Raw genomic sequence first — 71,557 nt, 5'->3', positions numbered from 1 at the left:
CCCAAGTTCTCACCACAGTAGGGACACTTCTCATTCTCCTGGGGCCACTAGGTCATCTGAGGTATTTATGTCAAAGGCTGAATTTATGGCTGAAGCCTGAGCTCTCTTCTGAAGATGAGAGAGTAGGTGGGACTTGTACCCAGAGGAAGCACACCCTTCTGGGAAAACGGGACACCTGGAGATGAGCAGGGTGCAGTGAAACAAATGACTATATTTCTTATCTTTTTGGAAGATGGGGAGCACCAACTAATGTCAGAATATGCTTTGAGTGGGCACACAAATTTGTTCAATGAAGAATATGAGTAGTTTAATTTTTCTTCCTTAAAGACAAATACTTTCCTAAACAAAAATTATGAAATGATGACTGTTTCTGCCAATAATATTTAGAAGGGCAGAAATCCATGTAGTATTTCACCATGTCTCTGAAGGTGTCAACTAGATTTCACCCCAAAGTGAACTTCCTCTGCATTTGATGAGCACGTCTGCCCTGTGGGGCTGTGACAACCACCGGGGGACTCATGATGTGCCTGCTCCTGCTTCTTTCCTGTGCAGGGGGGTTTAAGAGCTTAACTGTGCGACCAGAGTGCCTGACCTTCCACCAAGACATGACCCCTTAGATTGTTTCACCCACCATTGAGAAGATTCAGAGTCGCTTGGCCACATATCTGAGGCCATGGATGATGGAACTAAGGTTAAGGCTCCAAAGCTGCCTGATTCCCACATGGGGGGCAGTCAAGAAGACAGAAGGCAGTTGCATCCAGAGGGTCAGGGGAAGGCACAGCAGGAAGGATGGGAAACTGTAAACCACTTCGGTGGGTATTGGAGAACAAAGCCCGATGCATTTGATCAAGAATTAGTTATTGAAATGTTTGAGAGTGGTGTTTGTTCTGTGGAGTCAAGATTCCCCAAGTGATCATTGTGAGGGTTTCCTGGGATTTGATGTAAATCATGGGAATGGAATATTATTTAAAGAACTCTGAACAAGTAGGTCTAATCAGAGTATAACAGCTCATGACTTTCGGTTTTTTTCTGTGTAAAATGGAAATATTACTCCCTTGTTTATGTGGGGAGTAGCCCATAGTGTTTTCGGAGAAGGCAATGGCACCCCACTCCAGTGCTCTTGCCTGGAGAATCCCATGGACGGGGGAGCCTGGTGGCCTGCAGTCCATGGGGTCGCACAGAGTCGGACGCGACTGAGCGACTTCACTTTCACTTTTCACTTTCCTGCATTGGAGAAGGCAATGGCAACCCACTCCAGTGTTCTTGCCTGGAGAACCCCAGGGACGGGAGAGCCTGGGGAGCTGCTGTCCATGGGGTTGCACAGAGTAGGACATGACTGAGCCACTCAGCAGCAGCAGCAGCCCATAGTGTTTTCCCCTTGACCCCAGAGAGAGCAGGGTTCCCCTTATCTCTGCATGCCCTTGGTTTGGTGGGAGGGGTCACCCCCAGGTATGTGTTGGGGACTCAACCTGTAGTATCCAGCAGGGCTTTAGAGGCTTGACTCTCATGACGGCTTTCCGTCTCCTCAGCTTTATCTGGTCAGTTTCAACCGTCCTGCATGAGGATGCAGAGGAGGACAGTGGGGGCTGAGTTCTTGACCTTGAAACAACGAGAGGGACTTGCTCTTGTTCCTGGTTTGATCTGTGTCTTGCCAAATTGTCCGGTTTCTCCTTTCTGCCTGGATCTTCTAACACCACCCAGGAAATATTAATGCCAGTGACATCCACCACTCTGTTAGGCATATGGCAGCTCAGGGACTGATATGGAAACAGCCTCTTTCTGTCATTCACACCCACTTGTTACAGCATCTGTAAAGGTTGTGATTTTAGAGGACAGATGGGAGAGGTTTCTATTAAAAGAAAAAAACACCCCTCAGGCTCACTGGAGAAAAACCCCCTGATTTACCATGGGAATGGCCCCCATGGCCGCAGGTGTGCAGCGGGCATAGATGACAGTGATGAGTGTGAAAAAGGTCCCCAACCAGGAGAACAGGCGTGTCGTCAGGCGAGCCCAGTGTGATGGAAGCTGGGGCAGAGGTGGTGATGGGCAAGGAGGGGTAATGAGGGCTTATTCACTTTTCCTAATTTTAAAAAATATCAAGCTTTTATAGACTATATTTGAACATTTTGGTAGCTACAAAACAGATAAATAAAATTTTCTCACTACCTTCTTCACAATTTCTCTCTGTGTCCTTAAACTTTGTTCAGATTTGAAAACTGAATGCAACGTGTATCGATTCTTATTTCTCAGTGCTGACTGTGCATTGAGCAGAAAGGGTAGAGTGGACGGAATAGAGCGCAGGGCGCTGGAGAGCAAACTACAGACCAGGGCGCTCCAAGCCCGCGCTCTCCACGGTGAAATCAGTAAAACCACCAGGGGCTGTCAGCGCAGAGGACCCGAGAAGTAGCAAGAATGATCTCTTTCCTGCTTCCACCATTGCCAGCCCTAGCAGGGGTCCAGAGGGGCTCCTGGGGTATGTGTGTGCCTCTATGTTCGTGTGTGTGTGCGTGCGCGCATGTGTGTGTGTGTGCGCGCGCATGTGTGTGTGTGCCTCTATGTTTGTGTGTGTGTACGTGTTTGTGTGTGTGTGTGTGTGCCTCGTATTTCTTCCTGCCACAGAAGTGAGTATGGATGCTTCAAGTGAGCAGTGGCCATGCCACGTAAACAGCGCGGTGAACAGGGTAGTGTCTTTGGGAGCTGAGTGTGCATAGAGTTTGTATAATGGGTCCAGGTGCAAACTTCCGGTTGGTCCCGTGGTTCACACCTGTTTTGTGAGGGGAATGGTCTTCCCCTGGGATATCAGCTCAAAGCTTATGGAGAGAAGGACTACACAGGTGTGTGTTAGAGCCAGCAGCTCTGGGCATGGATGATTGGGCAAGCCAAGTGAATGGCTCGAGGCTCCTGACCTGAAGGAAGAGACTGTGGACACAGGGATCCCAGGCCTGCAGAGTCCGAGCTCTGATTGCCTGCAGGGGCTCTGGTGTTAGTGGAGCAGAGAGGAGGAGGGGCTGAGATGCCAGCTGCCTGTCCCAAGACTAGAGCAGGAGGGAGCAGAAAAGCACGTCGTGTGGCCCATCTTTGTTTCTGCACGTCTTTCTGTCCAGACACCGGGCTATAGGGAAGACTTGATTCTTGCTTTTTAAAACCGCTTTAGCTATCCTAACTCCTTACTTTTCCACTGGACTTTTAAAAAAGGGAAATGCATATATATATGCACCGCTGGAAGTGCTAGAACTTTCTGTTTTCATCTAACAATCTGGCATAGACACCTTTCTAACACCTGTAGATCTAACTCACTTAAACAACAGCAATAAACCAAAAAGCAAATTGATACTGTTGTGGTATGTGAATGCACTGAAGACTTACTTAACTGGTCCCTTGCCATGTTTTCTAAATATTCTGTGTTTAAGTAATGCTGATGTCAACATTGTTAAACGTGTAGTTGCACACGTTTCCGTACACCCATTTCTTGTCGTCTGACTTTGCTTGGTAAAGACTAAAACACCAATCACGTAGTCAAATTTTCAGTCCCTTCCTTTATGGCTTCTGAGCCGTGGCTTTTACACTTGAGCAGCATCTCGACTCTGAAATTACAGAATGAAATGTCTTCCGCGCTCTCTTTGTGTTACTGTCTCTGTTTCCGCCTACAGTTCACACAGCCCAGCCCCCTGCAGAATCTCCTTTGCTCAGGTTCGCCTGGGCCCTGCAGTCTCGCGGGGAGGGCCTCTCCGCCGCGGCCTCCCGCTCTCCGCCCGCCCTGGGCCGCTCCGCGCCGTGCTGTCCCGAGCGGGGAGCCCCCTCCGAGGCAGAGGCCCCCGGCGAGCTCGGGCGTTCGGGCGGCAGGCGCCACTGCGGCCTGCCGGCGACGGCGCCTCGTCCCGGGGACGCTCCAACCGGTTGTCGTGCGCCCCCGGCGGCCGCTTGCAGAGCGTTCCTTTCCTTCGGCGACCTTCGTAAAGGCTGCGATTCAGCCAGCGAACGCGGAGGAGAGCTCCAGGGGCCGGCAGCACTGGCGGTGATAACCCCGGTGCTGCGGAGGCCTGGGCACGCCTGCTCCTGCTGAAGATTGGATCTGCAGTGCTTCAGGAGGCGGCCTGGCGCCGCGGCAGGGGGGGTGGTGTGGCTGCTCGCTCGGGTCGACCAGCATCTCCCCGCGCCCATCCACATGCGGTGCCTCAGAACGGACAGAGAATTTTTCTCGCCGGAGCGCTGTTGATTCGGCGGCCAGGCTCTTGTGTCCGTGTTTGGGGCGTTGGTTTTTTTTCCGCGAGAACCCCGCTCTAGGCTGCGGAGCTTGGCCAGCCCGCGCGAGTCTTGCTCAGAAGGCCCGTCGGCGGGCGCACCGGGGCCCCTTTTCCGGGCCGGTAAGGGTCCTGCTCTCGCTTGACTTGAGCGGGCAGGCTTGTGTAGCGAGGCCGGGCCGTGTCTCTAGGAGCCGGAGAGCGGTCGGGACGTTGCCTCTGGTCCTGTGTACCGCCTGGGCTATAACTCGCGGGTGAGACTGAGCGTGCGCCGCGCGATGTCCTGGGCCACATTACTCGGTTTTCCCGCTTTAGTTGAGAGTTGCCGTGTCTCCGGCGGCTACCGCGCTGGGTTCCCCCGGCAGTCCCTGGATCCCCTCCCACCTCCCCGGGAGTGGGGACGGGACGAAGGCACGGAACAAGGCGGCTGTCGCTGCCTGGGGCTCAGGTCCGCAGCAGAGTCGGGAGGCGGGGAAGCTGCTCCCCCACGCACACTGTCCTTTCTCCAGGCTCTGCGATCGTCCGAGGCCGGGCTGCGTCTTCACGGGGACCGTCTGTGGTTCCTTCTGTTTCCTTTGCGGCCTTGGATCGCACACTCGTGGCTTCCTTCACCGCGAGTGATAACAGGGAACGTGGCCCAACGCCCGGGTCCAGTCCTGCCTGGGCTTTGCGGTCAGAAGCGCTAAACAGATGTGTGAGAGAAAAAGTGTCCGGGACCGTGTGTTGGAGGATGCTGGGGGCGCGGTCTTTAGTCAGAAGAGCCTCTGAGGATGGGGGAGAGAGAAATGCAACCTCCGGCGGACTCGGAGGGAACGCGTGCGGAGTGGCGATGCTGTGCCTTCCCCTCCCTACGATCCGGGTTTGTCCCGGTGGCGTTTATGCGCTTTAGTTGCAGCTGGGTCATCGCTGTCGACCAGATGACCAGGCAACTTTGGTGCTTTAAAATTTGCTACAATGTAGGTTTCGGTCGTGAGGAGGTAGTGACAACCCACTCCAATATTCTTGCCTGGAAGTTCCCAGGGGCGCAGGAGCCTGGCAGGCTGCAGTGCACGGGGTCGGAGAGGACTGACTTCACTTTCACTTTTCACTTTCATGCGCTGAAGAAGAAAATGTCAACCCATCCCACTGTTCTTGCCGGGAGAATCCCAGGGATGGGGGAGCCTGGTGGGCTGCCATCTATTGGGTCGCACAGAGTCGGACACGACTGAAGCGACGGAGGAGCAGCAGCAGGTTTTAGTAGATGACAGTGAAGTCTATAATGAAAATTACTATTATCGTTGTTACTCGACGTTACTGTGATTATTAGTTGTAATTATAAAGTTTATCCACAGAACAGCTGCTCAGTTGACCCGAGAGGAGTTTCAGCATGTCTAAATATATAAAAGCAGAGAAAACTCTACAACCCACGAGACCTTGCCCCCTGCCCCATGGCAACCATCCTGGAAATCCACATCCCAAGACTGCTGCATTAGGCCTCAAGGCCCGGTCTGGGTCAGTGACTGTTTCCTCCCGTGTGCTTTCCAATTAGAAACGAATCGCTGGGAACATGTTCCTCTAAGCAATCCCAGGGGCGCCTCTCTTCCCCGCAGCCTACCCTTTCCTATATCACAAGCTCTGAGCAGGACGTGCCTTCCTGCTTTGCTACCACTCCTCTGCGTACCCCTAGCCTCAGCCTAATGCAAGTGGTGCTGGCTGACCCCTTGCCACGCAAATAGTAGGGGGGAAATGCACTTCCTGGTCTGTATTTTGAGATCTTTATAAACATGATAATGGAAGCATAATGTTGAGTGAGGAACATGTGTAACGTGGTCAACGATTTCTTTACTATTTATAGGGCTCCTTATAACGTTTCCATCCTGAAACTTCCACTAGTTAACGTTTTTGAAGAAACAATAGTAAAGCTATTCCAATGCCTTTTGTATGCAGAGAGATATCCACGTTACTCTGCATTTTTTCAGTATTCTAAAATTGGCATGACGAGGTTTCCTGACATCTTTAAAAATTTGCTTTCTAGAAACATATCCATTTATGCATGTGTGTACTGCTCACTAGCCTCCATGTAGTTGCCATACTTTAAAAAAGATTTAATGTGGAGGGAATTGTTTTATTTTTTGCTTTGAGACCCATATTTTATGTTTCTGTGTTTTTATTCATTATGGAGTCTCACCTGTGTGTTCGCCGACTGATACTGCTATTTGATAGACTCAAAGGGATCATTCAGCAGCTGTGGACCTTTTTATGTGAGTAGCTCCCTCCTTTCTGACGCCCTGCCACACAGATCATAGCCTTCGTGGTTGCCAGAATGTTCATGGGCTCCTCTGCCTGCAGTTGCAACTTGAAGACCGCCTGAAGGCAGAGAGGGGCGGAGTCATCAGGTTGGTGTATGTGCTCACCTTCACCCGAGGAACCTAGCCCTGGAACCCCCACACTGCCTGCTGTTCAGGGTCTGAGAACAGTTTCCTGTTTTGTTCAGCTTTCTAATTCCCAATGGTAGGGGAGCAAGTTAGACACTGTTGCTATTACCGTTGGAGGAAGGGGAACCCTCTCCAGGGCCCCAGAGTGGGCTCACACTTGCTGACAAAGCAAGAGACTTGACTGGAAGGGGCGCCCAGGAGGACAGCAGGAGGTTGAGGAAGCCCACGGACTTCTCCGCCACGTGACCTGCAGTCTCAGGTTTTATGGTGATGGGGTTGGTTTTTAGGAAGTCTCTGGCCAAGCATTCTGACTCAGGGTTCGTTTCATGTATTTTGTTCAGCTTTCTAATTACCAGTTACTACTGGTGAGGAAGTCCAGACACTCGTATTTATTTGGAAGCAGAAAATCACATTTTAAGAGAAAAGTATACTTTTGCATCAATAATTTAAAATCCCCTAACCACACATGGTTGAAGGTGTCTTTTGTATCATTTTCTTTATTTTGCTCATGAACATGTTAAAATAAAATGAAATAGCAGGAGACACACTTAGATGGCTTTCCTCACCCCCTAGAAGAACTTTATGCCAATAAATCCTGGGTAAGGTCTTAGGAGTCTCTGAATTTGAGTCCTTCAGGTACTATCAAGTCACTGAGGCAATTTTTGCTCCTGTTTTCATAAGATCTGTTGGTGTAACAAGTCACACTAAATTTTCCCACAGCTTATACTGTGGATAATTTTTTTTTTCCTGAATCCCAGATGTCCATCTTCTTGCATATCAGTGCTCATCCCAACGTGGATGGGCAAAGTGTATTATAATAGCACATCATCCATTCAGTGCACTGCTGTGCAGGAAACTATGTCGTGATGGAGCATGCTTAACATACCACTATTTGTGTTTTTAGTTAGGGCATGAAGGAGAAATATACTTTCATGTTTGCTTACAGGGAACTCTAGAAGGATCCGTAAGAAACAAAATACTACCTGTGGAGCGCAGATGGCCCTGGACACAGAGGCTTAAATGATAGGAGGCACAAATTAAGGCAAAGTATTTCAGGTACCTGTATTATATCCTCTTTGCAATTTTCAGGAAATTGAATTTATAAAACCTCCAAAGAATAAAATGCATTTTGCTGTTTTTATTTTATGATATTATTTTACTGTTTTTACCAACTGAATGGATTTCTGGTTTGTTTTACCAAGGCTGTTGGGCTTCTCTAAAATGTCTATTCATGAGTTTTTTTGTGGTGGTTTTGATGTTTTTATTTTAACTTTGATAACGAGAAAGATTTTTTCTCAACACCCTAGGTAGTTCATCGTTTTCTTTTTTCCTCCTTTCAGATACTTTGTATACTTTGTGGGTTTTGGCACTATTTTCATAACTTTTATTTGCAAGAAAGAGGATAAAGCTATGCTAGTTTGCTAGGGTTGCCAGAATAAAATACTGCAGACTGAGGCTTAAATAACAGAGTTGCATCTAGGTTATCCAACCTTATAGCATCCAGCTGTTCAGAGTTCTCCCTTAGTGTTCTACTTGGTCGCATCAGCAGTTATGTTTCCCCTTTGTTACTGATTTTACTTGTCTTTTTCTTAGTCAATATATGCTGGTGACGGAATGAAACACCAACACTGCAGAGTGGTTTAAATCTTTATATTTTAACACTTGCTTCTTACAGCTGCTTTATTTTATATCCCTAGCGCAACAACCTGCAGGGCAAGCTGCCAAGCACTATGATTCAGAGACTACACAGTGCGCAGGCGCAGGGCGAGATGACCTTTACCCTGACTTATTTACTGCAGCGAAGACTTTGTTTTGGGGAACTTCCTTATCAACTTAGAATCCATTTTGTCCCAGGGTCTGTTCCTTTTGAGGAATCAGAGAAACATCCTTGTGTGCAAGAAATGTTCTTTTCCCACGGGAACAAACAGGATTCTTAGCTGAACATCTCGTTTGCAGGAATGTTCAGCCCTGGTTGAGAGTCTCGTTTGCAAGCACTTCTCAACCTTCTTTAAACCTTGTTCCCTACAAATATAGCTAAAGATTTGTTACTTATGTTAAACCTGGTTGAAGTAACTTTTGTTTAAAATTGATTTCTTCGGTTTTCCTCTTCTGTATATTTACCTGAGAGCTAATCTTTACTATTTTCATTTCTCCTTCTAGCTTTGAGTTTGGTTTGATTTCCCTTTTCTTCCTACGTGTAAAGATAGGTTGCTTACTTGAGCTTTCTTTTTAATGTATGCATTAACAGCTTTACATTTCATTGTTGGTGATGTTTTTGCAGAATCCCATACATTTTGGTATGTTCTGTTTATATCGTGATTTGTCTCCAGGTATTTCCTAAGTTCCTTATTATTATTGCTTTTTAGCCTAGTTTTCCTTCTACTATTAACTTTTCGTTTCATTGCATTGTGACAGGAAAAAGTTCCTTTGTATGATTTGAGTCTATTTACAGTAGACTTATTTTCTGGCCTAACATATGGTCAATTTGGAGAATGTTCCCCGTGCACTTGTGAAAAATATGGAATCTGTCTGTCTCTGCCCGGGTCACACGGTGCCCTAGCTGCACGGTTCTCAGGGGTCATCTCTCACTGTCGGGCGCGGCTGTGGGGTCTGGTGGCCATTTTCATGCATTACTCACAGGGGAGATCACTGGGACAAAAGGGATGCCTTTCTGTCAGCCGCTGACTCTGAGTACCCCATTCTATGGCAGATAGGCCAAGAGTGCGCTCTGGTATGTCCCGGGAGCCACTCTCAGACTCACCCCTTGGCTACATTCTCAGAAACTGGAAAATTTAGCCCTGCAAAAGGTCTGGCCCCAAAACAAACTCAGTTCAGTTCAGTCGTTCAGTCGTGTCCGACTCTTTGTGACCCCATGAACTGCAGCATGCCAGGCCTCCCTGTCCATCAACAACTCCTGAAGTCCACCCAAACCCATGTCCATTGAGTTGGTGATGCCATCCAGCCATCTTATCCTCTGTCATCCCCTTCTCCTCCTGCCCCCAATCGCTCCCAGCATCAGGGTCTTTTCCAATGAGTCAGCTCTTTGCACGAGGTGATCAAAGTATTGGACTTTCAGTTTCAGCATCAGTCCTTCCAATGAACACCCAGGACTGATCTCCTTTAGGATGGACGGGTTGGATCTCCCTGCAGTCCAAGGGACTCTCACAAGTCTTCTCCAACACCCACAGTTCAAAAGCATCAATTCTTCGGCGCTCAGCTTTCTTTATGGTCCAACTCTGTGTTCACTCTTGCTGTTGTAGCCACACATTCTGTGAAACAAACTCGCTCAGAAGGACAGTGCAGATAGTGGAGGGCAGTTTATTGCACCGGCAGGCCCAAGGCAGAGTCTCCTCTTAGCCAAGGACCCTGACCAGTTCTTCTGAAAACCTTACATACCCTAAGTGTACGTGTCCAACCCCATCTCCCCAAATTCCCTGAAACTAGTCTGAACAAAGAAAAAGAAAAATACAAAGTTAATCCATAATTCATATGCCTTAAGCCCAGGTAGTTAACAGTGGATGATTATCAGTAGGCCTGTGGTCATACCCCAATAAGCATAATAGAATTTATGATTCTATTTGGTTACACAGATAATTAGGCTATTCTTTTAGGCAACCGAGAGTCTAGGTACGAGCCCTGGGGCTCTTCCATCCAGGGGGCCTGGTTTTCCAGTTGGTATGTCGTTTCCATAGATATTGGGAATATAGCTCAAAGTCCATGGTCTGGCCCAAATGGAGTCCTGCTTTCAAGCTGGAGCCTGTTCTGTCTGTTTCCTCCTTCATCGCCATCTCCTGTTTGACCGCTTCCAATTTGCCTTGATTCATGGACCTAACATTCCAGGTTCCTATGCAGTATTGCTCTTTACAGCATCAAACCTTGTTTCTGAGACCAGTCCCATCCACAACTGGGTGTTGTTTTTGCTTTGGATCCATCCCTTTATTCTTTCTGGAGTTATGTCTCCACTGATCTCCAGTAGCATACTGGGCACCTACCGACCTGGGGAGTTCCTCTTTCAGTGTCCTATCTTTTTGCCTTTTCATACTGTTCATGGGGTTCTCGAGGCAAGAATACTGAAGTGGTTTGCCATTCCCTTCTCCAGTGCACCACATTCCATCAGACCTCTCCACCATGACCCACCTGTCTTGGGTGGCCCCACACGGCATGGCTTAGTTTCACTGAGTTAGACAGAGCTGTGGTCCATGTGATCAGATTGGCTAGTTGTCTGTGATTGTGGTTCTGTCTGTCTGACCTCTGAGGCTCTCTCTCAGTGCCACCGTCTTACTTGGGTTTCTCTTACCTTGCAATTGGGTTGTCTCTTCACGGCTGCTCCAGCAAAGCACAGCCGCTGCTCCTTACCTCGGATGTGAGGTAGCTCCTCTCAGCTGCCGCCCCTGACCTTGGACGTGCGGTAGCTCCTCCCAGCTGCACTCCTGCACCGTCACAGCTGCCACACTCCTACGTCGTGGGGGACCCCCCAAAAAGATGGCCTCTGAAAGACACACTAGCTTTTGCCAAAAGCAGTGAGAGAACTCAGAATCTCCTTATGTTCAGTCCTTCGTGGCCCTCAGTCAGAATCCGGATTTCAGGGACTCATGCCGCGTGTCTTCCTGTTGCCTCCCTATCCCCGCCCCCCTGTCTCCCTATCCCCGCCCCCCCGTCTCCCTATCCCCGCCCCCCCGTCTCCCTATCCCCGCCCCCCCGTCTCCCTATCCCCGCCCCCCTCTGTCTCCCTATCCCCTGTCCCCCTCTATCTCCCTATCCCCTGTCCCCCTCTGTCTCCCTATCTCCTGTCCCCCTCTGTCTCCCTATCCCCGTCCCCCTCTGCCTCCCTATCCCCGCCCCCCTCTGCCTCCCTATCCCCGACCCCCTCTGTCTCTCTCCATCAGGTTTCCTAGACGACCCCTACTCGGCCTTTCATGCCCACATGATCTCTAGGAAAGGGTTCTGAGGTTCCCTTTGGTCCAGGTCTTTCTCTGTATTCAAAAGCCTGAAGGATCAAACGCTCCCCTAACATCCTGAAGATCCCTTTCTAACTATGCTTGTCTCTCAGGTGGGCAGGAACGAAGCTTCCCCCAGCCCTGAGCATCCGAAAGAATTCCCTTGTGACTACTCCTGTTTCTCACGATGGGGAAGGACCAAGCTTCCCCCACTCCTGCAAACTCCCTTAACCCTTCAGATCCTTCTGATGGGACAGAGACCCCCCTTCCCACCGGAGGGACAATCCAAGATTTTCATCAGCTGATCTGCCCCTGATATCAGAGTCAATTTGAGCACTATTTGGCCTATAATTTAGGTATAAAGGGATCAACCTGGTGGCTCAGAGGGTAAAGTGTAGAGAGAGACCTGGGTTGGATCCCTGGGTCGGGAAGATACCCTGGAGAAGGAAATGACAACCCACTTCAGTCTTCTTGTCTGGAAAATCCCGGGAACTGAGAAGTGATAGGCTACAGTCCATGGGGTTGCAAAGAGTCGGACACGACTGAGTGACTTCACTTTCACTTCAGGTATGAAACTGTGACTACAGAAAGGAAAGGCAACTTTCTGACACAGGATGGCCACGATGTTCTTTAGACTCCGGAGAAAACTGGTTAAACTGAAAATTTTTTTTCTTGGAAACTGCAAAATCAGTTCTTTTTGCATCTGCAATTAAAAACAAGTTTGTTAAAAAACCTGCCTAGGAAAAAGCTTGAAGTTAACCCTTTTCGTGTCCCTGAAATACACAGCCCACTTTGCCTGAGACCTCAGCCTTGGGCAAATTAGAACTTCAAAAAAAGGGGGGTGGGGTCAAAGAGACATTTTAAATATCAAGTGGAAAACGATGAGATGTCCGTCCGTCCGTCCATCTGTCTGGATTTGTGTATGTCTCAGCGTGTGTCTTTTGTTTGTTTTAATAACATTGCCAAAATGGGAAATGAGTTCCAATAATTGGCCTGAAGAAAAGTTGAAGAATAAAGATTCGTAAAGTAAGGGTTGGGGGTAGTTGGTTGGTTTCACTTAGTGGCTCGCTAGTTGTTCCACCACCACTTGTTGAGAAGACCGTCCTTTCAGGATGCTTGTTGCAAGTCAGCTGGCAATATATTTGAGGGTCACATTTCCCTGGTGGCTCAGATGGTAAAGCATCTGCCTACAATGCAGGAGACCCGGGCTCAATCCCTGGGTTGGGAAGATCTCCTGGAGAAGGAAATGGCAACCCACTCCAGTATTCTTGCCTGGAAAATCCATGGACAGAGGAGCCTGTTAGGCTACAGTCCATGGGGTCAAAAAGAGTCAGACACAACTGAGTGACTTCACTTCACTTCAAAGAAAAATAAGTACTTGCAAATCAGACAATTCTAAATACAAGTGAAATTAACCTAAATGAATATCAGATTCACATGAACTGGGAAATATTCAATATTAAATATCTAGTATTAATGTGTGTTTGCTAATCTAATGTAGACATGTCTAAGAGGCATTAACATTAAGCATAATGTTTTCATTGTGCCTAGGTTTATTATAAGTTAAATATTGTTATATTGTTATATCTGCTACAAGTTTGTCAACAAGGAAAACTCTAGGAAAAAAAAAAAACTCCTAAGAAATGTAAATGAGATATGAACTTTTAGATACGCTATTAAGAATAATTATATTTTAGGAACATCTATCTAAAATAGACTCTCCAGATTGGGGTAACTTGAGTTTCTAGGGGTGTGCTAAACTAAGTGACAGAAGCTTATTGAATAGCTAGGTCATTTCCAAATAAAATGAGATTCTCAAACATTCATTACTGAACACTAACTTCCTCTTAGAGAGAAACTAGAGATTTTGGACTATTAATGAATGATGTTTGATGCCATCCTGAGATGTTCTCTAGAATTTTCCTTAGAAATTATCACTGGTAATTATGTTCACCAATCTATAGAATGCTAATATAAAGGTAAGTTCTTGGTTGATTAAGGAAAGCAGGATGTATGTTTTCAGTAAAAAAAACATATGAGGAATGAAATTACAGTTTATGAAGGGAGAAAGAAGTAGGTCTGACTTACAGGTGGCTGTTTCAGGCTCTTCAGGAGAACAAAGTAATTGATACAGAACGTGATGAGAAGGGTTTATGGGAAGTGGACCCCAAGGGAAGAGTTTTGCGCATAAATACAAGTTTTCTTGAGATGTTGAACTGCCTTTGATAATGGATTTTAAGTTTCTCTATCTCTGAGGTAATCTATGTTTACCTTTGAAATCTTTTGTTAACTTTGGCTAAGTTAACAATTGTTTCATAGTGACTTATATGATCCAATCCGACTGAGTGTTATAAACCCGTTTGATATTTATTGAAAACATTTCCAAAATCATTTGACTTCTAGCTAACTTTGGGGTGCTTCAGAGGGCCCCTGAGACATCCCAAAGAGAGATATTAAACTACCTGAGTTCATTTGACATATTAAATTACATGGGAAGCATTGTTGGAGGAGTGATGAATCTTGTCAGGTTATATTGTATGGTTGATGTTACTAATATAGATATCCTAGAAAGTATGTGAAATTCATGAAAATCTGATATGTCCTGGTAAAATGGTGTCAGTTACAATTCTAGTTATCATATTAAAGTGTTACATATCACAGCAATGACCAGGCTACTTTGTCGATTACAATTTAATCAGATTTTAAGCATGCCTTCTATGGTCTCATTCTGATGCCTTTGCAACAATACTGCTACTTCAAGATTTATGGAAAAGACTTCTAAGATTCACCAATAAACACATTTTGTTTGTTATCTGGTAAGCTGGTACCAGACTGGAAGTTAGTCTTCTCTGTGTTAAGAGAACAAAATTTTGTTAGAATGAGGCTTTCAAAAACAGATTATGAATTTCTTTGCCTTTAAGTGATTTACATTTGTTTTTAAAATCTTTTGTTAATTTAGTAAAGTAAATAAGCATTATTTAAGATTGGAGCTTCCCTGGTGGCTCAGAGGTTTAAGCATCTGCCTGCAATGTGGGAGACCCGGGTTGGATCCCTGGGTGGGGAAGATCCCCTGGAGAAGGAAATGGCAACCCACTCCAGTGCTCTTGCCTGGGAAATCCCATAGACGGAGGAGCCTGGTGGCCTACAGTCCACGGGGTAGCAAAGAGTCGGACATGACTGAGCGACTTCACTTTTAAGATTATGGAACTTGTAAAAGCTCATTCTGCTTCCACAAAAAAAATAACCCCTCACTGTTAGACTTTTGCTATCCTGATGTCTTTAAAACATGGCAACAGTCTACTCCTAAAATGGGGAATTAAAAATGCATGAACAGTAGCTGTAAATCAAAGAGTCAGGGCTATGGGAAATCCAAGGCGGCCACGTGGCTTTTCCCGGCTCCCTGACAAACCTCTTTTTAGTTGATGGGTTAAAGCCTTCCCTGGCTACAGGGTTAATGCCCTCACAATGACAAAAAAATTATATTTCACTTACTATTAAGTGAAATTTTGTTAGTTAAGGTCTGTATTTACTACGACTCACTTCTGAGATAGTTCCTTGTTGTTATGTTATATTGCTAAAAGGCTTAATTAATTAAGTTACTGAAAAGGACACTCTAAGTTTGCTTCTAAAGCTTATCTCGTAACCAATCTTTGGATGAAGGTCAGGTCCTCCATGGTGTACAACCAGGAGATTAACACCCGGCTATGATCATTTAACTAAGTCAGATAGCCTGGGGTATACTGGGCTCTGCCTAATGAAAGTTCTCAGCATACATTCTTGCTTGTGACCTTACTAATACCTGCTAGCTCTGTTATTTGCTGTCGCCTGTTTCAGAAGATTGTTTCTTACGTTACTCAATGTGTGACTGACCTGTGATAAAATGCTGATATGCAGTCCCGTATGATGTCAATGACTGTAATAATGCAACTCTAGATATGGGAAGAAGCAACAAGAGGAAATATTCTCCTGGGCCAAGAGGCTAGTAAGACAGGTATGGCCCTGAGACTTTTGCTACTTGCAAGGTCTGGTCTAGTAACAGCACACAGTGGCCTGTCAATGGAATCTTCATTAGACCCGGGACACAAGGGCCGTGAAATGCCCCCAAAGCATGGTCAGATCTGTGGCTATGAAGGGACCCTGCTGACTGGAAGTTGGCACTTGCCAGCTGTCTCAACAAAGATTACATCATGACCACTGCAAGCTGCTGACCTTGAAAGGAGTTCAGGGTGGAGATCAGAAATGAGGCACTCTGTGCTCTGGGAAAAACCCAGAAGAACCGGCCTACAGAGAGTGGGTGTTTTCAGGTAAAGGTTTTTATGAGCCCAGCTTCTCGCCTCTTGCACCTAGAGAGACACTAACGTCGCGGCCCAATGTCTGATCCTGGTTCTCCCCCAGTTCCTCAGGAGCTTTTCTGCTTCTCTCAATCTTTGGGCCATGTATCTTTAGCTTTCTTGTTAAGTTTGCTTCTTCTAGAATACAACAAATCTCCAAGTGATAGTTTGACAAGAATATTCCCTGGCCAACACCCAGACAACGCTGAAACAAGCCGCCTTATCATTCCATGGACTCTCATCTCCTTCCGTAAAGGCACCCTGGCAGAGAGCAGGCAAAGGGAACCTAGAGCCCCACGACGCCCCTACAGCCTGAAGAAGCCAGAGTGGTCATCATCCCCTTTCCCCCTGAGGCCAGATTCCCAAATGCCTGAGAAGAGAAATAGGTAGATAGTTAGACGTGAGCAGGGAATCAAACGGGGCCAAAGGATGGGCCCTAAAAATAAAGAGAGGGAGGAAGGTGGAGACCCAAGGACAGAAGAGCAGAGAAGACCAAGAGGAAGGGAACGCAGGAACGGAGGACCTGCCCTGACCATCCTTCCCTCCCCCATGATGTACCTACTAATGGATTTCAGGTCCTCCTGAGCAGTATAACCTGTCTCCCCTCCTGGCCCTTAGGGAGAAGGTCCTTGCCGTACTCCCCACCGTGCCCTTCTCATCCAATCAGCAAATGACCCGCAAGACCCCTATCCTGCTCCCTGTAGCCTGGGTATAAAATTGGACTAAGGGCCCCTGTTCAAAGACGGTTCTCTCTTGAGCTGGCCCTCTAATAGCATCTCCCACTCGAATAAACTTTATTTCCCTCTCACTCTGTCTCATGTCAGGAAATTCTTTTCCAACCAGCGCCCAGACCACGACAACTTTCCTTACTGTTGTTACAAAATACTGATTAAATTTTCCTATCTAAAATAGGAATGTCTGATTTACTTACAGGGATGATTGTAACTGACACAGGAAACCCCACAAGGCTATCAGGGGATTTCTCAGAAGAAAACTACAGGCCAGGAGAGAGTAAAATGGAATATTCAGAGGGCAGAGCAATAAAATTGTCAACCAGGAAAACTCTATTCACCAAACTTATCCTTCAAATATGAAGGGAAAAGAAAGGCTTTCCTAAAAAAGCTGAGGGAGTTCATCACCACCAGACCTGCCTTGCAAAGAAGCTAAAGAAGTTCAAGAGAATAAAAAAGATGCAAAGCAACACACGAACACACACAAAAGTATATAACACACTAGGCAAGGTAAAAGTATACGGTCAGATTTAGTTAATTCCGATTACTTAGAAGAGGGCTATATGAACAGCTTCAAGTATAAAGGCTCAAGGAAAGGATGACTAAAAGTAACTACAGCTAATCCACCTTATTACCAAACACAGCATAACAGAGAGAACAAGACCATGAAAGCCCTACAGAGGAAGAGGTGAATGGGGGCCGCTTAACTGGCTAATAAAGACAGGCTGCAATCAGCACAAGAGAAACGGCTTTAGGTATACATTTTAATGTAAGCTTCATGGTAACCACAGTAAAAATCTAGAGTAGATGCAGGAAATATAGAAAGGGGAAACAATACCCTGATGAAAACCACCAGTTTACAAAAGTCAGAAATGAAGGGAAGAGGAATCAATGGAGACAAACAACAACCAGAAAGCATCACTCAGATGGCAGGAGTCGGTTCTCACACATCCACACCCAGTCTAAATGCAACCAGAGTGGGTGCACCAACAAAAGGACACAGATGCTTATGGAAAAAAAGACCCGACTGTATGCTGTCTACAAGAAACTCACTTCAGCTTTAGGGATACAGAAAGGCTCAAAGCGAGGGGATAAATGAAGGTATTTCACAGGAATGAAAACAGAAAGAAAGGGGGCGTCGTAATTCTTATATCAGACAAAATAGACTTTAAGAAAAAACGATACAAACATCAAGGAGGCCATTGTATGACAAAGGGTTAATACATCAAGAAGTATACATACACACACTCATACATATGCAAACATATAAAACAACATTGGATCACCTAAGTATTTTAAGCAAACAATAACAGATCTATAGGGAAAAAAATAGACAACATTACAAAAATGTAGGGGGTTTCAACATCTCACTCTTAGCAATGCATAGATCATCCAAACAGAAAATCAAGAATGACATGTTGGAATTAAACCAAACTTTAGACCAAATTAAATTGAGAGACATATAGAGAACATTCCACCCAATGGAACCAGAATACACATCTTCTCAGGTCTACAGAAAACCTTCTCCGTGGACAGATAACGTGACAGATAGGACATAAGCAAGTCTAAGCAGATGTCGTTGTTGTTGCAGATGTTGTTGTTGTAACGTCACTCAGCTGTGTCTGACCCTTTGAGACCTCTGTCCGTGAGATTTCCCAGGCAAGAATCCTGGAGTGGGTTGCCATTTCCTTCTCTAGGGGATCTTCCTGACCCGGGGATCAAACCCAGGTCTCTTGCATTGGCAGGTGGATTTTGTACCATCTGAGCCACCACAGAAGCCCCCAAGAAGTGTATATTACATGTGTTACAAATAATTTTATTCCCTTAAAGACAGTGAAGTGCTGGCTTAAAAATTATGCACAACCTAAATTTTAGAGTTATGTTTTATTCAGCAGGAATTTTTAGGATTTCAAAACAGGGAGAGAGCACCTCAAGAAAACCCAAGGGAGCTGCTCTGGGGTGAGGGGGAAGCCAGGTTATGTAGAAGTTTTGCACAAAGGGCAAGTAGTCAGAACATCAGCGATTATTGTTAATTAAAAGAAAGCCAGATATCTCAAGTGAATGAATTTAGCACTTTTCTATGTGTGGGAAGATGCAAGAGTCTGGGCTCACTGAAATCACTCCTTTGATATGCATCTCAGCTGTTTGGGGACAGGATCCTGTAGTTTTGTTCTGGAAGGAATAGCAGTCTTTATTTATTTATTTATTTGGCTGTGCCCAGACTTAGTAGTGGCACGTGGGACATTTTAGTTGTGGCATGTGGGACCTAATTCCCTGACCAGGGACGGAACCCCGGCCCCCTGCACTGGGGGGCACAGTCTTGGTCTTGAAGTAGGATCTTATTTCCCCATCTAGGAAATGAACCTAGCTGCCAGTCCACCAGTGGCTAGAGGCTACAGGCTAAGTTCCTTGATTCTTACTCCATTTGAAAGCAAAAATGTTTCAAGGAAGGAAAGACTGCAGAACAGGTGCAAAGCTTTTTATATAGAGACACAGCGCAACATATAGGAGAGCACTCAGAGAACTAATTAATTATGTCAGAAGCACGACAGTAACACAGACTGGGAGAGGAGCACGGGTGTGCTGAACGGGGAGCGCAGTCAGGAGCCGATTTAAAGCACTTATGTAGGAGTGCCCTTATATGGGGTCTTTGTTTACATTTGGCCAATTATTTTGTTTCTTTTCTCACACCTGGCTGGTCCTTCGACCCTAAGATGCTTGTGCAAATTTTTGCTAATATGGATTCCACCACACAGGCCAGTAGGTGTATGTCCACACTTATGGGGCGGGACTCCCCTCCCTTTCTGACCCTCAACAAGCCTTCCTGCACACGCGTGGACAGGATGTCCTCCTGAGGAGAGGGCACTGTATCTCTTTACTTCAGCAGAGCTCGCTGTTTGCCACTAGCTTTGTCCTGGGAGTGTCTGGGTGAGAGCAAAGCTTCAACTTGACTCCCCGTGACAATCACCAGGTGTCCAGCCTGGGACCCATCTCTATCCTACCGCATTTTCCCATCTTGAGTTCCCTCGGGGCTCGCCATGGGGCACAGCTGCAGTCTGAAGGCTGCCAAAGGGCAGCTAGCCTTTCTCTCCCGAGTCCCCTCGGGGCGTCGCCAGCTCAGCTTTCCTGGCGGCTGCAGCACTGATGACTGTGAAATCATTTGTTACTGATATTGTTGTAGCCACTCATTCCGGGAAACAAACTCACTCGGGACAATGCAGATACTGGAGTGCAGTTGACTACACCGGCGGGCCCAAGGCAGAGTCTCCCCTTAGCCAAGGACCCCGACCAGCATTTGTGAAAATCTTTTATACCCCATGTGTACGTGTCTGAACCCACCACTCCAAATTCCTTGAGACTTACATAAACCAAGGAAAATACGATCCCAATAACCCCATCATTCACGTGCTATGTGCTCATGTCCTCAAAGAGTCAAACAATAAGCCAAATATCAATAAGCCCGAGGTTACACTCCGATACAGAAGATTTTATGGCCTGTCTGGAGGAAGGGGTGATAGTGTATGTTTTCTCTTAGGCAATGAGCAACCTAGATACGCTCTTCAAGGTTCTCCTGTCTGGAGGAAGGGGTGATTAGTGTATGTTTTCTCTTAGGCGATGAGTAACCTAGATACGATCTTCACGGTTCCCCTGTCTGGAGGGGGTCTTATCCTTCTGTTGTTGTTTTCATAGGCATTAAACCCAGAGTTCAGAGTCCATTGGAAAGGTGCTGAGCATGACGAGCATGAACAGGCCTAAGATGGAGTCCAGGCCCTATGAATTCCTTCTTCATTATGGCAGGAAATATTCCATTTCTCAATGGGAAGGCAAATGTATAATAAATTCTGATTCCTTAAAATATAAAACCTGCCGACTCAACCACCATGAAGGATTTTAGCACTTTTCTAGATACCAGGAGATAAAGAATTGGCCTTATAAACTTGACTCCTGAAAATGTCTATCTGAAGACTTGTTCCACCAGCTTTTCCCACAGCAGAGAGGCTTCATTCCTGCTCTCCACCCTGAACTCCTTTCAGGGGGTGTTGAAAATCAGCAGCTGCAGCAGCACATTATTTAACCCTTGCAGAGGCAGAAGGCACGTGACCATTGCAAGTGCCCATTCGCGGCTGACAAACCTAACCTAGTGCATTTTAATACAGCTCAGTTCTACCTTTTCAATAGTTTCTCAACTACTTCCACACGATATCACTGTCAGCTACAAATTGGCACTTGTAAAGAGCACTCGCCAGGGACTGACCCGCAGCAGGGGATTTGCCAGCTGCCTCAGCGGAGACGGAACCCTGTGCTGCTGAGGCTGCCGACCTTCAGCATCCGCTGAGGGGGACTGAGGGAGGAGAAGCAGGCACCCTGCCCCAGGGAAACTGGCGGAACAGGCCTCTTAGATAGTCAGATACTTTCAGGAACTGATTTCTTGATCCCAATTCTCACATTTCTTCATATCTAGAAAATCACTAAATCCCTTCATGGTGACATCGTGACCAGCAGAAAACCTTTTGTAAAATAAGTGCTTGATTGCATTGAACTCCCCATTCACCAAAATCTTATATATTGACCTTCCCCCACTGCCTCTTTGGAGCAGACTCTCAGAGTAATCTGAGGCACTGTCTCCTGGGCTGCAGTCCTCATTTTGCCCCGAATAAAGTTTAGCTTGGCAACTATCACATTGTGCATATCTCCAGTTTTCTCAATGAGCTCTCTCAGTTCAGTGCAGTCGCTCAGTCGTGTCCGACTCTTTGCGACCCCATGAATCGCAGCACGCCAGGCCTCCCTGTCCATCACCATCTCCCGGAGTTCACTCAGACTCACGTCAAGTCCATGATGCCATCCAGCCATCTCATCCTCTGTCGTCCCCTTCTCCTCCTGCTCCCAATTCATCCCAGCATCAGAGTCTTTTCCAGTGAGTCAACTCTTCTCATGAGGTGGCCAAAGTACTGGAATTTCAGCTTTAGCATCATTCCTTCTAAAGAAATCCCAGGACTGATCTCCTTTAGGATGGACTGGTTGGATCCCCTTGCAGTCCAAGGGACTCTCAAAGTCTTCTCCAGCACCACAGTTCAAAAGCATCAATTCTTCGGCACTCAGCCTTCTTCACAGTCCAACTCTCACATCCATACGTGACCACAGGTAAAACCATAGCCTTGACTAGATGGACCTTAGTCGGCAAAGTAATGTCTCTGCTTTTGAATATACTATCTAGGTTGGTCATAACTTTTCTTCCAAGGAGTAAGCGTCTTTTAACTTCTTGGCTGCAATCACCATCTGCAGTGATTTTGGAGGCCCAAAAAATAAAGTCTGACCCTGTTTCCACTGTTTCCCCATCTATTTCCCATGAAGTGATGGGGCGGGATGCCATGATCTTCGTTTTCTGAATGTTGAGCTTTAAGCCAACTTTTTCACTCTCCTCTTTCACTTTCATCAGGAGGCGTTTTAGCTCCTCTTCACTTTCTGCCATGAGGGTGGTGTCATCTGCATATCTGAGGTGATTGATATTTCTCCCAGCAATCTTGATTTGAGCTTGTGCTTCTTCCAGCTCAGCGTTTCTCATGATGTACTCTGCATATAAGTTAAATAAGCAGGGTGACAATATACAGCCTTGACATACTCCTTTTCCTATTCGGAACCAGTCTGTTGTTCCATGTCCAGTTCTAACTGTTGCTTCCTGACCTGCATACAGGTGTCTCAACGGCAGGGCAGGTGGTCTGGTATTCCCATCTCCTTCAGAATTTTCCACAGTTTCTTGTGACCCACACAGTCAAAGGCTTTGGCATGCAGATAGTGGAGTGCAGTTTATTACACCGGCAGGCCAAAGCCAGAGTCTCCTCTTAGCCAAGGATCCCGACCGACTTCTGTGGAAACCTTATATACCTTAAGTGTACTCATCCCCAAATTCCTTAAACCTAGCCTGGGAAGTGTTAAAGGGAGATACAGTCAGGTTACAGCCATGATTCATAACCAGAAGTCAGCTGGTGAGACATTGCAGCCTACACCAATGGATGCCATAAAGCTTACAAAGATGACTGACTGTAGAGGGGAGTATTACAATCTTTTTGGCAATGGGAAATCTTGGTATGGAATCTCATGTTTGTCAGTCTGGGAGGCCAGTTCGGTCAAAGACATCTTATCCCCATGGATACCAGTTACATAGTCCTGAGGGAGAAGACTCTTGAGAGTCCCTTGGACTACAAGGAGATCCAACCAGTCCATCCTAAAGGAAATCAGTCCTGAATATCCACTGGAAGGACTGATGCTGAAGCTGAAACTCCAATACTTTGGCCACCTGATGCGAAGAGCTGATTCATTTGCAAAGACCCTGATGCTGGGAAAGATAATTGAGGGCAGGAGGGGACGACAGAGGATGTGATGGTTGGATGGCATCACCGACTCAATGGACATGAGTTTGGGCAGACTTCATCTCAGGCAGAGAGACGCCTCAGGCTGAGGGAGTTTCACCAGGCCCCTCTCCCACAATAAGCATTTTTGAGATAGAATGGCACAAGGTGTGTCATCCCCAGCCATAAAACAATTGACATGAACACTGATTTATTGAGCCATTATCAACCCAAGGTTTGAGACAAAAGTTAGTGTTAGGCAGAACCGACTTGAAGAAAGTGAGATCCCAAAGCAAGTACATAGTTTCATTAGCATAGCTTAAGAAAAACATTTCCATAAGAAAAACGCATTGTTTAGCTCAAGGTTTGAGAAAAGTTCAGACAGAACCAGGTGTCACTTGCAGCTTATTTCTTCCTGCTGCTTTGGGGCCCCTGGCCTCCCTACCGAGGCTGCTAACACTCTCAGTTGTTACCATTAGCACCACCTGGCAAGCTCTCTTCATTTAACCGCTCAATAAAAATAAAATTAAAATCACTTTCAAATGGCAAGTGATCCTTCTTGTTGATTTTCCTCCAGTCAGAGATTCTGGGACCAGCAATCTTTAATTTGTGGATTTTCCATCATCAACATGTGCGTTCAAACACAGGTATGTTCCTTGGGCTTATTTCACTCGGTCGTAAAGGGGAAATGTATGGCACATCACGGGGCGTGTTTCCATAGCCTGAGCGTATACACGGCAAACACCCCTTTCACATTCCATTTACTTGCTGGGAACCACTTCCATGTGAATTATCTGTCCTTAGGGCTCCAGAAAATGTGTGCCTTTTAGAGGCTGCAGGTGGGGTATCCGAAAGAACTCACCTTCTGAGCAGAGCCCTTGGTCCAGTGTTGGTGCCTGTGCAGGGAGGTGGGGCACAGGTGCGCTCACTGTCCCCGGGCCTGCACACGCCCTCTGGCTGGTGCTGGGACGGGGCAGGTGTCCTGGCCATCCTGCTACAAGCTCGCCTGCCTATCCTGCTACAAGCTCGCCTGCCTCTGCCCACATCAGCAGCACAGGCCTCCTGAGACCACCCGGGCCAACGACCCGCCTACTGCTGCTGGAGTCAGAGGACACGTTTGCCTGTGCCTGCGCTTATGCAGCTTCTGATCCAAGCCCTCTCGGTACAGTTTGAAAACTAAAGCCTAGAAAGAGGCAGACTGTCTGGAACACAGTGTGTGAGCAGAGGCCGGTAGGAAGGCGAGGACCCCAGCTCCCTAAGCCAGTTCGCAGTCCTATCCTTCATGCTTGCTTTGGGAGTGAGAGACCCTAAGTTCCTGGTGAACTCTCCCAACCTGGCCCCATTTGGGCCATTATTCTCTGTGCATTTTCATGCTCACACAAGCAGGCACAAACAGAAACAGGGTCCATGGTGGGGGACGATGTGAGATGGTAAAGGAAGAGAGCACACAGTGTCAGTGCTGGGAGCGCAGGAAGGGCTGGAGGCAGCTCTGCCATGGAGCAGGGGCCTGCACACCCCGCGCCTGGCAATGGGCGATGCGTCCAGAAGCCCAGAGCGCAAGGGGATTCTCCACGCTCCCTGAGTCCTGCCCGGGCGTGGGCCCTCTCCACAGGGTTCTCCAGTGAACACTGGCTCAGTCCCACAGTCCACCTTTCCGGGCTTTTAAACCCAGGCCGAGCACACACCCCGTTCCCCAGTATAGACGGTGCTACGGGACAGAAGGACTTGCTTTCCTTTCCTAAACATTGTGTGCTTGCTATTGCACCCCCCAAGGGTTCACTCAGTACGCTTGGGAAATCTGTCGACCTCGGTTCTCCACCTTTGACCCCTGTGTTCTGAGAGCTTGGAAAAATGCTTTCCACTCACAGAGGCCCCTCAGACGAGAGAGGAGCTGAAGGAACAAGGGCTTGTGGTGGGCAGGAGAGGGCACAGTTGTGGACTCCGAGTCAGGGTTCCAGAAAGGAGACCAGCCCTAGCCGGGTTCTAGAGGTTCTCATCTGAAAGCAGGAGGAAATCATCGTCCTGTGTGAGCCGAGGATGCAACACGAGCGAACTAAACGCCAAAGAGAGGAGAGGAAATGAAACATCAGAAGGCGATTCCTGGGTCTCTCCACAGCCCTGGAAGCCTGCCTGAAGCACACTTTCACCTCTGCAACTCTGGAGCGCCTCTGCCTTGAAGACTCGAATGAAGGTTCCGGTTAGTCCTGCAATGCTAGCGCGGGCCACCAGGAGGCACCAGGTCGGGGCTGCTGGCTGAGCTTTGCTGGAGCAACTGGAGAGAGAAAAAGGATGGCGGAGGTCATTGTGGCCATGCTCCCGCCTCAGAAACAGCATGTGCTTCCTAGTAAGAGTGATCATCTCAAGAAACTGACCTGGACAGAAGGGGAAGGGGAGCCCCAGGACCTCCCGTTTATTTACTCAGCACCCAGGCTGTGAGTACTCACTATGCCAGGTGACTCAGTGGTACCGAGGACAGTGCTGAAAATGACCAGCGGCCCCTGCCTTTCAAGGAGCTCTCGGTCTGGAGTGAAGAAAGAGAAAAGTATGGAACCCAGACAGGGCAAGGAAAAGAACAAGAGCTCTACAGAAAATAAAACAGGGCGTTGTGAGGGAGGGCTTGGAGTCACTGGTCAGGAGGGTCTAAAGCGCCTTGCTGCGGGGACCAGGCTGAAGGGAAGGCGCTGGGCCGGCACAGTTCTAGGAGAGGCGCGTCTGAGAGCAGGCGGCCCTCACACAGAGACATGGGGGCCGCAGTGAGCCGCCAGCTGAGGCTGGGAATGTGGGCGTTGTGTCTGGAGGGAGGCTGGTGGGCGACGGTGCTCGGGGGTGGGGTCAGTTCCTGGTTCCTGGTAGACTGTGCTTTCTGTTCCTCTCTGACAGCATTACTCCAAGACTGCACTCTTCAACCTTGCCTACTAACCTGCTCACAGTCTGTGAGCCAGAAATGGCTTATATGGGGGTTTCTGCCTCAAAGTCTCCTTGCTGCTGTGGCAGAGAACTCAGCTTATATTGTTATGGAGCTTCAAAATCATTGCAGACGGTGACTGTAGCCAGGAAATTAAAAGATGCTTGCTCCTTGGAAAAAGAGGTATGACTAATACAGCATATGAAAAAGCAGAGACATTATTTGACAACAAAGGTTCTTTGAGTTAAGGCTATGGTTTGCCCAATAGGCATGTATGAACGAGAGAAATGGACTACAAAGAAAGCTGAGAACCGAAGAACTGATGCTTGAAAACTGTGGTGTTGGAGAACACTCTTGAGAGTACCTTGGCTGCAAAGAGGTAAAACCAGTCCATCCTAAAGGAAATCAGTCCTGGATGCTTACTGGAAGGACTGATACTGAAGGTGAAACGCCAATAATTTGGAAATCTGATGAAAAGAAATGACTAATTTGAAAAGACCCTGATGTTGGGAAAGATTGAGGCAGGAAAAGAAGACAACAGACGATGAGACCGAAGGATGGAAACAACACAAAGGATATCACACTGAAAAAATTCTGAGACTGTGCGAAGGATACGGAAGCCTGCCGAGCGGCAGTCCACGGGGTTGCCAAGAGAAGAACACTAGTTACTACATAACTGAAATGAAATGAATGAATTCATGCATGCAGGGGAATTCCAAGGGCTCACCATTCACATCCTAAGACACTTCTGGAAACATATGTCTGCCCACCTACCGTCTCCCCTTTAGGGGTCTCCCCACCCCAGACCCCTGCCTGAGGACAACCCCTCCCCAGACAACAAGAAACCCTTGCCTCAACTTTGCTCTTCAGTGAGGTCCACTCCGAATTCTAGGCTTTCTCACTGGACACTCTCCTGGGGTTCAGGGTCCTGGCACCAAAGGATGCCGAGAGAGTGGCACATATGCTTTTCTCCCTTCAGGGCCATTGGTCAAGCCCCAAAGCGAGCTCATCCCGAAAGGCATAGGCTTGCTGCAACTCTGGATTCATTGCTTCAGCTCCTTTTGTGTCTCCGTTGCCTTTCGCCCTTCCTTTTCCTTCTTCAATTGGTTCTGATTGTTGTTGCTGTTGTTGTTGTCGTTGCTTTCTTTGGTTTTTTGGGGGTTTTGAGCGGTTTTTTTTCTTTGGTTTTCCATTTATTTTTGTTTTTCTGTGTGTGTGTTCATTTTGTTATTTTTTTGTTGCTTTTATTCTCTTTTTCTATTTTATATACACTAGTGGACTCATACAGTCGTCTTTCCCATTCCAGGGCTCAAGACGCCTTATAACTCAAGGTATACAAAAGGTTTCCCTCCTGGAGGAGGATGACTGTCGCTTTCCTTCTCCGTGTGGGACAGGTGTGTCTGTTTGCTCTCCCGTCCTGGACATTATGCTTGCCTTCCAGGACGATGGGGGTTTCACGGTCCACGTGTTTCGCATACATAGCTGAAGCGTTGATTCCGTTGATCCTTACTAGGAGAGAACGGCCCTGACCCCGCTTTCTTCCTTAGCCTCTTGCACCCCTCCCACGTCCCGCTTCCCCATCCCATCCCAGGACCCTACCGCTTTGTGCTTTATCGTCCAAGTGCTCACACCCTTGCTGTCCCCTTGCCTCTTTCCCTTGGCACAGAGAAGCGAGATCAGCCAGTATCTTTCTCGCTTTGGCACGGATTGGCCCCAGCGTAAGGCCACCTTCCCACTCGCTCTGCCACGCCACTCCAGTCGCCACTCTTCTCCTTTTCCTCCATCTCCTCCTTCCTCTTCTCCAGAGGGGGTGGGTGGGGCAAGCAGCAAGTGCGTTGGAGACGATGGGGCGGAGGAAGATGGGTGGTGATGATGAGGGAGGGCTGTGGGTGGCTCCACGTCCTCGCGCGGGGCACGCTTGTTCGTGTTCTTGGGGGAAGATACCGCTCATCATTCTTTTTCCTCTCCACGTGTGGAGGGCATGGCGCGCTGTAGGGAACCATGCGGGGAAAACGAGCCATCGGAACGTTCTCTGTTCCTTGCCACGCCGACTCGCGCAGTCAGCAGCCAGAGTTGTCCCTCGAGGTCTGAGATGTTAAACCGCACATTCCCGGTCTGCCCTTTGCTGGAGGGTTTGGGGTTCGCAGCCGTCAGCCAAGAACCAGAAATAAAACGCAAGAGGTGATCGATAAAGGTCCTCAGGCCCCCCTCCACCGGGTCACGGGAATCATGAGGCAGTCGGGAAAGCAGCTAGGGGAGGAGAGTTTCCCCCACCGCCCCGGGCACTTTGGAGGCCGGCCGCATCTCCTCGCGTCCAGCGGCGTTTGTCCGGGGCCCAGCTGGAAGAGACAGCTGACTGCCAGGCAGGACGGGCAGAGTCGGAAGTCCAGTTGTCTTGCTATCCCAATCTAGGGTAGGCTCGGGTCTTTCCTCAGTGCGGGGAGGACCTTTGCTTTCAGAAATGAACGCTGCGCGACGGATCTCCACCTAGGCCCCGGTGCAATGCTGGTGGAGAGGTTTCTTTGGGACTAGCTGGCTCGCCTTTCTCCCCTCGACCTTCGTGTCGGTGCTGGCGGTGCCGTCGGTGGTGCTCATGGCATCGTGGATCGCTTCTCCTGTTTGGCACTCGGCGCTTCTCCAGCATACTCCTTGCACCGGAAATGGAGCCCCAGGGAACTTTGCGGATGAGCGTCCTGTCGGGGACACACGGATCCCCGCCTCATTCCTGCCGGACACTCTGCCTAGGAGCACGAGGCCTCCCGAGGGCAGCCACCCATAAAGACCGCCTGCCCATCTTCTCCGCAGACGCTGCTCGACGTTTGGGGCATTTTCGAGAGCCTGGCCGGCCGGAAGGACACGGTTCGTGGACCTGCATCCGCTCTTCCCTGCACCTCCCCCACACCCCCACCCCCCCACCCCAACCCCCCCCCCCCCCCCCCCCCCAGCCCCGAAGGGCTCCGGAGATCGTCTCCTTGCTCGGCTGGCTGTGAGCGTTCTGTGAGGCGTCTCCAGGCCGCGTCACTCACCAGAGGCCAGCGGCGCGGCCAGGGACTGGAGACGGGGGAAGAAAGGCAAAGCCACACCCAAAGTCCCATCCCCAGAGGACTCTCCCAGGCTCGCAGAAGTGGGAGGCCCTCGCACCGTGCTCAGACCCGCTCACGCACCCCATTCGCTCCGGCGACTTCCCAGCAGAGCCAGCCCTCGAGAGCTGAGCCGCTCGGGCACGAACCCGTTCCCCGGGAACGCCGAGACCCCGGGCTCACTCCAGGCCCCGCCTTTTCCCCCGGAGGCCGCATCGTCCTCACCGCCAGAGAGGCACTCGCTCCTTGTAGGCACTCTTGCTGCGTCGCCCAGGGTCTGCTGTGATGTTCCCAAGTATTGCAGGAATGAAATCGTCAGAAATGTTGGTTTTAACTGTTCTCTATATTGCTGGAATTCACCTGTGTTACCACCTTTTTCCTGACTTTTATATTTGAGCGTCTTTTATCATTTCATTTATTGCTTGTAATTGGTCTGCTCAGATTTTCTAATTCTTAATGGTTTAGTGTTGGTAGATTGTACTTTTCAAAGAATATGTCTATTTCTTCTAGGTTATCTATTTTTGGGGATCAGTTATTTGCAGTAATCTCATAGTCGACTATATTTCCTTGATAGCTGTTGTACTGTCTCCTTTTACATTTCTGACATTATTCTAAGGGCCCTCCTACATTTTTTTTCTTTATTAGTCACACTTCAGGCTTGTTAGGTTTTTTTTATGTTTTGAGAAAACCAGCTTTTAGCTTTTAATACCCAGGCATTTCAAAAAAATAATAAGTTTAGTGCTTTAGTGCATAGAAGGTAATTTTTTTTGCCAGATACCATTGACTAGATGATTTTAATATTTGTATATTTCTTCTCACTGCAGTGCACTCTTCTCCATTTTTTATGTTGAACTTACAGAAACTGACATGTTTATTTGACAATGCATAACTCAGATGACCATTATATCTACTACTGTGGGCAGGAATCCCTTAGAAAAAATGGAGTAGCCATCATAGTCAACAATAGAGTTCAACATACAGTTCTTGCATGCAATATCAAAAACAACACAATGATGTCTGTTCATTTCCAAGGCAAGCTATTCAATATCCCAATTATCCAAGTCTTTGCCCCGACCAGTAATACTGAAGAAGCTGAAGTTGAATGGTTCTATGAAAACCTAAAAGACCTTTTAGTACTAACACCCAAAAAAGATGTCCTTTTCATTTTAGGGGACTGGAATGGAAGAGTAGGAAATCAAGAAATACCTGGATTAACAGGCAAATTTGGCCTTGGATTACAGAATGAAACAGGGCAAAGTCTAACAGAGTTTCCCAAGAAAACACACTGGTCATAGCAAACACCCTCTTCCAACAACACAAGAGAAGACTCTACAAATGGACATCACCAGATTGCCAACATGGAAATCAGATTGATTATATTCTTTGCAGGCAAAGATGGAGAAGTTCTATACAGTCAGCAAAAACAAGGCTGGGAGCTGGCTGTGGCTCATATCAGAAACTCCTTATTGCCAAATCTAGACTTAAATTGAAGAAAGTGGGGACAACCACTAGACCATTCAGGTATGGCCTAAATCCAATCCCTTATGATTATACAGTGGAAGTGAGAAATAGATTTAAGGGCCTAGATCTGATAGACAGAGTGTCCGATGAACTATGGACAGAGGTTTGTGACATTGTACAGGAGACAAGGAGCAAGACCATCCCCAAGAAAAAGAAATGCAAAAAGGAAAAACGGCTGTCTAAGGAGGCCTCACAAATAGCTGTGAAAAGAAGAGAAGCAAAAAGCAAAGGAGAAGGAGAAGGCAATGGCAACCCACTCCAGTACTTTTGCCTGGAAAATCCCATGAATGGAGGAGCATGGTAGGCTGCAGTCCATGGGGTCGCACAGAGTCGGACACGACTGTAGTGACAGCAGCGGAGGCAGCAGCAGCATGCAGTTACAAGCATAATGTAGATGGATCCTAAACTACATATCATGTGTAATTTATAAATGAGATTGTGCTTATGTAAAGAAATGATCCTCTTAAATGTAGAATTAATGGACTTTTAGATATGCAGATGACACCACGCTTATGGCAGAAGATGAAGAGGAACTAAAAAGCCTCTTGCTGATAGTGAAAGAGGAGAGCGAAAAAGTTGGCTTAAAGCTTACCATTCAGAAAACTAAGATAATGGCACCTGGTCCCAACACCTCATGGGAAATAGATGGGGAAACAGTAGAAACAGTGTCAGGCTTTATTTTGGGGATCTCCAAAATCACTGCAGATGGTGATTGTAGCCATGAAATTAAAAGATGCTTACTCCTTGGAAGGAAAGTTATGACCATCCTAGATAGCATATTACAAAGCAGAGACATTACTTTGCCAACTAAGGTCCATCTGGTCAAGGCTATGGTTTTTCCAGTGGTCAGGTATGGATATGAAAGTTGGACGGTGAAGAAAGCTGAGCGCCGAAGAATTGATGCTTTTGAACTGTGCTGTTGGAGAAGACTCCTGAGAGTCCCTTGGACTGCAAGGAGATCCAACCAGTCCATTCTAAAGGAGATCAGGCCTGGGAGTTCATTGGAAGGACTGATGCTAAAGCTGGAACTCCAGTACTTTGGCCACCTCAAGTGAAGGGTTGACTCATTGGAAAAGACTCTGATGCTGGGAGGGATTGGGGGCAGGAGGAGAAGGGGACAACAGAGGATGAGATGGCTGGATGGCATCACCGACTCAATGGACATGAGTTTGGGTGAACTCCGGGAGTGGGTGATGGACAGGGAGGCCTGGCGTGCTGCAATTCGTGGGGTCGCAAAGAGTCGGACACCACTGAGCAACTGAACTGAACTGAACTGACACAATATCCTTTCTGTGTTGGTGTTTGTCTTTAAGACTGTAAATCTCATCAGCTTTTCACAGATAATGTCTCTATTAGACTCTTTAAAAAACTATCTTCTACGGTTAATAAAATATAAAAACTGCACCTGCTATTATGCTAGCTTTCGTTCTTACATATTTTCACAGGGAACCTACTTTAATGAATTTATTTTGAGAAGTTTTAAATCAAATTCTATGTCAGGATTTTACATTGATGTCAAATAGCTGGTTAGATTTGTTCAATGTTAAAATAGGTATTATGGTAACTTCCTCATCAGTTAAATTACTAATTTAAAGTATAACATGTTTTTTATTAAGAGAAACTAACTTATAAAGAAGTTTGGCTGAGAATAGACAACTGTTAAGGCCCTTTGTTGTACAGAATCCTGTGCTTTAATAAATCATGATGTTGTTAAGGAAAAAAAAGCAAAGGAGAAAAGGAAATGTATAAGCATCTGAATGCAGAGTTCCGAAGAATAGCAGGAAGAGATAAGAAAGCCTTCCTCAGAGATCAATGCAAAGAAATAGAGGAAAACAATAGAATGGGAAAGACTAGAGAGCTCTTCAAGAAAATTAGAGATACCAAGGGAACATTTCCCGCAAATATGTGCTCAATAAAGGACAGAAATGTTATGGACCTAACAGAAGTAGAAGATATTAAGAAGAGGTGGCAAGAATACACAGAAGAACTGTATTAAAACAATTTTCATGACCCAGATAATCACGATGGTGTGATCACTCACCTAGAGCCAGACATCCTGGAATGTGAAGTCAAGTGGGCCTTAGGAAGCATCACTACAAACAAAGCTAGAGGAGGTGATGGAATTCCAGTTGAGCTATTTCAAATTCTAAAAGATGATGCTTTGAAAGTGCTGCACTCAATATGCCAGCAAATTTGGAAAACTCAGCAGTGGCCACAGGACTGGAAAAGGTCAGTTTTCATTCTAATCCCAAAGGAAGGCAATGCAAAATAATGTCTAAACTACTACACAATTGCACTCATCTCACACACTAGTAAAGTAATGCTCAAGATTCTCCAAGCCAGGCTTCAACAGTACTTGAACCATGAACTTCCCAATGTTCAAAAAGGCAGAGGAACCAGAGATCAAATTGCCAATGTCTGCTGGATCATTGAAAAAGCAAGAGAGTTCCAGAAAAACATCTATTTCTGCCTTATTGACCATGCCAAACCCTTTGACTGAGTGGATCACCACAAACTGTGGAAAATTCTGAAAGAGGCAGGAATACCAGACCACGTGACCTGCCTCCTGAGAAATCTGTAGAAAGCAGGTCAGGAAGCAACAGTTAGAACTGGACATGGAACAACAGACTAGTTCAAATAGGAAAAGGAGTGCGTCAAAGCTGTATATTGTCACCCTGCTTATTTAACTTCTATGCAGTGTACATCATGAGAAACACTGAACTGGAAGAAGCACAAGCTGGAATCAAGACTGCCAAGAGAAATATCAATAACCTCAGATATGCAGATGACACCACCCTTATGGCAGAAAGTGAAGAGGAACTAAAAAGCCTCTTGATGAAAGTGAAAGAGGAGAGTGAAAAAGTTGGCTTAAAACTCAACATTCAAACAACTAAGATCATGGCATCTGGTCCCATCCCTGCATGGCAAGTAGATGAGGAAACAGTGGCAGACTTTATTTTTGGGGGCTCCAAAACCACTGCAGATGGTGACTGCAGCCATGAAATTAAAAGACACTTGCACCTTGGAAGAAAAGTTATGACCGACTGAGCATATTAAAAAGCAGAGACATTAAGTTGCCAACAAAGGCCCATCTTGTCAAAGCTATGGTTTTTCCAGTAGTCATGGATGGATGTGAGAGCTGGACTATAAAGAAAGCTGAGCACCAAAGAACTGATGCTTTTGAATGTGGTGTTGGAGAAGACTCTTGAGAGTCCCTTGGGCTGCAAGGAGATCCAACCAGTCCATCCTAAAGGAAATCAGTCCTGAATATTCATTGGAAGGACTGATGTTGAAGCTGAAACTCCAGTGCTTTGGCCACCTCATGCAAAGAACAGACTCCTTGGAAAAGACCCGGATGCTTTGAAAGTATCAAGGCAGGAGGAGAAGGGAACGACAGAAGACGAAACGGCTGGATGGCATCACCGACTGAATGGACATGAGTTTGGGTAAACTCTGGGAGTTGGTGATGGACTGGGAGGCCTGGTGTGCTGCAGTCCATGGGGTCTCAAAGAGTCAGACACGACTCAGCGACTTAACTAAAATGATGAAGAAATGCTGCCCCCCGTGGCCATTTTCCATACTAACAGCGTTAAAAGCTGTGCTGATGGACACTTCATATTCAGAAGGCCTGTGTGGTTGTCAACTGCCCTCAAGAAATGTTCTAGGAGTGTTCATCGAAAAACAGGGCAGACATTCAAGAAGTCAGTTGCAAGAGGTTTCACTCATACCCTTTAAAAAAATCACAGGAAATGATGTCAGGCTTGCTAAATACTAGAGAAATCCAAATCAAAACTACAATGAGGTATCACCTCACACCGGTCAGAATGGCCACTGTCAAACACTCTACAAAGAACCAAGGGTGGAGAGTGTGGGGAGAAATGAGACCCCTCCTCCATGGATGCTGCAATGTCTACTGAGAACAGCCACCATGGAGACAGCGTGCATGCTACGTCACTTCAGTTGTTTTTGGCTCTTCTCAACCCTGTAGACTGTAGCCTGCCAGGCTCCTCTGTCCATGGGATTCTCCAGGCAAGAATACTGGAGTGAGTTGCCATCCCCTCCTCCAGGGGATCTTCCCGACCTGGAGATCGAAGCCAGGTCTTCTGCACTGCGGGCAGATTCTTTACCATCTGAGCCACCAGGGAAGCCTGAACAGGCCTGTTTCCATAGATTAAAACTTCACCAACTTTGCAGTTTGGAGAGACACTGCTCTGGAAACCTCCCTGGTGTTTTCCATATTTTGGCAAGTAATACACCTTTCCTTCCCATGAGCCTTGGGTGGGTTGTATCTTCTGGCTCAACACCCCCAAAGAGGCAAACCCACTTTTCTGTTAACATCTCTCCATCCAGACTCCCAACCAGCACTCCTGACCCGCCTTGATAATAATTCTACAGTCAGTTGTCTTGCTTCCGATACACAGAAATCATGTTATTTTTCTGCGAGCAAAGCTGGGTAAGGGTCAGAAACAGTGTCCCCATTTTATCTCGTGGAGCCAGTAAGTGTCAAGCAAACTCTCCTCTGTGGATCCATTGTCCTCCAATTTGATGCCTCCTTTTATGGAAAACACAGGGCTTTGGGGGTTTATTTACAGTTCATTTCTGCAGCCTTTTAATACTTACATTGTGCTTAAGTCACTCAGTCATCTCTGTTTGCAAACCCATGAACTGTAGCTGGCCAGGATCCTCTGTCCATGGGGATTCTCCAGGCAAGAATAGTGGAGTGGGTCGCCATGCCCTCCTCCAGGGGATCTTCCCAACCCAGGGACTGAACCCAGGTCTCCCGCATTGCAGAAGGATTTTCCATCAGGGAAGCCCATACCTGCATTAAATATACAGATTGCTCATCAGTACTGCTTCAACTGCTTTGAGGTTAAAAATCCTCCAGGTTTTTCCTAATATACTTATTATTCCATGCGTTGCGTTTAAATCTTTTACCAATATGCTGTTTATCTTGTGTCTTGTCAGAATTTAATTACACAGTTTTTCCCTGATACTCATTGTAAGAAACGCCTCGGGAAAAAGGAACCACCCCTATGGACCGTTGTTCAGGGCCTTTTATTGGGCGGTCGCTCTCGGGCAGAACTCCCGGAGGCGGGTAAGCAAGGGAGCGAGGGGGGTCTGCGAAGCAAAGGGAGTCTGCGGGGGAAAAGGAGTCTGCGGAGTCTGCGAGGTGTGAGGGGGTGGGGAAGGGTTTTATAGCCCGGCCCGGGGCTCCCATAAAAGGAAGAAAACGCGGGCTCAGCGGTGATTGGTGTCCAAGGGCTCCGTGTCAGCTCCTGATTGGACAGCGAGGGCTTCGTGTCGGCTCCTGATTGGTCGGCTTGGTTGCCGGCCCGTCTCCGGGGTGTGTCTGCAGCGCCCTCTGCCGGGGCATGTCCCGACATCCCCGGGCATGCCTCAACACGCCTGACCTTTCCCTGACCTTTCATCCTGACCTCGCCCTGACCCTTCATCCTGGCCTTGCCCTGACCTTTCACTCATCACATACAGTTCTTGCCAAAACTGGGTTTGACAAGGTAGGGCACCAGTGGGCCCAGGAGAAAGTTCGGGAGCAGGACTACAAGTCGGGTGGAGCCCAGGTTCTAGTTCAGGGAACTGGAAGGAAACATCCAGCCTCAGGACCCACTGCCCACGTGAGGCTCCAGGACTAAGACGCGACGCCTGAAAACAAGCAAAGAAAACGGCCAAGATGCGCCTGCGCGCTGGAGGCCTCTTGACAGACACGCGTGGAACGCAGAGCAGCCAATCCCCGAGCGGTGGGGCGGGGCCTTCTGCGTGCTCCCCGCTATCCCGGCGGCTATTGGCCGGAGTGCTTCGGTGGCAACGCTGATTGGAGGCTTGTGCCTGCCGGGCCTGTAGAAGTCGGCTGCTCGCCCTTGGCTTCGCCACAGCCGCAGAGGACGGGACGAGGCTCGGCTAGAGGCCGCCCAGCTCCGAGCGCCAGAGGACAGCGGGGAGACCGATGGGAACGCACCCTGAGAAACCCTCATAAACCCTTAACCTGACGGCTTCCAATTCCAGGCTGGGAAGCCCCAAGTCCCGGCAACTTTGAGGCACCCGGGTCCTACCTGAAGGGAGCTCATGTATAGTCAGCTTAGGGACTACAAGTCCCTTCACCCACAGAAACACTGAATCCCCTTGTGCTGCGATCCCCAAATACCTAGAGGAACCACAGTTCCCTTCAGCCTGAGGCACCCTAAAAATAGCACCTGCAGACAGACCAAATTTCCTTAACCTCAGAGACCCTGAATACCTCAGCCTGGGAACTCTTAATCCCGTCCTCCTTAAGACCCCAACTGTCCTGCATGTTGGAAACCTAAAGCCCCTTAATGAGACCCCCCCCAATTTCCTCAGCCTCAAAGATCCCACGTTTTCTCAACCTGTGCATTCTACATCAGCCAAATGACTCCCCCAAACTCCTCTTTCTGAGGAACCCCGGTTCCTTCAGCCCGTGTGACCCAGATCTCCTCAAGCCGAGGGACTTGTCCCTTAGACGTGGAGCCCATATTATGCCCAGATTTTCCCAGAGTATCCAGGTGGAGATCCCAAAAATGCTTTTTGGAGAAATCTTCCCTTTCCTGCACTGGAACAGAGCCCTGATTTCAGCCTGACCCCAGTCCAGCAGTTAGGGGCTTCCAGGTCTCCTCCGGACTCCCTCCGTCACCCACAGACACGACTCTCCCACTGCCTTTCCTCAGAGGGGCTGAATTGTAAGGGAATCAAAGAAGCCAAATCTAGTTCACATTAGGCTGGTCTGTGACAGCTGGTCATCCCGTCCATCCCACCAGTACCCCTACCCTGACTTTCCCCGCACTTTCCTCCCCTGGACACTCCACCCAAGGAAAACAGACCTGGCTCTAGACAGTGGTCTGGGCTATCTTAGCATCTTCTTCTTCCACAGGCACCTTGGCCTTGAGGTAGTGGCATGGCCATGAGCTCCAACAGATCCCCAGAGGAGAGCACTGAGGGTGATACTGGGAGAACAGAGTGGAAGCCCATGGTGAGAGGCGGAGGTGGCAGAGCTGGGCTGTAAGCCAGCTCTATAGGAAGGACACGGAGCTGGTCCCTGAAGGGCCACAGAATGCTTGCCTGCGCCACTGAGTAATCCCTGTGACATACACAGGATGGGCATGCCTGGGCCTGTCTGAGATGGTGTGGTGGAGTGCGGTGGAATAGGACACTAGCATCGTCAACTGCTCTGTGTCCAGGGAGAGTTGGGAAAAGGCTCTGTTTTTGCTCAAAATTCTCCAAGCCAGGCTTCAACAATACATGAACTGTGAACTTCCAGATGTTCAAGCTTGTTTTAGAAAAGGCAGAGATCAAATTGCCAACATCTGCTGGATCACTGAAAAAGCAAGAGAGTTCCAGAAAAACATCTATTTCTGCTTTGTTGACTATGCCAAAGCCTTTGACTGTGTGGATAACAATAAATTGTGGAAAATTCTGAAAGAGATGGGAATACCAGACCACCTGACCTATCTCCTGAGAAAGCTGTAGAAAGCAGGTCAGGAAGCAATAGTTAGAACTGGATATGGAACAACAGACTGGTTCCAAATAGGAAAAGGAGTATGTCAAGGCTGTATATTGTCACCCTGCTTATTTAACTTCTATGCAGTGTACATCATTAGAAATGCTGGACTGGATAAAGCACAAGCTGGAATCAAGATTGCCAGGAGAAATATCAATAACCTCAGATATGCAGATGACACCACCCTTATGGAAGAAAGTGAAGAAGAACTAAAGAGCCTCTTGATGAAAGTGAAAGAGGAGAGTGAAAAAGTTGGCTTAAAGCTCAACATTCAGAAAACGAAGATCATGGCATCCGGTCACATCACTCCATGGGAAATAGATGGGGAAACAATGGAAACAGTGTCAGACTTTATTTTGGGGGGCTCCAAAATCACTGCAGATGGTGATTGCAGCCATGAAATTAAAAGACACTTCCTCCTTGGAAGAAAAGTTATGAGCAACCTAGATAGCATATTCAAAAGCAGAGACATTACTTTGCCAACTAAGGTCCGTCTAATCAAGGCTATGGTTTTTCCTGTGGTCATGTATGGATGTGAGAGTTGGACTGTGAAGAAGGCTGAGCGCCAAAGAATTGATGCTTTTGAACTGTGGTGTTGGAGAAGACTCTTGAGAGTCCCTTGGACTGCAAGGAGATCCAACCAGTCCATTCTAAAGGAGATCAACCCAGGGATTTCTTTGGAAGGAATGATGCTAAAGCTGAAGCTCCATGACTTTGGCCACCTCATGTGAAGAGTTGACTCATTGGAGAAGACTTTGATGCTGGGAGAGGTTGGGGGCAGGAGGAGAAGGGGACGACTGAGGATGAGATGTCTGGATGGCATCACTGACTCAATGGACATGAGTTTGGGTGGACTCTGGGTGTTGGTGATGGACAGGGAGGCCTGGCTTGCTGAGGTTCATGGGGTCGCAAAGAGTCAGACACGACTGAGCGACTGAACTGAGGGAGGAGATATTCTTCTCCTCCCTGAGTTCCCTGAGGGCTCACTGGCTCACACTGGAGGGCTGCAATTGCTGATGACTATGACATCCCTGTTTACTTATACAGCAGGAAATAGCCCATCCTCACTCCCTAACACCATACACAAAAATAAACTCTAAATAATTTTACAGATCTCAATGTGAGGATGGACACTCTAAAACCCCTGAGGAAAATATAGGCAGAAAATGCTTTGTTGTAAATCACAGCAAGTTCTTTTTGGATCCACATCTTAAGAGTAACAATAAATAAAATAAAATTAGGCCAAAGTGACGTAATTAATCTTAGCAGCATTTTCACAGCAAAGGAAACCCTAAATGAAAGAAGAAGACAACACTCAGAATAGAAAATATATATATATTTCAAAACAAAGATCCCCACAAAGAATTCATCTCCAAAACATACAGACAGCTCAAGCAGTTCAGTATCAAAAAACAAAAATACCCAATAGGAAATGGGCCGAAGATCTCAATGGACATTTCATGAAGAAGGCATACACATGGCCATTAAGCACTTGAAAAGGTGCTCAGCATCACTCATGGTTAGAGGAAGACCATTCAAAAGTCCAGTGAGCTATCACCTCACTCCAGTCAGAATGGCCATCTCAGAGAATCCCCAACAATTCATGTTGCAGAGGATGCGGAGAGAAGGGAGCTCCCCTGCACTCTTGGTGGGAATGTAAATCGGTCTACTCATTAGGCAAAGAGTAGCAAGTTTCTTTTAAAATACTAAACATAGTGTTGTAGCCACACGTTCCGGGAAACAAACTCACTCAGAAGGACAGTGCAGATAGTGGAGTGCCGTTTATTACACCGGCGGGCCCAAGGCAGAGTCTCCTCTTAGCCGAGGACCCCAAGCAGTTTTTGTGAAAACGTTATATACCCTAGGTGTATAAGGTTCCCTGAAACTAGTCTGAATAAAGGAAAAAGAAAGATACAATCAAAGTTAACCCATGCTTCATATGCCTTAAGCCTAGGCAATTAACAGTGGACAATTATCAATAGGCCTGTGGTCATACCAAAACAAGCATAATAGAATGTATGATTCTACTCAGTTACACAGATAAGTAGGGTATTCTTTTAGGCATGGAGACTCTAGGTACAAGCCCGGAGGCTCTTCTTTCCGGGAGCCTGGTTTTCCAGTTGGTATGTTGTTTCCATAGATACTGGGCATATAGCTCAAAGTCCATAGTCTGGCCCAAGATGGAGTCCTACTTTCAAGATAGAGCCTTTTCTGTATCCTCCTTCAATACAAGCACCATAGGATCCAGCAATCCCACACCTGGGTGTAGATACAGAGAAAACCAAAATCTGAAAAGTCGCCTGCAGCCCTCTGGTCACAGCTGCACTAGGACCGTGAACAGGACACGGCAGCCATCGAAGAGCAGAACACAGATCAATGGGTAAAGAAGGTGGGCACCTAGACATGATACAGCATTCTTCAGCCATTAAAAGGGTCAAGTAACAATATTTCCAGCCGCAGGGAGGAAAGTAGAGGGGACCATTCTAAGTGAAGCAGGAGAGACAGAGCCAGACAAGAATCAAATGGCATCACTTCTAGGTGGAATCTAAAAATGGAGACACATGAACTTCTTTACCAAAGAGAAACAGCCTCACAGGCTTATGGTTCCCAAGAAGAAGCTTATGGTTCCCCAGGAGGAAAAGAGGAGGGCAGGGAGAAATGAGCTAGTTCAGATTAACACACACACACTACTCTTTATAAAATCATCCACAAGGACCCACTGCATAGCACAAGGAACCCTCCTCAACACTCCGTAATAACTTACATGGGAAGAGAACCTAAAAAAGAACATATCTATGTCTGGCTATACACGAATCAAGCCCCTGGAAAGACATCCCGCCTCACTCATTCCTGTGCTCAGTTGCTCAGTTGTGTCCGACTTTTTGCAACCCCGTGGGCTGTAGCCTGCCAGTCTCTGCTGTCCATGGAATTTGCCAGGAAAGAATACTGGTTGGGTTGCCCTTTCCTTCTCCAGGGCATCTTCCCGACTCAGGGATCAATTCTGAATCTCTCGCATCTCCTCCACTGCAGGCAGATTCTTTGCTGCTGAGCCGCACCAAGGAAGACCCACTCATTGTTAAATCAATGCTGATCAAATCTACACTGATGAATCCCCTCCCACCAGTCAGAACGGCCATCATGAGAAAGAGCTCCAAAGAATAAATGCTGCAGAGGGCGTAGGGAAAATGGAATCCTCCCACACTCTGAGTGGGGGTGCACAAGGGTGCAGCCACGATGGAAAACAGCATGGAGGGTCCTGAGGAAAGGAAGCAGATGAGCCATGGGACCCAGCAACCCCACTTCTGGGCTCAGATCTGGAGAACATCACAACTTGAAACGATACGTGCACCCCTGTTTTCAGAGAAGCACTATTTACAACAGCCAAGACATAGAGTCCTCCAAAAAGTCCAGCGACAGGAACATGAAGCCTGCGTAGGCCATCTATACACTGGAGTACTCCTAGGCTCTGGGGGTGGAGTCAGGATGGGAGAATGTGGCCTCTGACCAGCAGCTGGTTGGAAGAAGGGAGACCAGCCCTGAGGTTAAGTGTTTCCTGAAGTCTGTGGGCCCCAGTGCTCATGGGCTTCATCCCCAGTGGGGACGTGGGCAAGGCCTGAGCCCCTTTGATGAAGCCACAGCAGCAATGGGCTCAGAAGTCTCCTGAGGGTGTCTCAAACTCTGACACCATGTTTTACAAAGGAACAGGAGAATGAAGCTGACCTCCTGACAGCGTCCTTCCAGCTCTGAGTTGTTTCCAGAAGGCCACCATCACCTGCATGGGGTCGACTGAGAGCCACCTGCCCCTCCTGCCTTTCCTCTTCCTCCCGGTGACAATTCCAGTGACATTTCCTGCCTGGTCCCCTCTCCCAGCCCAGATGCGTCTGTCCATCCACTGCCACTCATCTCACCCTGGGGACTAACAGGCCCCTCGAGGACTGTGATCCTGCTGCTCCCCATGCCCAGGAGGCAGCCTCACCTTCCTTCTCCAGCTGCTGAGCTCAGACACCAGGTGTGACCGAGCAGGAGCCTGTGGGCCCTCCCAAGACAGACCCCGTCCTGTATCCTCTGCGGCAGCTCCTCTCTGAATTTTGGAGGTAACAGCATCTGATGCATACTCTGGGAGTTTCACAGACACCAGAAGCCTCACTGAGTGGAAGAAGTTAACTACTAGATGAACATGAACACGTCCCCGCCGGAGCGTCCAGTTGTCGGGGAGTGTTTAACAGAAGGATTCCTGCCTGCTGCTTCTCACAAGTCCTGTGTTTCTTTCCAAGCGGAGCAGAACGCTGCTCCCAGGAGCCAGGGTCACTGTGTGAGACAGGCTTGAGTCTCCTTTAATCCCTTGTTCCCTTGTAACGGTTGTTATACGCTTGGTTTTCTGATCTTTATCATAGTCGTAAGAAACTTCTTGTACCACAGCTTATACATACTCACAGAAAATTCATCATAGCACCTTTGCACCATCAGAGCTTGGGTCCCCGTGTCTGTCTGTCTGTCTGTCTGTCTGTCTTTTCTATCTTTCTCTCTTTCTTTCTCTCTCTCTTTCTCTCTCTCTCTCTCTTCGGCTGATTCCTTGGAGCACAGAGACCCGTCTTGCTCACTCCCCTGCCCCAGCTTCTCAGACTTTCTCGAGAGGGCACCCTGTGACTTCACCCCCCCGCCGAGAGGGCACCCGGTGCCTTCGTGAGAGACGCAAGTCCTGTGTCAAGGACTTTATTGGTTTTCTGCCTAAACCAGGGAGTATCAGCCTCTTTCTCTCTTTCACTTTCTTATCGTCACCTCCGGACCACCAGGTCCTGGTCCATTAAAGGACCGCAACATCCAATGCCTGAGGATTTGTGAGGTTAGCCGCCTGTTACCTCACCAACCAGAGAACCGTGCACCAGCGGATCACAAACTCTGACCCCCTCCCTCAGGCGGCCTGTAAACTGCTTTGCTGAAACCCTTCAGGGAGTCTGGGGTTTGGAGCATGGATTAGCTGTCCTCCATGTATCGGCTTTAGTAACTATCACTTCCCGTTCCTTCACCGCAACCTGGCATTGCACTCAGGCGTGAGGACCCAAGTTTGGTTCAGTAACACAGGGGGCCTCCCAGGCTCCCACTTCCTTGTGCCCCAGTGACTGTCAGCTCCTCCTCCAGAGCCCACAGCCAGTCCCACACTAATTCCCCTCCACACCTAAGCCCGTTGTCACTGGCTACATGACGGTAATGATGATGACATCCAGCAGAGCCAGCTTTGCAAGGTAGACACTTCTGGACTTGACACCGGGCCCCTTTCCATAGACAGGATGGAGTGACTGTTTCCACAGGCCCCGTGGTGGAAGAGCTCACCTTCTCATGAAGTCAGGCCTTGATCCTCTCCAGGTGATTCCATGCTCCTCATTCTCACCAGCCCCTCACCCACATGGCTGCCATCTGTGCCTGTCTCTATGGGGCCTTGGTAATTTCCTAAAACGAGGGTGATTTTCACACAGATAATGGGGTGAACGGTGGCCCCAAATGGTGTGTGCCCCCAGAACATGTGAACAAGACCATATCTGGGAAAAGGGTCTTTGTAGATGCAGTTAAAGATGTCAAGGTGAGGTCACGCTGGGTGTGGCTGGCCCTCAATCTAACTAGAATGTTCCTTGTAAGGGACAAAAGAAGGAAGACAGACACAGAGGACAAGCCGCATGAAGAGGAAGGCAGAGACGGGCAGGAGGGGCCACAAGCCCAGGGACCTCTGGAGCCCCTGAAGCTGGAAAAGGCAGGAAGGACCCTATCCGGAGCCTCTGGAGGGACCTCAACCCTGTGCCACCTTGATCTCAGGGGTCTGGTCTCCAAGACTGGGGGAGGATGAACGCCTGTTGTTTTAAGCCACCCAGCTTGTGATCATGTTAGGCCACAGAGCAGCCACACAGACCCTGCTCTGTACGATCCTGGAAGGAGGGGTCTCAGTAAAGGCAGATGGAGGGTGCGTTACGGAGCCCTCAGAGTCAGCACTGGGCCCTCAGAAATGCTAAAGCAGTGGCTGGGCCCCAGAATGTTGAGGGGTCAAGTCTGAAGCCTGTCCCTAGGGCTGCACACGCCTCCCCAGGTTCTTACACCAGAACGAGTGGTGTAACATCTCAGTCCTGACTGAGGACACTGCTGATTTCACCAGTTACACAGCTGAAAACCCAGTTAGGATGCTCGCCACACTGATGATCAATTCTGAAGATGGTCAGGGGTGGGGACTCACGTGCAGCCAGCAGCCCTTCACCGTCCCCACCCCCTTACCCCACCGCCTCCTCTACCCTACTCCCCAAGGAGCATCCTCAGTGGGAAGTTGGGGGACCCAACGGAGGCCTCTCTAAGTAAACCTTGGCCGAGCCCCAGGCTAGCTGCTCCTGAACCTCATCCACCATTCCCAGGTAAAACACCCGGATATGAGCAAAGACCTCACAGGCTGGAGGGAAGGGCTTGGGGCCGCCCCAGCGACAGCATGCTTGCCGAGGTGGTCCTGACCCAGGGCTCTTCAGGAAGCTTCCCATCCCCTCCCTGAGTTGCCTCTCCAGTCCTGCTCCACCGCCTCTTCTCTGGCTTCCTCACCCCCGCCCCCCGGCCCCCGCCTGGGGAGACGTCCAACAGCAGGCACAGGTGACACACCGCTTCCTTACTTGGTCTAGAGAAGACCTGATCACAAACTGCAAGGCCGTCTCGCCAGCCCAGCCCACGCGGCCCGCAGAGTATGCGTTGAGTCTACCTGCAGGCGCTCTGACACCCGCTCAGGCTCACCTGGAAGGGCTGGCCGGGGGTCAGGTCAGCCAACCCTCCCCCATCGGGGCTCACAGTTGCAGAAAGGGGCCTTGATGTGCCTGCCAGGTGCAAGGAACAGGGGTGGGTCCTGGGGGTCAGGACAGACATGGGGCTGGAGCTCTGGTTTGTTTTCTAATCATTTTATCTGGCCCATGAGTGGGAGGTAATTTCAAGAAGACCCTCTCCTAATGAGGGGAACCCACAAGTCAGGGAGAGGAGGGGTGGGGTGTGGAGACAGGGCTCAGTGCCCGGGTGCAGTGGAAGTCTCTGGAAGACTCGGTGGAAGGAGGCTGTGTAGTGAAGCCCAGGGTCACTGCCCTGTCCAGGAGCAGCTGTTTGTTAGCTCAGGTCCTGCTCTGAGGGGCTCAGAGTCAGACCTGACCAACAGGTGGACTGGGGGTGCTCTGCAATGAGGGCCCTGTACTCGGTTCCTGGGTGCTGAGCCCTGCGGGTACCTGCCCAGGTGAGCCCCGTACCCTTGGAGGAGCCTGCCCAGCAGAACCCTGTGCTCCTGGGAGGGGTGTGTGAATGAGTGTCCCCTCTGTGCAGCAGGCACAGAGTAGCTTGGTGACTCGCCCACAGGCAGCGCCGGGAGATGAGAACCAGCACACAGTGGGGCCCTGAACCCGCCTGGGCCCATCCAGAGTGAGGACGGCGGGAGGTGGGTGCTGGCCGCTGTGCTGAGTGGGAGCCCCCACAGGAACCTGTTGCTTCTTGCACCTGACACCATGGGGCCTCCCCAGGACAGCAGACAGCCTGCCCCGGGCGGTGGGAGCTCCTGGAGACCCTGCAGGGGCCGTGAGAGGGAAGGGCCAGGCCGGAGGGGAGTGATCGCCCAGGCAGAGCCAAGGGGCGCGGGGCCCGAGGGGGCTTTTGTGGTCTGAGAGGGAGTGGGCGAGCTGGCGGTGAGTGTGGCCCAGGAAAGCAGCCCTGCTGACGGTGACTGAACCCGCCTCAGAGGGGCGGCCTTCCGGATGACCCCAGACACAGGGTGTGAGCAGGAGTCCTGGCAAAAGGCGCTGAGTCCCCCTAAGAGGAGGCTCTGGAGCCGCCTGGGGAGGGCGTGAGGGGGCACATGTGAAGCTGCTGGGAGTGGGCACTAGCCCTGGGAGGGGGGCGCACAGCCCACTCCACGGCCGCACATCTGTCCTTCTGGATGGGTCACTTGGCTTCTCAGAGCCTCAGCCTCTCAGTCTGCTTGTGGGCTGATGGTAGCATGGACTGATGAGTCATTTGCTCAGAACAGCGCAGGAAGGGGCCTCATGGAAATCCCACAGTACACCATCAGGACGGGACTCGAGGCCCCTGTTTCCTGCAGGCCTGTCTGCAGGACCCGGAGAGCAGACTTGCAGCAGAGCCTGGGGCGGGCTGGGCCTGGTGGTTGGTAGAGTGACCGCTCCCATCCCCAGGCCCTGCCAGCACTGGCCCTTAAGGCTCGGGGTCGGGGAGCCCACGGGGTGTGGGTCCAGCTGTGCCCACCAGGGAGGCCTGGAGCACTTCGCGAGGAAGCACTGGTGTGGCCGTCACCTGTGCACAAGCTTCTGAGCAGGGTCCAGTGGGAGTGCCTGCCCTGCACGTGGGTTTCAAGCCCACAGTGCACATGAGCTTCTACGGCTCTGCGTGTTTTCTGCACGCCAAGTCCTGACACCCAGGACACCCACCGCCCGTGAGGAGGCACGGCTGACCTGGCTCCAGCTGCTGCTTCTGGATCCCTCCTGACCACACGCCCGGCAGCCCGCGTCACTGAGGCAGACCATCGGGTGGCGTCGGGGCAGGGACGAGAGCGCAGGCCAGGCCCCGGGGGGCGGTACTGCAATGTAGGTGCTCCCTCCCCGCCCCCAGGCAGAGCCCACTGCCCCCTGCAGACTGCCACCAGGTCAGTCCATGGGCCCTGCTCGGGCCCTAGCCTGGCCGGGGCTCTGCCTCAACAGGGAAGGTTCAAGTAGGCGACTATGAAACCAAAGCTGAGGCCGACACAGCACAGGCGTTGGTCAGAGGCCACAGAATGGAGGAGCGGGGACAAAGCTCACAGCTTCGGCGGAAGGGCGGGGCTCTCCGAGCCAGTGGGGTGCCTCCTCCTTCCTACCTTTTTTTGGCTCTTCATGTTCAGTCATGGCCAATGGTTGGTGTATCACTTATAATGGTCAAGTGAGCAGCGAGCAGCGACCTGAAGTGAGATCTAATTCCCTGCCCAGGAATGGAGCCTGGGAAGCCTGGATGCACAGCAGGAATCCTAGCCACCACACCAGCAGGGGCTAGAGGCCAGGAGCTGTTCTCCCCAGATCTTTGCCCTCCGTGAAGAATGTTTTTGCCATGGAGGCCGAAACTGTAAATGCAGATGTAAACTTTATTATTAGGGACACAGCGTAGCGACAAGCGGGAGAGCACACAGAGGAACGGCTGAGACAGAAGCCAGGCAGGGGGGCAGTGTGGGCATCCCCAGCGAGGGGGAGCGCAGCAAAGAGGCGGCCATTTATGGTAGTCAGTCATTTAGGGCAGTTCTTCCGGGTCTTTGTCGTCCTTCAGGCCGATTACCTGGTTTCTCATCCCACACCTGACCGGCCCCGGGACCCTCCCCTGGGCGCACACTCAGCCCTCAGGCAGGATGGACCGCGCAGTGAAGGCTTCTGGGAGGAGCAGGACACACAAGGCCGGGCACCCTCCCCTGAGTTCTGACCCGAAAGCCTTCCCGTGCGTGTGCAGCGGCCCCCGCGTCCCAGAAGTCTCGGGCAGAGATCCCCGAGCCCTTTATCACACAGGCTGCCGCCCTCTCCCCGTCCTCGCCATGACTATTACCTTAAGGTGTTTATAAGGGACGAACGCTGGCTAGTGACTCTCTGCTGTTGCTTCCACTTCAGAGGGCAAACAGGAGGCTGACTGCAAATGCCTAGACTGAAGCCCACCTCTCCCTTCTCTCAGAAATGCTAACAGTTGTAAGCATCCAGCCTGAAGCCCACTTCTTCATGTCCCATGAAATGCAAACAAGAGGCCAGTTATAAATGTCTAATCTAGAGCCCATCTATCCCCTACATCTATCCCCTACATCAATAATACACCACAAAATGAGACTCGGGTCTGCCGGAAGTCAGATTCACCACCACTGTGGCCCCAGCTGGTTCCATCCGGTTTTGTTCGCAGCTTCCTCTCTTCTCTCTAGACCGTTTACCTTAAAGACTTTCGTTACATCCTGTGAAAGGGGTGAACAAGGTTAAAGGGCTGAGAACAAGGACACTGCTAAACGAGGGTCCAGATGCTGCTACAGCACCCTCGATCATTTCCTGAGAATCCTGCAGGGCGGGCGGCATTCAGGCCGCAGGGCAGACCGCTTGCTCTAGAGGCTCACGTGGGGAGGAGGGGCACAGCAACGGGCTCCGCCTGCAAACCCCAGAACCACTCCCAGATCAGCTCCAGAACCGCTCCTGTAGTGGCAAAAGGGGCGCCGCCTACTAGACCTGGCGGAAGGGGCGGGGTCCGCGGGGCCGCCTCCCCTCGGGACCCGCTGGGAGGCTCCCGGCTCCCACAGGCCGGGTGCTCACAGCTGAGACGCGCCTCAGGGCGCAGTGGGGCTGCCCGGGGGAGGGGCCCTGAGCCGGTCACTCACCACCTTCCCGCCCCGTCCCTCGAGGGTGTCTGGGTGTCTCTTCCCCCAGCGATGAAGGGCGGAACCCTGACAGTCACCCCCACCCTGTCCCCTCAGGAAAGCGCACTAAAGACTTGGCACCCGGCTGGAGGCTGGGCACATGGTGGTGTCTGCCCACAGCCTCCAAAACGCCAGTGCCAGCGGGGGAGCCAGCGCTCAGCATGAACCTCGTGGTGGGTGCAGACAGCACAGGCGCAGCGGGCTGCCCCTAGTGGGCAGGAGGCTTTAGAGCAGGACAGGGAGCTACCCACCAGCTGCATGCGCTTCCTGGGGCAGTGGAGACAAACGACCACACACAGATGCTCGGAGCAACAGAAGCCTGCCCCCCCCGTCAGTCCTGGAGACCAGACGTCTGCGGTCAGGGTGTCCCAGCACAGCGCTCCCTCCAAAGGCTCCCCCAGGCTCCTTCCTGCCTTTTCCAGTTTTGGGCGGTCCAGGCATCCCCGGAGCCCACAGTGTTTCAATGTGTTCAAAGCGGTTTGTGAAGTTTTATGCTGGAGGTTTCTCGCTGGACAATGCTCCACCTTCAGGCAGACCTGTTTAAGTTGACCATGATCAAACAGAGACACTAACAGATCGACATTACACCACGCAGGCGGCAGACAACATACTCAAAATACCCAGCTCACATGCTGAAAATCATCGCGCTAACCTGGTTAGCCACTCTGACGTTTGGGCCTGCAGCCCTCCACCCTCAGGCCTCAGATTCCAGAGTGTACCTTTCACAGGAGAGATTGATTTCCTGCTTCCAAGGAGACAGACGGGAGATGGACCCCTTAGCCTCAGCCCTGAATTCTGCCCTTTAACATGCTGCTGGGGACGGGAGGAGACTGGCCCATCTCCAGGACCTGCAGTGGTCTGTCTTCCCTTTACACTCTCACTGGCTTCGCCTGTTTACTAGGATGCGGGTTGAAGTGATTCTTTGTGTGCTCACAATTTTCTCCCTTCAGAAGCCACATGGAGCCATCAGAGAAACTGAATTTCAGAAGATATAGCTGATCAGAAATCCAATGTTCATTATTCAGAATTGTTTACGTTTTTCCTGGAGCAAATAGTTACTAGAACCACAAAGTGAACAGTAAGAGTCGATACCTCGAGAACATCAACATTTACCATGGACTCACCTGGGCTTCAGAGAAGGCGATGGCGCCCACTCCAGTGCTCCTGCCTGGAGACTCCCAGGGACGGGGGAGCCTGGTGGGCTGCAGTCCATGGGGTCCCTAAGAGTCGGACACGACTGAGCGACTTCACTTTCATGCATTGGAGAAGGCGATGGCGCCCACTCCAGTGCTCCTGCCTGGAGACTCCCAGGGACGGGGGAGCCTGGTGGGCTGCAGTCCATGGGGTCCCTAAGAGTCGGACACGACTGAGCGACTTCACTTTCATGCATTGGAGAAGGCGATGGCGCCCACTCCAGTGCTCCTGCCTGGAGACTCCCAGGGATGGGGGAGCCTGGTGGGCTGCAGTCCATGGGGTCCCTAAGAGTCGGACACGACTGAGCGACTTCACTTTCACGTTTCAGTTTCATGCACTGGAGAAGGAAATGGCAAGCCACTCCAGTGCTCTTGCCTGGAGAATCCCAGGGACAGAGGAGCCTAGTGGGCTGCCGTCTGTGGGGTTGCACAGAGTCGGACACGACTGACGCGACTTAGCAGCAGCAGCAGCACCTTGGCTTTATGTATTTACACACCAAGGTGAGCGTCCGGCCTGCCCCTCAGTGTGGGCAGCGAAACCTTCCCCTGAGCTCCCCAGGTTGCGTGAGACATAGGAGCACTGTCTCTGCACTCATCGCGCACTGGGCTGGGCATCAGGAACTCACAGGTGCTGAGACTTTCGACGCTCTGCCTCACGTGTGTCACCGACCCAGGTCTGTGCTTCCCGCACCGCCTGTGTGCTCTGGCTCGCCCAGCCCTCTGTGACCCCAGGGACTGTGGTCAGCCAGGCTACTCTGTCCGTGGGGTTTCCCAGGCAGGAACACTGGAGTGGGTTGCCATTTCCTTCTCCAGGGGATCTTCCCGACCCAGGCAAGAGGAGTTAGGACGTGTCTTGTGGATCAAGGGTAAGGCAGAACGCCAAAGCTTTGGGTGTCTGGTGTTTCTCCTGGCCCAGTTCAGTCGCTCAGTCGTGGCCGACACTTTGCGACCCCGTGGACTGCAGCACGCCAGGCCTCCCTGTCCATCACCAACTCCGGAGCTTGCTCAAACTCATGGCCATCGAGTTGGTGATGCCGTCCAACCATCTCATCCTCTGTCACCCCCTTCTCCTGCTGCCTTCAATCTTTCCCAGCATCAGGGCCTTTTCCAATGAGTCAGTTCTTCGCATCAGGCGGCCAAAGGATTTCACTCTAATTGACAATCCACATATAGGATTTTCCCTGAGGCTCTGCTTGTCCATGGAACCAGAGTTGAGCACGAAGAACTGCTGCCACCTTGTGGCTACATCCAGTAGAACAACTTTAAAACCAGTTCTCACGGAGTCTTACTATTCAAAAGGCCTGTGGTGGTTTAGTAGCTCAGTCGTGTCCAGCTCTTTGAGATCCCATGGACTGTAGCCCGCCAGGCTCTTCTGTCCATGGGGCTTTCCAGGCAAGAATACTGGAGTGGGTTGCCATTTCCTTCTCCAGGGTAACTTCCCGACCCGGAGATCGAAGCCGGGTCTCCCTCATAGCAGGCAGATTCTTTACCAACTAAGCCACCAGGGAAGCCTAGTTTTATTTAAAAGGCCTGAGAGGCTGTAAATGACACCCGCCCTTCAAGTAACGTCCCTAGGAAAATCATCAAAAAAAGAACTCAAACCAATTTCAAGAGGCACGTCCTACTCACGCTGTTCAAAGTCCAAGAGCACGTGGAAGCACACTCCATGTGAAAGGGAAAGGGAAGTCGCTCAGTCGTGTCCGACTCTTCGCGACCCCATGGACTGCAGCCTACCAGGCTCCTCCACCCATGGGATTTTCCAGGCAAGAGGACTGGAGTGACTACCTCCTAAAACGAGGCCAATCACACCCACCACAGCGAATCACCTTATACTGCTCAGAAACACCGGGATCGAAAAGATCTACTGAAACTAAGTCCCACAGAGGGCTTAGAGAAAAGAAATCCTCCTTTCCTCCTTGTTGGCATGCAAACACGTACAGGAAATACGCAAAGCAGCAGAGGGATTTCTTTTAGAAAAAAAAACTAATATATTGCCCTTATTTTTCTAACCCGTTATTAGAACTACGACCTAGCTTTTGAAATGTACTAATCAAGTACTTAGATACGCAAGGCTCATAGAGACAGACAGTCCATAGTTTTGACATTTACTCAGAAGAAAAGAAAATATAAATTTTAGCGATACCACCTCACAGCTGTCAGAATGGCCATCATTAAAAACTCTACAAATAAATGCTGGAGTAGTTGTGGAGAATAAGGAACCATGTGTAACTGATCAGTGACAAGGCACTTACTGATGCGAGCGTTTTCGTGGCGTGTCTAAGCACGTGTTGAGCAGTGCTACGGTGGCCCTAGGCGTTGGCACAATGGCTGTTTCTCCATGTCTTTCTCATATATTCCTTCTGAGACTCTGTTCCACTACACACCATCACAAGGTATTAATATAGTTTCCTATACTATCCAGGGGGCTTCCCTCACAGCTCAGCCGCTAAAGAATCTGCCTGCAATGCAGGAGACCTGGGTTTGATTCCTGGGTTGGGAAGATTCCCTAGAGAAGGAATTAGCAACCCACTTCAGTATCCTTGCCTGGAGACTCCCATGAAATGAGGGGCCTGGCGGGCTACAGTCCACGGGGTCACAAGAGTCGGACACAACTTGGCGACTAAACCACCGCCGCCACACGACACAGAAGGTCCTGGTGGCTCCTTTTGTGCGTAGTAGCGTGCATCTGCTAAGAAGCCCAAACTCCGAACTAACCCCTGCCTTTGCCCTTCGGTGACCCCTGCCTTTTCCCTTTGGTGACCCCTGCCTTTGCCCTTCGGTGACCCCCGCCTTTGCCCTTCGGTGACCCCCGCCTTTGCCCTTCGGTGACCCCCGCCTTTCCCTTCGGTGACCCCCGCCTTTGCCCTTCGGTGACCCCCGCCTTTCCCTTCGGTGACCCCCGCCTTTTCCCTTCGGTGACCCCCGCCTTTGCCCTTCGGTGCCCCCCGCCTTTGCCCTTCGGTGTCCCCCGCCTTTGCCCTTCGGCGACCCCCGCCTTTCCCTTGGTGACCCCCGCCTTTCCCTTCGGTGACCCCCGCCTTTTCCCTTCGGTGACCCCCGCCTTTTCCCTTCGGTGACCCCCGCCTTTGCCCTTCGGTGACCCCCGCCTTTGCCCTTCGGTGACCCCCGCCTTTGCCCTTCGGTGACCCCCGCCTTTGCCCTTCGGTGACCCCCGCCTTTGCCCTTCGGTGACCCCCGCCTTTGCCCTTCGGTGACCCCCGCCTTTCCCTTCGGTGACCCCCGCCTTTGCCCTTCGGTGACCCCCGCCTTTCCCTTAGGTGCCCCCCGCCTTTGCCCTTCGGTGCCCCCCGCCTTTGCCCTTCGGTGTCCCCCGCCTTTGCCCTTCGGCGACCCCCGCCTTTCCCTTGGTGACCACGCGCTCGTCCCTATTTCTGCGAGTCCACCTCTGCTCCATGGCTGAGCTCACTAGCATCATCGTTTCAACGCTCATTCCACGTATGACTGATGCCGTAGGACATGTGTTGTTCTCTGACTTCACTTAGCTTGAGAGTCTCTAGGTCCCTCTCCATGTGGCTGCAAAAGGCATTACTTCATCCTACTCTACAGCTCAGTAATAGTCCACTGTGTGTATGTGGTTGTCTGTGCGTGGAACACATAAACAGACTATTTATCTGAAACGTGCAAGAATCTGCTTGCAATGCTGGAGACCTGGGTTAAATTCCTGGGTCGGAAAGATCCCTGGAGAAGAAAACGGCAACCCACTCCAGTATTCCTGCCTGGAGAATCCCATGGACAGAGGAGCCTGACAGGCTACAGTCCATAGGGTCGCAAGAGTGGGACATGAGTCAGCACTCTCTTTCTCTCTCTCTTTCTTTCCCGAGGGTTTGATTAAACAGACTACTTATCTGGAATGGGCATGTGTGCCTATGAACGTCGTTGCTCTCTGTCCTGTGACCATTCAACCAATAACATACAATGGTTTGTGATGTCAGTATACAATATTCAGTGTCAGCCAAAAGTTGCTTGACATCCACAGTTCAGTTCAGTTCAGTTGCTCAGTCGTGTCCGACTCTTTGCGACCGCATGGACTGCAGCACGCCCGGCCTCCCGGTCCATCACCAACTCCCGGAGTTTGAATCGGTGATGCCATCCAACCATGTCATTCTGTCATCCCCTTCTCTTCCCACCTTCAACCTTTCCCAGCATCAGGGTCTTTTCAAATGAGTCAGTTCTTCACATCAGGTGGCCAAAGTATCCATAGATGACTCCCAAAACTCCCCAAAATTAAAAAATAGCAAATGCATGAAACCACTTGTGTGAGCATGGTGGGTTAGGCCTAAGCTCATCGTGATGTCTTATTTAACGGGGAAAGTAGATGATTTTACGTGAGATGGCCCTGAAGTAAGGACCAGATATCACATACAGTTCATTTATAGAAATCCACATGGAGCATGGGCCAGAAATTAAGAGGCATATTTTGGGCCAAATGGACGTGGACTTTTCACATCTTCATCATTAAGCTCTGATTATCAGCAATGCTAAGCATGTCGACCACAGATGATCTGACTTAATATGTTACATGTGATAGATACACACGGCTCTCATAGAGCATTAATGACTCCAACGACCCTGTAAAAGCGAATACCAGCTGGAATCTAGAGTGGATTGGGCTGTTCAATGTCTTCTGCAATATCAACTGGCTGATATCCATACTTATACACATCAGATCATTCATGATTTTACATACCATGTAATGAATATTTAAATTAAAATTACCATAGTTTATTAAAGTACTATAATAAACCATAGTACTGTACTTATATATGTAGAAGGGATATAATTCTCCAAGCAAACAGTACTGTTTGCTTTCATGGCCTCAATTTTGAATGCTTGTGTGCTCCTTAATGACAGTGTTCATGTCCTGTAAGCAAATTGCTCGGGAAATAGTTTAAGCTGAATTCCAACTTCCTGTGCTGATGGGGGAGCTAGAGCACCTTCCCTGGGTCTTAAGGAGATACATTACTCTCCATTTCTGGCAAAGGCCCTTACGCTTCAGCAGGTTGCTGTTAATAATGCTTATTACTGCTCTAACAACAAAATTTACAAAGAAATAGAGAACAGATGCTAGTTCTCCAGCGATAAGAAATCGGTGATCAATAGAATCTCTTCCAATTCATGAGTGTTAACAGGTCCTCTGCTGCTGCTGCTGAGTCACTCCAGTCGTGTCCGACTCTGTGCGACCCCAGAGACGGCAGCCCACCAGGCTCCTCCGTCCATGGGATTTTCCAGGCAAGAGTACTGGAGTGGGGTGCCATTGCCTTCTTCCTGCTGCTGCTGCTGCTGCTGCTGAGTCACTCCAGTCGTGTCCAACTCTGTGCGACCCCACAGACGGCAGCCCACCAGGCTCCCCCGTCCCTGGGGTTCTCCAGGCAAGAACACTGGAGTAGGTTGCCATTTCCTTCTCCAATGCATGCAAGTGAAAAGTGAAAGTGAAGTCACTCAGTCGTGTCTGACTCTTCGCGACCCCATGGACTGCAGCCCACCAGGCTCCTCTGCCCATGGGGTTTTCCAGGCAAGAGTACTGGAGTGGGGTTGCCATTACCTTTTATTAAAGTACGAAAGAAATAGAGAAAGCTTCTGACACAGACATCAGAAAGGGGCAGAAAGAGTGCCCCCTGCTAGTCTTTAGCCAGGTGATACATAGCTACTAGCAGGCTGCTGATTAGAGAAAGGAAATGTCTCAAAACTCAGAGGCTGGCGCCAGGCCCCGCCCACGACATGCGCTGAGCCAGCACCGGCGCCAGGTGAGGCGTCCCGGGCCATGAACGGTCCACACGAATCTTGAAGAAAGACAGGTTTCCAAGCAGAAACGTGGTCTCACTAGCACAGCTTGAGAGAACACGTGCAGGAGTAGAACACACTGGCTTGTCAAGTCAGTTCTGAGTCTCAGGTGGCCCTGACTTGAAGACAGAGCCTAGGGTAAATGCACAGTTCATTAACATAGCTCAGAAAGCATTTCTGTAAGAAAAGTGCGTTGGTTAGCTCAAGGTTTGAGAAGTTCAGGTGGAACCAGGTGTCATCACGGCAACACAGACTTTAAAACAAACCTCTTTTTAACTTTATATTTTACATTTATATTTAAAGTCACTCAGTCGTGTCCAATTCTTTGTGACCCCATGGACTATACAGTCCATGGGATTCCCCAGGCCAGAGTACTGGAGTGGGCAGCCTTTCCCTTCTCCAGAGGATCTTCCCAGCCCAGGGATCGAACTGGGGCCTCCCGCCTCGCAGGGGATTCTTCGCCAGCTGAGCCCCAGGGACGCCCCAAACCTGACACTTGCAGTTTGTCTCCTCCTGCCGCTTAGGAGAGAAAAAGCGTCTGGCGCGTGCAGCCCGTTTCCTCCGTTTGGAGACCCCTGGCCTTTCTGCCGGTTACCCTCTCAGTCCCCCTTTTCTTTTAGGAGGATTACGTCGCCTAAGCAAAGGGGCATCATCTCTGAATTGGTGAGGCAACATATTCTCCTAACCCTCATATTCAGGGTCTCCGATCCAGGGGCCCCCAGCAGTAGTTGGAGGAGTAGCTGGAGGAAGCTGCGCAGTGGCAGGAGTTTGAGCAACCATTTGTAACTTAAAAGCTTTCATGCACCTAGAAACAAATCCAGCTACACAGTTACAGATGCTGGGCGCAAACAGCGAGAACAGAACAATCCGCAACGGTAAAAGTCACATTACGTCCATAGCTGAGGCACAAAGTGTTACACCAGTCCACTTTACAACTGTGAGACGTCATCAGATGAAGAAGAGGCATCACATATGATTGTTGTTGCCAAAGGTATTCGCAGACTTAGAGAAAGTCTTCTCCTTTAAGTGGAGACGTCCACCACGGGAAGCCTTCCACCGATGAAGAGGGGAGTGCTCCGCAGACCCAGCAGTTAGACCGACTGTGGAAGGCAGCGTAGGAGCAAGCCCAGGACAGGAAGGCACTGTCTTAAGGGTCAAACGGCCGACTCAGGACTTTTGGAGTCAGCAGAAGGAGATTACCAGGCCCATCTGAAAAGTACAAAGTCCCAGCATAGAAAGGAAAGACATAAAATGACATCACTTAGTTCTGGCCAGGGTGCCACCTCTCTCCTCGAGTGTGATGCACCCACGAATCAGTTCCTGGCACCCTGACAGCTGTGGGAGAAGAAAGAACAACCTGGTAAGGGCCTGCCCGGAGGGGCTCGAGGGGTGCGCCCCAGACCCGTGTTTTTATGAGGACCTTGGTTCCCAGCTCAAATAGAGGCTTGCTTGACTCAGAGGCTGGGTCAGAAGTCACCTCTCGGAGTTCCTTTAATGCCTGTTGAAAAGCTGAGAGCTGAGTTACATAATTAGTTAATTCCAGTGCTTCAGGGTCTATAACAACGTCTTGTGCATAAGAAAGGCCTTCCATAAATACATTCAAAGGGGGACAGGCCCTCGTTTTGGGGGCAGTTCAAGCCCTCATTAAGGCTAAGGGTAGAACTTCAAGCCAACTGGCCCTGAGTCTCTTGAGTTGATTTGCGCAGAGGTCTCTTAATAATGTCATTGCCTCTTCCAACCTTTCCTGAGGACTGGGGCCTCCAGGAGCAGGGTAAGTGACATTCTACTCCTAGAGCTTTTGACAATCCCTGAGTTACGGCAGCTTTAAAGGCGGAGCCATTGTCACTCTGAAGACTCTGTGGCAGCCCAAACCTGGGGGTAATTTCAAGGATTAAAATTCTTATAACCTCCTTAGCCTGTTCACTACGACAGAGAAAAGCTTCAACCCATCCAGTAAAAGTATCCACCCAAACTTGGAAGCAAGAATATCCATTTGCTTTTGGCATATGAGTAAAGTCAATTTTCCAGGGTATTTTCCACTTCCTTGTCACCCAGATTTGGCTAGTTTTCCAGTCTCTGGGTAATTTTTCTAACAAACCTCACATCTTTTGATAACGCTCTTCAAAGTTTTCATTATATTTTTACCTTCAAACAAACGAGAAGCCATCTGGTAAGTACTTTCAACACCTAAATGAAAACTCCGGTGTAAACCCTTAAGAATTTTCCACTGAGCACTTTCAGGAGTTATTAATCACCCATCCTCGGACTGTAACCATCCTTTACCAGTAACCTTGGCTCCTCTTCTCTCATATCTGATTCTTCCTCAGTATGTTGTGGTTTCTCCTGGTCCACAGGACCTGTCCAGATCAAATGCGTCTGCAGTGAAAGGGTTTCGTCAAGCGCCGCTTTTCTGGCCTGACGGTCAGGCAGCTGATTACCTTCAGCTGTGTCACTCCCGTCCCTGTGCCCTCTGCAATGCACAGCAGTCACGAGTCTCTCAATCTCTCTGAAATACTTAATAGGTTCTCCTGTTGCCGTTTTAAACTGTCTTTCTTTCCATATTGCACCATGAGCATGTAAAGTCAAACAAGCATACTTAGAATCCGTGTAGATATTTACTTGGCGCTCTCTGCTTAACTCTGGAGCTCGGGTCAGAGCCACGAGCTCTGCTAACTGAGCGCTTGTTCGCTGGGGAGGGATCTGGCTTCTAAAACCTGTTTATAGCTGTCAACATGGCATAACCCGCTTCCCATCCCAAACCAAAGAACGGCCATCTGTAAATATTTTCATGTCAGGATTGTCTAATGGGGTCTTCCCGAGCTGCATAGTTTAAAGTTAGAAATTGGGATTGTCCCCAGTAGTGATCAGGTGTCTCATTTTCCTTCTCAGGAAGGGAAGTGGCAGGATTTAAGTTCCCACAAACTTTAAGCTTAGCTATTGGTCCTTCTAACAACAGTGACTGATATTTAAGAAGCCAAATGTCTGTCACTCAAATACTAACTTCAGAGTTTAAGATTCTACTCCTGTAGGCTGCTGGTGAGGTCCTCAGGGTTGCATCAAAACGCCCAAGGCCTTACCTTTTCTTTCAGTGTCAAACAAATTAAAGTCTGACCCTGTAGGCGAGCTCAAGCAGGAGCTTGCAGGACAGCAGTCTGAAGAGCCTTAAAGCCTTGTATCTGGAGACCACACCAGTCTGTAGGTTTGGGCCTGTTGAGTTTCAGTTATAAGTTCCTATAAAAGCCGGGCAAGCTCCCCACAACCCAGGATCCGAATGCGACAGTAGCCGTGATTCCCAAAAAGCCTCTCAGTTGTCTTAAAGTCATAGGCAGGGCATGAGTTAGTATAGGCTCAGTTCTAGAAAGCATATTTAGAAATATGTGGCTCGTTTAGGGATTTCAGACAATAGAGTATAAATAAGGATGAGGCACCACGGGGTATGAAGGAACCACAGCCTGATTTATTACTGGTAAATCTTGAGCTAGTCTCCACTTATCATTTGACTTCTTCATACCCAAAATAGGAGTGTTGCATGAACTGTTGCAGGAAATTAATAGTCCCTGCTCCTTTAAATTCTTGATGATGGGTTTTAACCCTTCCTTAACCTCAGGTTTCAGTGGATGCTGCTTTTGATGTGGAAATAAGTGCAGGTCTTTGAGCTTAACAACTACAGGAATAGCATTTTGTGCTCGACCCATAGATTTTCCATCAGCCCACATTCTAGGATTTACATTTTGTTCAATTAATGGGAGAGAAAGGGAGGGCACTATATTCATGAAAACAGAGGCATGGACCTTGCTCAGCATATCCCTCCCCATAAGGGGTGAGGGAGACTCTGGCACGATCAGAAACTCGTGTGAAAATAGCACAGAGTCCCAGCTGCAGCTTAGAGATGACTGAAATAATGGCGTTTGGCTCATCCTGATGGTCCCACTGTGGAAGCGGATCGGGAAAAAAGTGGGCCGGGGCTTCGTGAGCACAGAGTAAGTTAGCCCAGTGTGCAAAAGGAAACCGATGGATTTGCCCCCAGAGTTATTAATACCCGGGGTTCCTCAGATGTAATTAGAAAGGGAGCTTGTGTGGGGACCCCTGGGCACCTTCAGTCCTGGTTTTCTTGAAACCTAGGTCCCTGAAACCTATGCCTCTGGGGGCAGTCTTTACTCTAGTATGGTCCCTTGCAGACCAGACATGAAGCCGGGGGTGGTTAGACACCTGAGGACAATCCCACTTGAGGTGCCCCACCTTTCCACAGTAATAGCAAGCCCATCCCTTTTCACCTGGGTCCCTCCGGAAATTTTTCTCAGGCTGTTTAAGAACGGTTCTGACAGACATAACAAGGGCTTCGCCCCGTTCCCTTATCTTTCTCTGCCTTTCTCTCTTTCCTCATATTCCCCGCTGTAACTGACTGTTCGAGCCAGAGGCAACAGATGATCTGAAGACCGCTTTGCCCGTACGCCTGTTCTAATAGCTTACGGCGGGCATCTGGAGCCGGCTGAGTGAGAACCTACCTTTTAATCTGTCTGCCTGTCACTCTCCCCTCTTCACTTCCAGGGTCAATCCTAGTGAGTCTGCGATGGGCTTCCCTCAGTCTATCTGGGAATTTACCAGGAGCTTCCGTCTCCTCCTGCTCTGTGTCTGCCAATTCGGCAGAGGTTAAAGTCTTGGCACGCGCTTGCCTGAGTCCTTCAAGAACACCTCTGACAAAACGACCCTGACCCCGTCTTCCTTTAGCCGTGCTGTAGTCCCAGTCTGGTTCTGTAGTTGGGACTACCTGATTCCCAGTGGGGAGAGCGGCTATTACCAAGCCGTTCATCTCCAAAGCAACAGCTTTCCCCAAGACTGGAGTTTTTGAGTGGGGAGTCAGCGTTTGTCACACGATATATATCAGTTCAGTTCAGTCGCTCAGTCGTGTCCGACTCTTTGTGACCCCATGGACCACAGCATGTCAGGCCTCCCTGTCCATCACCAACTCCCGGACTTTACTAAAACTCATGTCCATTGAGTCGGTGATGCCATCCAACCATCTCATCTTCTGTCGTCCCCTTCTCCTCCCGCCTTCAATCTTTCCCAGCATCAGGTGTCCAAAGTTTTAGAGTTTCAGCTTCGACATCAGTCCTTCCAATGAATATTCCTGACTCATCTCCTTTAGGATGGACTGGCTGGATCTCCTTGCAGTCCAAGGGACTCTCAAGAGTCTTCTCAAATACCACAGTTCAAAAGCATCAGTTCTTCGGTGCTCAGCTTTCTTTATAGTCCAACTCTCACATCCATACATGACCACTGGAAAAACTATAGCCTTGACTAGACAGACCTTTGTTGGCAAAGTAATATCTCTGCTTTTTAATATGCTGTCTAGGTTGGTCATAACTTTTCTCCCAAAGAGTAAGTGTCTTTTTAATTCCATGGCTGCAGTCACCATCTGCAGTGATTTTGGAGCCCCAAAAAATAAAGTCTGACACTGTTTCCACTGTTTCCCCATCTATTTTCCATGAAGTGATGGGACCAGATGCTACGATCTTTGTTTTCTGAACGTTGAGCTTTAAGCCAACTTTTTCACGCTCCACTTTCACTTTCATCAAAAGGCTTTTTAGGATATTCTTTTGTATCTACTCAATATTTAACAAGACAGCTTACAAAATTAACCGATGTTATTTCTGACTTTAAGCCATGATTTGAAGCATTAACTTGGGCAGCTGACTGAGTTACACTCAACCAGGAAAGTCCCTGACAGGGGCCCACCCAGCCCTGAGACTACAAAGATGAGCCTCAGCCAGGCTCCTGAGCTGGAGACAACTTCCCACTGGGCCCTGGAGCCTTCCACTCAGGACAGGAAAGGCACTGCTTAGATGAATCGGGTCAGTAGAGGAAATGGGGTGGGTGGGGTCGGGAGAACAGGTTCTACTGCCAGACCTTTCAAGACCAGAAGCTGAGTACATTTCTGCTGCGACAACGAACCCACCAGGGCTGCTTTCGGCAGACTCCCAGCAGGGACTGCCACCTCTGAGCCTCTGCACACTGCTCTTCAGACTCGAGTGAGCAACTCTCAACTCTAACCCTGCCCTCCGCTTCCTTCCTTTGAAGCTCAAGGCTGATCTCTCCTAACAAGCGGGTGTGAACATAACAGCCCACGCCCGGGCTTTCTGTAGCATCTGTGACTGTATCACTGAGGTCAACCTACTGATACCCACGAGGACCTCCGAGAGTGCCAGACACCTGGAGCAAATGCTAAAATCACTCACTGCAAAAATGCCTACTCTTGAGACCTCCATTATTTCAATCATTTTAAAATGCAGCTGGCAAAAGTAAATTGTGGTAAATTACGGTCTCTAGGACGATATGTTCTGTGCACTAAATGTGCTTGGAGGTTTTCATTTCCTGAGGTTGGGGTCCCTTCCTCTGGTGGTGTCAGTTACCCTGCCACACACCAAGTCTGAGAACCTCTGCCACCCATGTGGCACCGTTCTCGAGGGAATTCCAGGACGGTACAGAGTGGGACACCTGGGTCTTTTTTGTGGCAAACTGTTCCAACTGAAGCTGTGCCCACAGAGGCTGCCTTTTCGGCATTCTAGACCGAAGGCTCAGTTTATGTGCAACAAAATCAAGCCACGTGACGCTTTTTAAAATGTCTCCCCTATACACACAAACAGACACACACGTGTACAGAAGGGCCCAGACACAAGGACACACAGACACCGTTAACAGTCATCTGGGAGAGGAACCAGGTCAGACCTGAGAGGGCCACTCACTTTCCTACCCTAAGCATTCTTCTTCCTCAACTCTGCACGCTTGCTCTCTTGACCCTCATAGGCTGCTGTTAGGCCATCCTCTCCTAACTAACACATGGTAAGACTAGATACCAACTGCGGACTCAAAGACTAGATAAAGCATTTTACACACATTACCTCATTAATAATTCCACCCAATAAAGCTAGCGTGAGGTCATCATTATTCCCACGACACACCCGAGGAAATGGAGGCTTAGAGAGGTCAAGTACTTTGTCCAAAGGCACACAGCTAGTAAGTACAAGGACCAGCTATGTTCGGCTCAAGTATCTTTGACTTAGAAGTTCATGCTTCTAACCAGCATCCTGTGCCCCCGAGATTCTCTGTTGGTTTTTGTTGTCTAGTCGCTCCGGTGTGTCCCACTCTTTGCAACCCCATGGACTGCAGCCCACCAAGCTCCTCTGTCCTTGGGGTTCTCCAGGCAAGAATACTGGAGTGGGCTACCATTTCCTTCTCCAGAGGATCTTTCTGACTCAGGGATCGATCCCACTTCTTCTGCATTGGCAGGTGGATTCTTTACCATTCAGCCATCTGGGAAGCCCTCAGAGGTTCTCAGTTGAGGGCAATTCTGTCCCAGGAGACACATGGCCTCCTCTGGAGACATTTCCGTTTGTCACAGCTGGAGGTAGACGGGGGCTGCTGGCACCTGCAGGCAGAGGCCCGGAGTACTGCTCAGCACCCTAAAGTGCACGAGACGGCCCCACGACAAAGACTCACCAAGCCCCAAATGGCACCACGTCAGAGCTGAGAAACTGCTCTACTAGAAAAGGACAGAAAGACAGAGAGACAGTCTCTGACCTAAACTCTCATAGTTTAGGTCACAGTTCACCACGTTCGCACGCCGTGTTACACACAGATACCAACGAAACCATCATGTGTCCTCTCTTGATCAACAGCACGCCAAACCCTCACCGCACTGGAGGTCTCTCTAACCCCACTGGCAGAGCATCCATCCGTTCCACAGTGTTTACTGAGCACCAGCTCCGTGCCAGGAAATGATCCACACAGTGGGAATAGCTGGGGAGACAAGGCCCTGTGCCTGCACGTGAGCTGCTTGTGGCCTCACAGGCGGACAGGCGAGGAAACCCGTAACATCACAGGGGGTAAGAACGTACTGCTAGGTCATAGAAGGATGCTAGGAAGTCACAGACGAGGAGCTCAAAATCAGCTGAGGAGCGGGTGGGAAGGGTGGCTAGGACTGGGAGAAAGTTTCCCAGAAGCATTTGAGCTTGAAGGAGTTAACCAGGCAGAGGGAATCCTTTCCTTCCCAAAGGACCCCTCACCAGCCCTTTCAGAGGAGAGCCTCTGAGAATCCGGACAGACCACTTTAATCAGAAAGCTTGGTGGAGCTCCTGAGAAACACGGGGAGCGCACAGAGCGGTCCCTGATCCTCTGAGTCCAACCTGGACAAGCTGCCTCAAGACGGACAGCCCACAGCCTGGCCTCCCCGAGGTTTGGGCCTTCTGTGACTGCAGTCCGAACCAGTCTCTCTGGCTTCGAACCATCCCGCACAGTGCAGCAGGAGGGCACCGACATGCTCACAGCAGGCCCTGTGAGCCGCATGCTTGATTTCCCGTCACACTCAAAGCAATTCTCCGGAGTCAACACTGCTGCCGCTGTTTCACAGATGAGGAACCTGAGGAGCAACAAGGGAGAGACTGGCCCTCGGACAGAGAGCCTCTAACCAGGGAAGCAGAGATACACACCCGACCCCAGAGCCCCGCGGCCCGATCTGCGGGGGCCTAGCGCACTCCGAAGCACGTGGTGTGCGGCGGCTCTTCACCAGCTCACAGAGCCGTGCAACATCCGGCATCCTCCTGTGCTCCACACACTTCTGGACAGGCCTCTGGCATTTCCCGCTGCGCTGTGAGTGCACACGTGCTCAGCCGTGTCCGACTCTTTGTGGCCCCATGGACTGTAATCTGCCGGGCTCCTCTGCCCATGGGATTTCCCAGGCGAGACACGGGAGTGGGTTGCCGTTTCCTCCTACACGGTCACTCCTGCGTCTCCTGAGTTGGCAGCTGGATTCTTTACCACTGAGCCGCCTGGGAAGCCCATACCATGATTACCATGTGGCTAAGGGCTCCTTGACCCCAGGACCCAGCTCCCTGACCTCCACAGCCTGAGCCTCAGTGCAGTGTCTGACACGCCAGGCACAGAAAGCACTGTGTGAGCAAGCCTGGGCTCGCTGGGCCAAGTGACACAAACAACCCAAAGCCAGAGGAGCCGGCCTTCGGGGCCCAGAGGCCCGGGACACACCCCACCCTGTGTCACCAGTGAGTGGCCTTCCCTCAGGCCTACCATCAGAGTCAGCAATCCAGTCGCGCTGGGGACAGAACGGATTCTCTCAGCCAGCTTTCCCTCCAGCACTGGAACAGTCGTGATTCCTCCTTTGGTTGTACACCAGAGGCGGGGGTTTGGGGACACACTGCACAAAAATATGCATCTTTAAACATTAGAACCTTAAAAGGAAAGGGCATGTGCTCCCTACTCTTTCTCTCTCTGCCATATGGAATGTATACACAACGGCAGGTGCCAGAGCAGCCTGCTCAGTCCATGAGACGGGAGCCTGGGTCTAAGCAAGGAGAGCTACGCCATCAACGGAACCTTGCTTCTGGTTCACAGAACAGAGCGAGCTGCCCTGACCAGTTCTGGACTGCACACTTCCAGACTGTTAAGGGACAGGAATAAGCTTCTATTTCCTTTCAGTCACTGTATTTTGGAGCATTTTAGATTGTACTTAATTAAAACAAGGTGTGACCACTGCCCAGGGATTAACCTAGCAAGACCTTTGTCAGCAAAAGGACAACATCAACATTCTCCTAAGCAAACTACCTAGGATTTTGTCATTACTGAACACTTTTAAAGAAAAAGTTGTCTTGAAAAGGTGAGTTGAATCATGGTGAGCCTAGAGAAGAAGGACAAACAAACTGACCTCCTGGTTTGTTTGATCTTTGAGTCTTAACAGACATACCTCAGATTTCCAAGAAGCCCAGGCTACTCTGTTCCGACGGCTTGTCCAGGGAAACTCCAGCTTGGCTCTCCTGCTCCAGCACATTACCTGAATCAAAGACCAAGTGGAAAATCTGATGAGAACTGGTAGGATTCTAAGAGCTGCTCTGTGTCCCCCGAACACAGGCAAATGCAGAGCACTGAGCGCAGAGCCTGGCGCCACAAAGTCAGTGCTCAGACACGCCACGCCGGACTGTGACGGCGCTGCTGCACGCCAGGCCCTGTGCTGGGCAGCTGGGACACAAAGATGGACACACCCAGTCCCACCCCCTACGCTCAGGAAAGCCTGCTGACCAACGACAGCACAAGGTTGATAAGCAAAAGCAACGAGGCTGTGCCCAAGTAGTCTTCCAGCACTGGCATCCTCTGGGATGTCCCAGACCCCGAGCTTCTCGCTCCAGACCCTCACCCAGGTGACACATCCCTTCCCACAACTGTAGAGACCTTTGATGGATGCTAGATCACCACGGGACAGCTCCATCTGAATGTTTTACAGGCATTTACTACAGACATGTTCAAAACAAAATGTATCTTTCCTCCTTAAACGCCCTCCCCATCCTGTTCCCTATCCCACTGAGCAGCATCACATCCACCAGTCAAAAACTCGGAGCCAAGCCTGACCTCTCCCCCAGCCTCTAAATCCCCCATCTAAGTCATCACCAACTTTGGTCATCTCTCCCCACCTTCTGCCTCTAATCCAACTCAAGGCCATAGTCATCTCTTACCTCCACAGTTCTAATAGCCTCTTCATGGGCCTCCAGGCCCATTCCCTTTAATCTAGTCTTCACCAGAGTGACCTTTGTAATCCACAAATCTCATTCTTACATGTGTAGTCATTAACCCCAGATTGCAAGTCCACAGCTAGGTTTAAAAGTCTCCCTAGGGGAGACTGCACTACAGGATCGGTGGTTGCGGATCTAAGGACACCTCATGCCCCATGCCTGCTTCCCCTCCCCAAAACAAGCCCCCTGGGGACCAGACCACAGACTAGCCTCTTTCAGCTCTGTCCCCACGCAGCTTTCTCACACATTCCATCTTCAACTGAGAACACTCTTCCCCTTTTCTGCCCGCACTCCCCAAGCATCCTTCAGTTCTGTTTCCTGGGGAACAGAAGCCTTCCTGGATTCGCCTAAACGGAGTGAGGCGCCTCTACTCGGTGTTTCCAGAGCAAGAGCTTTTCTGCTTTTCTTCCATCATATCAGAATTGTCTACATTTCTGGATGTCTCCCACGTGAGGTTCTGAGCTCTGGGTGGTGGTGATGATACGAAAAATAACGGCAACAAGCACACACAGCATTTACTTCGTGCCAGCAAGCCTTCTCAGCACTTTACACCTGTCATCTCATTTAACCTTTATAGTCGTTTTAGGAGGCAGATTTCATTCTCAGCTCTCTTTAAGGATGCAGAAACTGAGGCAGGAGGCGAGGGACCAACGTGCATAAGAACACAGTTGGCAAGCACCAAGACAGGATCCAAACCCGGCTGCTTGGCTCCACAGCCTACACTTTGTAACCACGACGCCGGTCTGGGTCACTCTCTCCACCCTCAGAATCCACGAGGAGCTGAGCCACCATTGGCGGAGCGAACGAGAGAATGAAGTGATCCCACAGGCGCAGCATCGGTCTCCACCACGGCCAGCTCCTCCAAGCCCTCGCAGGCCTGTGTCCTCGGCCCCGCCCGGCGGGCAGCGCCCCGCACCCTCGTGTTGTGCGGGGACCCCTCAGTCCGGGGTCCGGTCCCAGTCCACTGCCCTCCCCTCCCACACACAACCGACCCCGGCGGCCCCCCGCGCCGCATCCGCTGCCGCCTCCGCCCGACTCCCGGGACGCCCCCGGCCCCGGTGCTTGCTCACCCTCACCCGCCGTGTCCCGGACCCCACCGCAGCAGAGGGCGTCACGGCCGCAGGAAGGCGGGACGGCACTCAGGACACACAGAGGGCGCCGCCATGTTAGAGTCGGGCGGAACGAACCGCGCTGGCTTCCCGGCGCAACTTCGGGCGCATGCGCAGCGCCCGCCCTTGGAGTCGCTCGCGGACAGGCGCATGCGCCTAGTAATCCAGTTCAGTGCAGTTCAGTCGCTCAGTCGTGTCCGATTCTTTGCGACCCCGTGAACTGCAGCACGCCAGGCGTCCCTATTCATCACCAACCGCTGGAGTCTATCCAAACACATGTCCATCGAGTCGGAGATGCCATCCAACCATCTCATCCGCTGTCGTCCCCTTCTCCTCCTGCCCTCAATCTTTCCCAGCATCAGGGTCTTCTCAAATGAGTCCGCTCTTCGCAGCAGGTGGCCAAAGTATTGGAGTTACAGCTTCAACGTCAGTCCTTCCAATGAACACCCAGGACTGATCTCCTTTAGGATGTACTGGTTGGATCTCCTTGCAGTCCAAGGGACTCTCAAGAGTCTTCTGCAAACCCACAGTTCAAAAGCATCCATTCTTCCACTTAGAATTGTTCTCGTTGTAACCCTTCCTTGGGTTAGGAAGGGTTCAACCGTTCCTTGAAACTTCTACGCTTCAAACATAAAAGTAACAGCTTTTACGTGTTCAGAGCTTCCTGTGTGCCAGGCACTGTGTCAACCGCTTTACGTGCATTATCTCGTCCTCTCACCATCATACGATATTTTTCTTCCACTTTGAAGAAGGGAAAACGGAGTTTCAGGGTAAATGAATTGCCTGTTGTCACTCATCTTACAAGTGGTGAAGCAGAGATGGGAACCTAGTTGTGGCTTCAAAGCTGTAGAACCACAGTACGTTTTTCTATCTCCTGAGCTAAACATTGCCCCTTTACCTGTTTAGGGGATGTCCAGGGTTAGTCTGTGTGTCAGTGAGGGTGCCTGAAAATAAAAGCTTGCAGACTTCACCAGCGCTTCCGCGGTGTCTTTCCAGCTTTTCAGCACCACCAGGCCATTGCCTTTTCTACTTCCTAGTTGTTCCTAACAGTTCTCCTTTCTTCATTTTTGACCCTGTTTATTTTCATGATCCATAGCTTTAACAACACCCTTGCAAAAACCCTGATCTCCTTTGCTTTCTTGTCTTTTTGTCACGTGGATTTTGTAAGAATTCCAACCCTGGATCAATCCAACTGCTCCTTTTTCCCTTTGCCGACACCTAAAGAGCCAAGCACAGCTGGAGAAAGTACCCAGTGGGGCAGACTGTTCTCTACCAACTCATGACTGCCAGCCTTCAGAGGGACTTCAACAAATGTCAGTCTGGCCAGTTCACGGCTCCTCTCTTCACAATAGCTAGAGAAACTACAAAACTCAGCAACAGTTGATGTCACCCTTTCTTTTACAGGAAAATATTAATATTACCAAATCTGATAGGAAACCTCTTGTCTTCCCAATACTAAACATGTAAGTTTCTAATTCTGAGTCTATCTGTGTTGGATGTAGTCAATTGAGACTTGCCATCCATTCCTTTCAGAATCTAAAAAGTTAAACTTTTTATTTCCCAGACTCAGTAGCAGTTGGAATCCCAGGTACAGGTAGGTTCTGCCAGTAGGTAAGATTTGGAAGCCATTGGCCTGCTGAGATTAGCCGATTTTTGCTGGCAAGAAAGGTCATGCAAGTGCGGGCTGCTGCAGCGGGCAGCGCATTGTAGCCTGTCTGCAGCTTCCTGAGTGTTCCGAAGCATCTGTGAGATGGGGGCCGCCTAACTCAGCGCTCTGGTGCCTGGAAACCAGCGTCTAGTCCCAAATCTAGACCCACGGACCCTCGCTGTGGTGATGGTTGCTTTTTCAAGTCTTAGAAATCACGTTTCCTTTTTGCTGCTTACTTGTGTGCATTTATTTGGCTGTGCTGGATCTCCACGGCTGCTGGGCTTTCTGTCCTCGCGGCAAGCAGGGGCTGCTCTCCGCTGCGGTGCTCGAGCTTCTCACTGAGGCGGCTTCTCTGGTTGGGCGCGCAAGCTCCAGGGCTCGCGGGCTTCCGTAGCGCGGCCTCCGGGCTCTGCAGCGAAGGCTTGGCAGCCCTGACGCAACAGCTTAGTCACCCTGAGACCTGGACATCGCGCTTATCTCTACCTTTCACCCCATGACAACAAAAAGAACCCAGTTACAGAAATTAATCAAAGGCCTAAAAGATGATGCAATTGAGAAGATGAAAATGAATAAACAAATAGTTTTTTTTTTTTAATCCATCTAAACCCCAGAGGGAATAGAATAAAACGACTTACCTTTCCCCAAAGGTGCTCCAAGTAGGGTGGACGGCTCAGCCCCAGAGTCTGCTCAGTTGACGCTGGGAGCCCTAAAAGGAGACTCAGGTATGAAAACTAACTGGCAGAAAATGATCTGGAAGCCCGCACCAACTTGACCAAGGAGCTACACTTGGGACCCACACGGAATATCAAGTTTGAAGTTGCCCTGCATTCCAAAGGACTCCAAGGTAAAAGGAATAAAAAAAGAGTAAGGTCAAGTTTGTGGGAGGGAGGGGGAATTAACACTGAAAAAAGGACACCTGAAGACTCACTGCATCCTGCACAAACCTCAGATGTTAGGCAGACGCCACCTCCTAAGTTCCCATGTGGTACAACCGTGGATCAGAAAGAGGCGGAGCTCAGGCAGGGAGGGGGCCAGCGGGTGCAGGGCTTCCTGGGGTGAGACTGTTCCACAGTCTGCTGGGTGCCCGTGGACCATGCACTTGAAGCAGGTGGGCCGTCTCATAGTCGAGGACACCCACCGGAGAGGCATCCAAAGGAAAGAAACCTCCTACATGTCCAGGGAGGTCAGGTGGAGCCAGATCTGCATGACTGCCGACAGCCCCTCAGGGGAGGGAGGGGTGCACCTCCACAGGCCGCATCAGACAGCTGCTCCCTGGCCATACTCGCCCCGGTGGGCCCAAGGCAGGGTCCTCTCCACCCTCAACCCAACTCCTGCTTGTGGATAGAAAACCAAAATTAAACCCTCTAAGGCTTCCCTGGTGGCTCAGATGGTAAAGAATCTGCCTGCAGTGCAGGAGACCTGGGTTTGATCCCTGGGTCGGGAAGATCCCCTAGAGGAGGGCTTGGGAACTCACTCCAGTATTCTTGCCTGGAGAATCCCATGGACACAGGTGCCTGGTGGGCTATAGTCCAACAAACTGCTTGAATCCTAAAAGGACTATAGGCGTGAACTCACTGAGGGCTCAGGGACCCCAGAGCCTCCGGCCCCAGCCCGGAGGAGGACCAGCAGGGCCCATAGGCGTCCCAGGGCTGTCCATCGGACCCACCAGAGAGTCAGCCTCAACGCCCAGCTCTGCCCTCCAACGGGCATTTTCTCTGCCCTGAAAATCGGAGCATTTACTGAATGTTGTTTTATCCTTGGATTACGTATCACTCCATTTTCCTAGGTTCGCATCGCAAGGTACAAAAAGCACCACTTCTGCAAAAGCAGGCATTCATGCTACAGACTTGGGTTTTTAACTCTCACCTGCTGTATCCTGAGTACATGGGCAAAACTCGGGGCTCACTGTCCCACTACTGACCACCAACCTGCCCACGTCAGCAGGCCTTCCAGCCTGCCGTTCCCTTAGTGCACAGAGACCCCGCCTTCCTCCAGCCCCAGCACCTCCTGCTTTACTGGCCAGGGGCTGACTTGGGGGAGCCAACACGGTGCCAAGCACAGCCATGTCTCGCCCCTTGGAACCGCATCTAGAAGGCAGGAATCCCACCCAAGCGAAGCCAGCAAACCAGGAAGGGGCCTCCCAGAGCCTCGTGAAGGGCACCAGCAGGGGAGCCTAAGGGGTGACTTCCCAACCATGGGCACGACCGTCCCCTGGACCGAATGCTCCTGGGGAGACAGTGGGCACGCAGAGTCACCCCTAGAGAGAAGTCTGAGCTCTCAGAGCTTGGCCACTCTGTTTAGAGCCACCAGGGGCACTCACAGAGCCCTTCCAGATTTGGTCTTAAATGTGTAAACGCTGCCCATTCCCAAAAATAGCTCTGATGTGAAAGGACCTAATGGACAGTAATGAAGGGAGTGCCAACAAGTAAGTATAACGGGTTTTCCTTTTTCTCATTGGATGCAAGAGTTTTTAAAAAACAAATGGTGCTAACTGAACAAGAATCTTCAAAGATTGACAAGTCTCAGGATAAATGGTGGCTCTCACGGTACAGAATCTGCCTTCAATGCAGGAGACCCAGATTCCATCCCTGGGTTGGGAAGGGCCCCAGGAGATGGGAATGCATACCCACGCTGGTATTCTTGCCTGCAGACTTCCATGGGCAGAGGAGCCTGGCGGGTTGCAGTCCATGGGGCCACAGAGTCGGACACCACTGAGTGACTTTCGCTTTTTGACAGCTAAGCTTGTCAACAGGGAGAGCTGACAGCCTGCAGTTAGGGT

General features: G+C 49.9%; 1 long non-coding RNA gene across 5 annotated transcripts; it reads right to left on the bottom strand.

The window, feature by feature from the left end:
• Positions 1-47,181: 47,181 nt before the first annotated feature.
• Positions 47,182-67,191, bottom strand: LOC128065333 (uncharacterized). Of its 5 annotated transcripts, XR_008201055.1 has the most exons (5): positions 67,092-67,191; positions 65,202-65,288; positions 64,529-64,655; positions 48,704-48,988; positions 47,182-47,999 (listed from the first exon to the last, which is right to left on the bottom strand). It is a non-coding gene; the product is annotated as an uncharacterized LOC128065333 (long non-coding RNA). The 5 variants fall into 5 exon arrangements; XR_008201058.1 differs by lacking the exon at positions 48,704-48,988; XR_008201054.1 differs by lacking the exon at positions 47,182-47,999 and having other exon boundaries at positions 48,268-48,988.
• Between the last annotated feature and the right edge of the window lie 4,366 nt (positions 67,192-71,557).

The sequence above is a fragment of the Budorcas taxicolor genome, chromosome 2 (genome assembly GCF_023091745.1).
Source record: "Budorcas taxicolor isolate Tak-1 chromosome 2, Takin1.1, whole genome shotgun sequence".
NCBI lineage: Eukaryota > Metazoa > Chordata > Mammalia > Artiodactyla > Bovidae > Budorcas > Budorcas taxicolor.
Note: the sequence above shows the minus strand (reverse complement) of the source record. Positions and strands in the feature narration are given on the sequence as shown.